This window comes from Mytilus galloprovincialis, chromosome 13 (assembly GCF_965363235.1).
Source record: "Mytilus galloprovincialis chromosome 13, xbMytGall1.hap1.1, whole genome shotgun sequence".
NCBI classification, from domain to species: Eukaryota; Metazoa; Mollusca; class Bivalvia; order Mytilida; family Mytilidae; genus Mytilus; species Mytilus galloprovincialis.
Window position 1 is genome coordinate 47,698,452 of NC_134850.1, and position 72,089 is coordinate 47,770,540.

Here is a 72,089-nt window from a genome sequence, read left to right on the forward strand (position 1 = left end):
TATCAAAACATTTCGAAATTATCCACTTGCATTTTCAGTCGGAAATCCGGTTGAAATAGAACAAAAGAATCGAAGCTCTTTGTTAGAGAAGGCGATAAATGTGTACTGTATTGTTTACTATAGTGACAAAATTTTTAAAAATTAATAGAAACAAACAAAATTACAATTTTCTTCTCAATTACGAGACGTTTTATTTTAAAATTACCATTTGCACAAGTTTTCAATTTATCTAGTACATGGTTAAGCAAAACAATTAGATTTCAAGTCGACGACATGGGTATCTTTCAAGTTGGATGAAGAAAATGCATAACCTCCGATTTTTTTGAAAAAATTACTACGGACGGAAAACATACAAATCTATTAGTTCAAAACTTTTCGTGTCTGCCCTTCCATTATGTGCCTCAAGAAAAAATTCCCAAAAATGGGTAACAATTGTATCGAAAAGAGAAAATCGAGTGCACCTTTTTATGCTAGGGCGTGTTTGAGTTGAATATTTTGTCTTGATATCGTACAAAGTAAGATTATTTCATACATCGTCTCGCTTCAGATTCTATTATTTTTATATATCAAAGCTACAGACTTACTTTATAACACAAAAAAAATAACAGTACTAAAAGATGAACTATATATGGGTCAAGTGAAATACCTATGACGGCGTGCACAAAGTTGACGGCAACTGTAAAATGCACTTTTTAAATAGACAATAATAGTGCATTGACTTGACATGTCAACGATATAAGGATGAGGCTTAGAAACGGGGAAATGCGAGGCTGTGCCGAGCTATTTCCCCGTTTCGGGCCGAATCCTTATATCGTTGATATGTCAAGTCAATGCACTATTATTGTCTTTATACTGCAATCTAAAAAAAAAAAACATTTTCAATTGTTGTTTAATGCGTTAAGATTATTTATTTGATTTAAATATTGCGGAAATACCCTTTAAAAAGGCCTCACATCATGCTCTCGGAGAAATATACAACACAATGAAATTTACATTTACTTGTTGAAACCAACACTCGATGGTGAACGAAATCGTTTGAATATGGACTTAAATATCAACCATAAGCATAAAACATAATGATTTATAGGTTGCAAACAAAAAATATTAACAAATTAAATATGTTTTTCCAATAATTGCAACAGAAACAATGTTGAGTCGTTCCACGCATCGTTGTATGCATTTGAAACAAGAACAGGTTGAAGAGGTCGTATGAATAATTCAATATTATTTCGGCAATTTCTATTTAAATATTCATGAGGAAAAGTGATATCGGGTCAGTGACTGTATATGACATAGAAATATACAGTCAACGCATTTTGACTGCTCAAATAGAACAAGTGCAGTATAAGTAGTTTTTTAAGAAGAATTGTTTTATGATAAAATGATGAATGCATGCCATTAGAATCCACATTACTAGTAATATTAAAATTTAATATATAAAGCATGAAACGGACATAAAGAAAACGACAAAAATACGGTGTAACTTGTAACATTAAATTAGATTAAATAGAGTTTTTGACCTAAAATTTAGACAAATTCAACATTTTTTCCCTCATTTTCGTAGAATAGAATTGTTCAGATTTGGACTCGGACATCATATGAAATTTACCGCAAAAAAATAAAAAAGAACCATGATAGATAAGTTTGGAATGATTTTCGTTATGTGTAAGAAGTAGTAATTTGGAAAGACTAATAATCAAAATGGAAGAATCGGTAAGAAAAAAATGTAATTGCAATCTTTTTATTTTCAAAATCACTTGGCATTCCAAATGTGCATAACCAGAGGATTGATATAACTGCAACATATGAATGATACGATAGTCCAGACTGAACACTTGATTTTTTTAAATGTCCAGCTATTATGTTACAATCTAAAGAAATGTCGTTTTAACGCTATTTTCTGAAAAAGGTCCACGACATAGTCGTTTATTATTTCCATTACACTGCTCTTAGCATATATTTATTTATATTTTCAGAATGTGCATTTGCTGCACTTTTTTGTTAAAAAAAAGAAATATGTTGAACGTGAATGTTTAAAGTTATGTGATAAACTAAGGCCGTGTTCACATTGACCTAAACTCGGTGTTGTGTAAGTGTAACTCACACGTAAACTAAACAAAATTACGTTCCTTAATAGTTATCCCATAAGGACGCGGTGTGTCAGTGTAAGATCATCCCGATGGCCGGAGGCCAGAGGGTGATCTTACACTGACACACCAAGTCCGAATGGGATAACTATTTTACATCCCAGCTGTTTTAGATTAGACGAAAAACCATTTACAATTCATAAAATCTAGTTTATATATTACAAATGATGTATACCCTTTATGACCCCCTAACACGATGAGTAAATATCAAACAATGTCAACTCGCCCCACTGGCCAATCAGCCCACACTATATCGCCACTTTATGAAAAAATCGCCACACTCTTGAAACCGACTCGCCCAATTTTAAAAAAGTGTAAAATTAAATTGAACAATCAGTCTGACAACTCATTTATTTAACGAAAAGGGTTTAAACCCCACTGAGTAAAGGTCTGCCAACTAGTCCCAGTTATAAAAATATCTTGCTTCCTTTAAGTATGTTAAATTTCTGATAGTTCGTATCCAGTCGTCCTGGTGAAGTGGTATGTGTCGTGGCTTTATATGCTAAAGGTCTTGAGTTCGAATCCCAGCATATACACTGGATTTTTTTCTACGTGAATTTTCATAGATAGTCTTCTCCGTATAATTAGGTCTTTCCACTTTTCTGTGGAAAGACCTATTGTTTTTCTTCTGATTATTTTTTTTTCTTCCGCCAAATTTTGTTCTTGCGATAAACATTTGTTTCTCAGTATGTCGCTTAGATATTTGGTATATGATATCGAACAGTTTATGCGCTTTTGAAATTTACCCTGCGTAACCGAATACTTTTCTTTATAGGAGTTATCTCCCCAAACACTGTTTTCCTTGTGTCCACAACCCCTTCGCAACTGTAAAAGATTACGACAAATTTATTTTACAAAATTGCTCTTTATATTCTTCTCATGATTTGTCCTATTTTGACCGAAGCGATATGAACGCTCCATATGAGAGTTATTTCCCCTTATGCATTTGATATAAGTGATATGCATTTTTATCTTGTAAACCATAAGTGATAGAGACCTAGGATCTTTTGATTTGAGGTCCTTGGTCCAAAAAAATGAAAATAAGGTCAAGGTTAAAAGGTCAAGGTCATATTCTAATTTTTGAATTTGGCTTATTTTCACTCATTTTCAGAAATCCTATAAGATATCGACAAAATATTTTCACAAAATTGTTAGTTACGACATGTCGTAACACATAAATCTTAGTCGAAAGGGTACGTAGACATTTGGCGAGAGTTTTTCCCCTTTTTATATCTAATATCATACGTATGGCAATATAACTCATTAACAATATAAAGTAGAGGACTAGAGTCTTTTTATTTGAGGTCCTTGGTTTATGACCTTGAAATTGAGCTCAAGGTCATATGCTTATTTAACGCTCTAGATTTTGACCTTTGCTTTTACCTCATATGTACACATGATAAAGCCATGGGACTTTTTGCATTAGGTTGTAAACAATGTGACCTTTATAAAAACAACCGGAAGTGTCATTTTGTCAATCGAAAGTAGCTATTTTTTGTACTAAATCAATGTAAAAGTATATAGAACCATATATTTTTGGAATCAGTGTCAAGTAAACTATCAAACAATACCGGAAATAAACTTTTTAAACCGGAAGTAAAAGATTATCTCCCTTTTTTTATAGATTTTTCTATATAGAAACCATATATTTTTGGAATCAGCGTAGAATAAACTGTCATTTGATGCTGAAACTGACATTTAAAATCAAATTTTAATATTTTCATTTTTAAATAGATTCTTACTGGTGGAAAGACCTTCAATTGTTCTCTGAACAATTGGTTTTTAATTAATTATAAGTTTTATACTGGATTTGACATTCCCGCAAAAATGTTACAGAACAAAGGAAAGCATGCATAACAAAGAAACTTAAACTGGGGTGATCTGGTAGGGGTGATCCGGCTCAGATCACCCCTGTTAGAACAAAGGAGCTGGGATGTAACATTGATCAAACTCAATGTTTACATGTAGTGTAAATCATGTTTTGTCTACATGCAGTCGATAGGCCTTGTGTAGATTAAGTGTACACAGAACTAGGCATTTAAAACATTAGTTTCACCGTGCACATTTAAGGAAGAAACGACTTTTTAATAAAATTGATATTTATAGCAATTATTTATAAAGTTCTTTACAGAAATATTTGTCTCAACTTGATATATTTATTTGTTTTGTTTAGAAATAAAACTTAACGTAGCTTTATTAAGCCCTTAATATCAAGACTCAAAGCAGCATCATTGCCGAACACATAATTCATTTGAAAATAAAAGTCTTTCCGAATCGACTTGACTTACACAGAAACATTTGCCACTGGTCTTTACTCAAACAACGATTCACTCATAAATGCATTACTTAAAGAGCGTGAGGTAAATGTATTTTTTTGTCTAGTATCTCGGATCCGTGAAATTACACTTAAAAAGTAAAAAAAAAAAAACATTACCCCCTCCCTTTGCCAAATACTTCTTGGAGAAGAAATACCATTTGAACAAACAGAAAAGATAGAAATATAGTGATCCCTAATATATCAATCCTTCTTCTTCGTCTGTAAGCACGCTGTTGCAGCCTACGTTTTCTAATGCTTAATCCAGACATCTTTAGTATCTTTAAACTACTGCAAATAATCAAAATGGCTTTCATAAAGAAGCAACCACTTAACTTAAAAAAGGGGGGGGGGGGTATTTTGTTTATTTTTTTTCTGAGTCAGAATTTGGCCGCGCAAACGTTTTATTCCGTTTTTTTTTTCGATGCTGGTAATCAATTTTTTTTCTTCACCATTTGACACTATAATGTATGGGGAAACTCTTGATTCAGAATATTTTTTATCATCTGTAGAACCAGAATTGTTTTCTTTGTCCAATTGGGGTTCGGAATATTTCAATCCCCCATATTTAGAGTCAAATGGTCGTTCCCTTACTGCTAGAAAAGTTGTCCGAAAACGTTTTATTCGATCCTTTTTACGCGGCCGACACTCGGCTAACCGAGAGATTGGTCGGTTAATCTATATTGAGTATGCGGCTATATCGGCGGTTGGTCTGTTAATCGGGTTGGCTAAAGTCTGTTAATCAGGTGTTATCGAGAAAATCATTGAAAGTTCAGCATTTTTCATTGTATAACTTTCTAAATATATTTTCATCATAAAAAGTATTCATGTCTAACAAAACAATTTCATGTACTGAATGTAGAGGTGTAATTATTATTTTTCTAGCTTCGATGTACGATCTATAAAATGAAAAGGCGGGTTACTCATCAATTAATTTATACACATTTTACACACATAAAATGTACACAAAATGACACATTGGTTAAATTTACTTGCATTCAATATTTTGAACATCGAAAAAAGAAAGGCATTATGTTTGTTAACCATATTGATATCATTGTGTGAAAAATCTACACGAAAATCTGTATTTTGGTGACATAAATCAATCTTTATTTAAAACCTGGTCTGTTAATGGGTCGGATGTATAAAACCCAGTCTGTTAATTGGTCTGTTAAGAGTTATGAATGGCAATAAAAGTATAATTATATTTGGGATGACAAAATATGAAAAATAAAGAAAGAATAATGAGTAAGATAAATAAAATGTAAAAAAAAATGACATAACTATTTAAAGAATACAGAAATAAACAATATCCCCTATCCGGACCCTCATGGTATACACGAGAATCTGGATGGAAACGCAAAACATAGAATAATATATAAGAACAGTGGAGAGTGATACATTGCTAAAAACGAGAGAAAATAATATTCGTTTAAGAATACACACATGAAACACCGATGGCTGTTAAAACAGTAACGGATTGCGATGTACTTATATTGGTGACAAATTCTAGAAGTTTACATGCGGACAACTATGGTGGCAGGTTAATGCCATTTTGCGTTTTAGCGCCTTAGCGTTTTCGCCTTACATATTCTATATGGCGAAAACGCGAAATTGCGAAGTCGAAAACGCGAAAACACGAAACCGATTTCTCGTTTTGGACTTCGCGATTTCGCGATTTAACGTTTTCGCCCTGTAGAATATGAAAAGCGAAATCGCGAAAACGCAAAGTCACCATAGACAACTGTAGTTCTCCTCTGCACTTATGTAGAAAGGAACTAAACGGAATAAAATGAATTGAAACTTAAAGTAACCAAATGTAGCTGCATTCGCTCCTTTCCTTTAACTTCTTTAGATTGATTTGTAAACAACATATGATTAAGTAATAGAAGAATAGAACCAATTGGATGATGCTGACGAATTAGGGTTTAACGTCCAGTGACAAATATCATGTTCATATGTGAACGAGAACACGTATATATGTACCCTGTGTTGTATTAGAAAGACACTTTCAGTCAAAATTGAGAACGTGCTACTTCGAACAGACACAAAAATTAAGGCTGATTGAAAACGTCAATAAAAGATTCCTGCATATTCCAGAGGCCAATCCATATCATGCTATATTGAAGTGACACACCCTTCAATAAAATGCAAAGAAAGTCAAAATAAAAATGCTCTTTCTATGATACTGTGGTACCGTATTGTCATTTTGGTTTACTCAGGAACATCTCATTCTTAAAATTTTCAAGGGGAAAATATAAAGGGAGCAAAATTATTGTCGTGGCTAAAAAATAACTCTTAACTGACACAATTTCAATTGTCCAACCCATTAACAGACTTTATTCCCATAATTTTCACTAAAACGTGGTATTATTCACGTTATTTTACAATTTTGAAATATTCACTAATGTCAATTTATTTCTTAAAACAACGGTACTATTTTTTGTCCTTTAAATGACATCTAAATTTGTTTGTTTCGCCTTTTATTAAAAAAATTGCTATGCGTATAAGCATAAATACTACATAATTTCGCGACGCCTTTTAGTTTTACTGAAAACTGCGCAAACTAAGAAATGTTTTACAAGTGCAAAATGTTCTATGATAGATATCATTTTGTCAGACACTTTTCTTTTTTTTATTTGGTTCTTATAACATGCCAAAAATCTGTATATTTCATAGAATTTAACATTAAATTAAGCGTTTTACTCTTAACAGACGTATAACCAACCCGATTAACAGACCAATCGCCCATATAGCCGCATACTCAATACAGATTAACCGACCAATCTCTCGGTTAGCCGAGTGTCGGCCGTGTTTTAATGAACATTTAAATGACATAGAGTTTACAAATGTGAACAAATCTTATGTACAGGTAATTAAACAAGGTGTACAGATGTGAACAAATTTAATGTGAAACCAATGTCCAGTTCATTAAACTAATTGTAAACAAGTTTACTGTACATGGAATTTGGTGTGAACACGGCCCAAGTGTCCAGTGTCTTTGTTACGCTTACGTTTTCTGAGGGGAAATGCCGTCGTCGTAAATGGTTTTTGTAATTTGAAGACGTCACGTTTGTGGACTCAGCTTTGTGCACGCCGTCCTATCTAATGAGTCACAAAAACAGAGAAGGTGTGTTCGAATAGCTATTTTCTTACTGAAAGTACTTGACGACAGTCTTTCAAGTTGGATGATGAAAATGCATATCTTTGAAAAAAATTTTTTTTTGTGTGTGAAAACTAGGGTTTATAGTCTTTATACACTAAAACAATCTAGTCTGCCCTTCCACGAAATTTTTAATTAGAATTTTTTTTAAATGTTTATGAATTTTCGAAAATTCCACCTGACAATCGATCAGACAATAGTTTTAAGTTGAATCAATGCAGACAAGATCATTAACTGATGCTCATTAGCTAGTTGATACATTTGTCTTTAAAAATCATCTGACATATAAGGATCGTAATGGTGCAATGTGGATAAATTTATCGGTTTCCATGAGCAAAATTGGTAGCGCGTCATCCCTACAATGGCTTCCATTTCTACGATTGTGAATAGGAACTGGCGTAATGGGGAGATAATTCTTACGAGGTAGAATCCTGACTGTTTTTTTTTCAGCAAACACAATTAAAATCCCACGAGCCTCGTCGGAGGAGTCGCTGAATGGATAGTCGAGCTAGGTTTCTGTGTCATTGACGTTTACCCCACATTTTCTTTTAACATAATTTGTTTTTGTTTTTTTTTAAAATGCCAATATAAAAAAAAGAAAATGTTGAATGATAGCCAATGAGACAACTCTTCACCAAGAAGTGGAAGAGACCAAATGACACAGAAATGACCAGCAATATGTCACCATACGGCCTAAAACAATGAATGAGCAAGCCAACACCACATAGTAAGCTATAAAATTTAAGATCTCTACAGAGCTCATACTTGCTATGTTAATTTGTACCAATATTTATTACATGATGAAAAAGTTTACTGATGCTGAGTTCACACGTAATTCGAATTCGATTCGCATTAACTAATTCGCATTAGTTTAGTTCGCATTCGAAACGTTTATTAAACGTCTTAACGTCGAATTGGAATGCGCTTTACTGTCCTAACGACGTTAACTTTTAATTCGGATTAACAAAAACGTATTTCTGATGCGAATTAGTTAATTCTAATTAGCCAATTCGAATCAATTCGAATTAAAAAAGAAGAGTGTGTGAACACGATTAGCGAATTCGATTCGCATTCGATTCGAATTCAATTCGAATTAAAGGTACGTGTGAACGAGGCATGACAATACGACGTAACTAAAAATGAAATGGACCTAACATTATAAAGCGGGTCTCTTTTTATATTGATCTCATGATCTGTTATGAAACGATGGTCTTAAGAAAAGTCACACAGACAATTGTGTCCATTCGTTGATAATGTAATACCTCTTCTGATTGGCTGAAAGTGTTTTGTCTAATTAGCTCTTTGACATAATTTTAACATGTGACTGTGACGTTATCAACGCTTTTTCATGATATTACTATAAAAATTTAAGGATTGACTATTATATTATTTCTGTCTATTAGAAATAACCTACAACAATGTGGTTCACACTGCTACATAACCCACTACGTTATCATTTGTCTGTGGGTTATTCAGTGTGACCAAATTTTCATGTTATTTATCCATATAGATATTTTTTTTATTATATAGACATTCTTTACGTCTGTTGAATGATATTCAGAGCACACAGCACATTTCAAACATAAATCAGAGACATAACTTTTCTAAAAAAAACTATACAGAAATATAAAAAATAAATCAAGAAAAATCTAGCTATGGTAAAAGTAGTTACATTTTTGGGCTGTATTTCTAGCGTTTTATTATTCAGGTCAATTTGGATTAAAAATAAAACATTTTTTTTCACGACTTATAAATGTAGTTTACGATAATTATATGAATTGATATTATACATGTATCACCATATACATTGTACAATACGGTTGTTTATTCAATAACTCCGTATGTTCAATGGAATGAAAATATTAATCACCACATGTTGTGAATATATATGTATGTGTCTCGAAAAACATCTTTCCGTTAATATATTAGGTGAAATTCTAATGCACTTAAATTCAATGTTAAGTCGTTACATCGGTATTAAAACTAAAACGTTATTTCAGCATTTTTAAAATAGAACAAACTCGCGAAATCGCGGTCATTTAAATCTTGGTTGAAAATATGTAAACTGTTGTAAGGTGAATTTTCCAAAGTCCGTTATTTTTTCTGTTAAAAACTATGATTTTTGCGTTTCTGTATACTATGCTCATACGTATACATTATAATTAAAGCGTATTTGCTATTAACTATCAATTCCAAGTTTCTTCTCCACGGCGATCACTGCGAGTCCCTCTATATATTACAGGAGTATAATCATGGTATAAATGCAGAATAATGCAAAAACAATTGTCCTATCCCCAAGTAATTATGAAAATAAGTTTAAAAGTTTACAACCGGAAGTCCTGTCTATGACTTAAACAATATCAGATGACGGAAACAATATCCGGACGCCTTTTTTTTTCTCGTTTTTCTCACAAATAACCCAAACTGCATATTCATAAGAACGGATGGCAAATGCGACTATCCATGGTACCTATAGGAAACAGAGGCATGATGATTAATTTATTGCGGAAGAAAGAGAGGCAAAATGAAGTCTTCTCGTTTAATGTGTAGACTAGAGTTATCAATTATAAAATAACTGTTAACAAAATTATGAATTTTTGACATACTAAGGCTTTTCGACCTCTGGAATAGATTACCTTATCTTTATTTGGCAAAACTTTTAGGAATGTTTGGTCCTTAATGCTCTTCAACTTCGAACTTTATTTGGCCTTTTAACATTTTTTGATTCGCGCGTGTCACTGATGAGTCTTTTGTAGACGAAACGAGCGTCTGGCGTAAATATTAATAGTATAGAAGTGGGAGTTTTTGTAAGAGTTTAGCTATTTATATAAATTTCAAAACATGACCAGAAAACTTGCGGACCTAGCCACCATATTTTAAAGTAAACTCATTCTGAGTCAGACATGGTAGGTAATTACTTTCGAAATCATGAAAATACATGTATCATAAAAACATTTTATTAGGCTAATGATATGGTATCACACAACACAATTATAGTTCAAATAAAGAAACAATTACAAGAATTATCAGGGTATAAATTCTAAAAATGTAATTGCATACAATTAACCCTAAACTAGTAAAAGATATATATATATTAAAAGGTATATACAATTCTTATATTTATGGTATGGCAGGACGGGTTAATATTTTCACTTCAATCTATCGAAATCGTTGATCGACGCTTCAACTCGAAAATAGATACATTTCATATATAAAAGAACTGAGTGTTTACCGTGTGAAAACCAATATTTATAAAGTGAAAATTGCAGGTATGTAACAGGTAAAATGCAAGTGAGTAGATTTTAACTGATTTTTAAATCCTAAAACGTTTAACAGAACCTTGGTAAACTATTTCGAAACAGCGAAGAAGAATAAATCTTTGCAACAAATTAAACTCTTTCTCAATAATTAATCATTTTTATTAAAATAAAAATTTCCAAATTACTTTCGAAATCATGAAAAAACCTGTATCACAAAAACATTTTATTAGGCTAATGATATGGTATCACACAACACAATTATAGTTCAAATAAAGAAACAATTACAAGAATTATCAAGGTATAAATTCTAAAAATGTAATTGCATACAATTAATACCGCAGTCCCACTAGGCCACGATCGCACTACGATCTGTGAAAAAAATGCAAACTTTGATGATCGTAGTACGATCATGTAGATCGCAGTAAGGTCGTATCACGGTCGTGGCGAGGTCTTCAAGACCGTGATGAGCGTGGCAAACTTTGAACATGTTCAAAACCCATCGTGGTGCGGTCGTGGCGAAATCAGGTCGTAGTAGAAGCGTATTGAGACCGCGCTAAGGTCGTAGTAAGATCGCAACGGTCGCTGTACCATCGTAGCGAGAGCGTGATGCTATTCGGATAGACTGTACTACGATCATACAGCGACGTTATTACGACCTCACTACGACCATCACGTTCTCATCGCGACCCAACTACGCTTCCACTACGACTATACCACGTTTACACCCCGTTGTTCAAGACCATAGTACGATTCTAGCACGCCCTTGCCGTCCTCGTCACGCTCTACTTACGACCTGACTACGTTCATATCACGACTGTCATTTTCACATGAAATCTATAATACTAAATTTACGAGGTCCAATTTGTCAGCCGTCATCACATAAAAACGACGAATCAAAGAATTCAACTTTATGTACAACTAATATAGTACAAAGGTGTAGATTAAAAATTACACCACTCCAGGCCCTTTTGTTTTCCACGTAATTAATATTGCCGATAATTAGGAAGTTCTTGGTCGAGTCCGATACCGATATCAATAGTATAATCACCTGTTACCTATTACCTTATTTGTACGTTCCGCATCTGACAGGCGCACCACCAAACGGTGTATTCAGGATTAATATGCTATATAAACGGGTCATAATCACAGGGTTGACACTACTAAATTGTCAAATTGCTACCTATTGTAGTATTTTAATCAGTAAGACTTTCTAAGATAACAATACGAATACTAAAAATCTGGACTAAAAATAAGTTTCAATTTGTTATCGGGCATGACGTAAAACAGCGAATCAAAGAATTCAACTTTATTTATAACTAATATAGGGCAATGCTGTCGATTAAACCATACTCCATTCCAGGACCTTTTGTTTTCCAAATAATTAATATTACCAATAATTGATAAGTTCCAGTTCGACGGGTTTAAACAGAAAGATTTGAAAGCAGAGAAAATTGTGTATCTTATAATCGGCATGACTTTATCAGATGACAGTACTAATACTAAGATAAGGCTTGCGCATATAGTTATATAGTTTAATTCAGTCACGGACCCGCGATATCACGGGTGTGTTCTAGTATATTATATATCTCCAGGTTTTGTTTGTCTGTATGTAGTTCTTGTCCATTTTCTTTTACGGCTCAACCATGCTTCTCGTTTATATAAATTAGACTGTTGGTTTTTCCGTTTGAATGGTTTTACACTAGTAATGTTTGGGGGCCGTTATAGCTTGCTGTTCGGTGTGAGCCAAAACTCCGTGTTGAGGGCCGTACCTTGGTCTATAATGGTTTACTTTTATAAATTGTTACTTGGATGGAGAATAGTCTCATTGGCACTCATACCACATATTCCTATATCTATTGACACATCTGTGTCATCTCTGCTATCGTTCACTAAAATATCGTAATTTGAGCTTTATTGACCAGCAAAAGGTTGTAATTTAGGTTGTATTGGTCGGTCCGAAATCGCTGCTTGATCAGGATTCGTTTCTATCAGAGCTCCCTCTGCCTCTACATCAACCCCTACCACCACGACCACGTGTTCTAGAAGATTTTGGTGGCATTACTGTATTGGTTCCGAGAAATCTATATATTATTCAGAAATAGAAGGAATGGAATTGTATTGATATGGAATACGATGTTGACGTTATTACTGATAACGTAGTAAGATCGCGGTATGAACGTGCATGTATTATAATCGCAGTAAAAGCGTGGTAAGATCGTGTTGCAATCGGATTATGGTATGGTCGTTGTGAGAACGTGATGAGCGTAGAAAGATCTTGATAAGCGCAGTGAGGTCACAGAATAAGCGCGGTGACAACTAGGTTGGTCCCCTCCGTAAAATATCCAGTATGCCTTCGGAATTTACAAATATTAACTGTCAAGAATTTCAATAACGCCGGGAAACAGACTAGGTGACAACGTGGTATAATCGTAGCGGGATCGTTGTCTAGTGGGACTGGGACTTAACCCGCGAAACCGAAGGTCCGCAGCCAAAAAAAAAAAAAGAGAAGTGTCAAATGATAGTATTGAGAAGGTACACTAAATAAATGGTTTATATAAACAGAGTCAGCTAACAAACAAGCCTCCCTAGTGTCCATAAAGGATATAATTAGAGATCTGCTGAAGTCAACCCTCTGGAAAACCAACAGAGAAATCTGCCACAAAACTCTCCCCCTGCTATTAAAAGAGGTCAGAGTTTAAAAAAGCCTTTCTCGTAAAAGTTGCCTCTCGACCTAGATCTAATGAACACGATTTAAATAACTCGAGGGGGATGGATTAGTCAACCAAAACTGTGAAGTAACGCATAGCGTTTATAATTAAAAAAAAACTGTTATAGGTAACATAAATGATAATTAAAAACTGTTATAGGAACAGTTAAAAAAATAATTTCTAAACTTAAAACGGTTACAAGATAACTAAAATAATCACTATAATTAAAAGTACACATACACCTTGCTCAGGTCTCTAACTTTTTGTTCTGTTTCTGTTTAACCAATGTAACTGCTCCCCGGAAATAGACCCTGACAGCACATGAACTTCCTCTAGCTGTTTTATGCACTCTCCGAGATGATATTTTCTTAACGGATCTCTCTTATTCTCAAGAACTTCACATTGAACTCCCCCCTCGAGCTCAATATCAAAAGACTCAGTAGGACTAACGACATCAAGACGCAATTCTTCACCAAAATCTTCTTGTTCTTCTGGTGTAGATAATGAATATAACCATGAGATCGCTGTCTCGTCCATACTTGCTGAAATGATAACTGAACAACAGAATTTAGCATATTTACCTGACGATATCGGGATATCGGTATTAAGTCGTAATAAATCTTGCAACAAATTAATTTCTTTCTCAGTAATTAATAATTTTTATTAAAATAAAAATTTCAAGTTTCGTTTCTGCGTGTCTGGTAATTCGAGACTTTTGGTTAGAATGATAACCAATTACGGAGTAATCTGCCAATAATTGTTCCTTTCTAGTTCATTTCTATCAAATTATATCATGCAATACCAGAACAGGAAAAGGTACGGAAGCGTATTAGCGCCACACATTTTTTTTTTCTTCCTATGTTTGCGTTATAACGCAAACCTTTGCGTTATAACGCAAACATTTGTTTTATCTTATTTCTTATTTAAGATTCAAAGGAAACAGTAGTTATTAATGGAGGAGGCTGTATATAATAAAATTTATCACCTTTGTAGTAATTGCAAAGTAAACTGCTTGAATAATTAGATCATATCAATGACTAATAATGAGCAGAATAATATAAGAAGATGTGGTATGAGTGCCAATAAGAAAACTCTTCATCTAAGTCACTATTCGTAAAAGTAAACCATCATAGGCCGAATTACGGTCTTCAACACGGAGCATTGGCTCACACTAAACAACAAACTATAAAGGTCCCCAAAAACGATATCCAAGTTACTACTAGTATATATATTACAAAGAAAATTGAGTAAATTGAGGTTATACCTAAGAAAAAAAATCAACCCTGCTAATATAGCTATAACCGAATAAATATACTTCCAAAGTAAGCTCTCGTCTGAGAACTGTGTAAAGTAGGTTACATTCAAACAAGCTACCCTTTGGCAATAAATGTATAGAATGAAGATGTTTTATTAATAAAATTATGTTCTCTCTATTCAAATTGCTACCCAAGCATCTTAAAAATACTTAATTATATTGAAATGAAAATTCAATGACTTTCTATCAAAGAATCGTGATCATATTCTGAGAAAAAAATGTTTCCTTATTAATAATTCATTTTAAAGCAGAAAGATCATTTTGTCTACTAGTATTTGACTTGGAGGTTTCACAATTGTATGACATTATTTTTGATCTTTCAATTTTAATATGACTATATACTAAACTATATCTATTTTCTTGTTAAATTATATACTTTTCTGATGCACTAATCAGTCTTAATTTATGTATAATTGCACTTCAATTATTCCATTATTCCTATGCATATTTATTATAATGATTTGGCCTTGTATGTATGTTTCTTTTTTTTATCTACTAGTAAATCACATCCGAAATGAATGACAGACGGACATATATACAAAACTTAATGAATAATTGAAATAAAGTATTTGCGTTATAACGCAAACATAGGAAGAAAAATAAAAAAATATAAATGTGTGGCGCTAATACGCTTCCGTAAAAAGGAAATTTTAAGGCATGTTTTATTTGTGCCAATTATACATTTTGAAATTACATTTAAATTCATATAAAGTTGCGTGGGTTTTTATTGTCCTGTTTTCTCCACTGTCTGTGCACTTAAGTTAAATGTTTTCCCATGTTTTAGTATGGCTTCATAAGTTTCATTCCTTAATTCCTTAATATCAGAATTACAAAGACTTTTTTAAAGTTTATTTATCGAACAATGTTTTTAGATCTTATTTGGTGAATTCAACAAAGTGAAACTTTGATTAGGTCATATCCTTTTTATGTAAATGTTTTCTTTCGTGTACATGTAAAAACGATATCGAAAAGTATATATTGACAGTTATATCCTTTTTTTCGGAGATTTCAAAGACATGTATTAACATTGATGTTGTGCATGTAAATCGCACTTAAAATGAAATTTGCATTATGGACCGTACACTTTTTTTTTCAATAAGATTAGTCAGCTCTTTTATGACAAAACTTGTAACACGAAAGGAAAAGAAAATATATGGCAAACTATATCTGCAGCACTGGAATCTATAGAAAACATAGATAAGTTCATCGCCTCCTTATATATGTTTTGGTTCTGTATGCAAATTAATACACGATCACACGTTATACATTTAATATTTACGTAAAAAAGTATTGCTTTTATTTTTACAGTACTGTTTATAATATACAGCTGCTGGTTGAATTTTAGTCCCTGTGTCTATCATCAGCTCAGTAGTACATGTAAGTACTTCTGCACTCTACAGATTTATAACAAACCGTTCTTAATTTGTCTAATTGTAAATTAATAAATTAATTAGATATTAAGCAATTCAATTTTCTAGGTCAAAGATGACTTTAGATTGATTTGGCAATACTTTGTTTTAAGGTTTTTTTTGGTCAGATACTGTAGCTCTTCTTCAGCATTAATTTTATATTTATCTTATCTAGCGACAAGTAAACAAAGTAATCAGTACACTATGTATAAGGCTTGTCATATTTTAACAATAATGTTTTTTTGCAATATCAAATTTACCTGAAAATACCGAATCATTGCTAAAAATAAGAGACGAAATATATCAAATGAATGTTCAAAGTCATAAGTCGATAACAAACTTACAACACCATATGTCAAAACACGAAACACGATCAAAATACAAACTACAGTTTTGGCAAAACAAAATAGAGATAACTTACGACTGAGTAACACAAACAACACTAATGACCTTGGGGGTAATCTTAGGTACTTCCATATGGTAAGCAGATCCTGTTACTAACTGGCTTCTGTCGTGTGGATAATGTAAATACAAACCCGATGATAAGTATATCTCGGTAGGTCGAATTCTAGGCGGAAAGAAGAGGGCGTTGTGGTTTCGACAATTGTGAACATATCTGTCGTAATATGTAGAACAGATATTCCACAACGCGGTCAAGCCATTTCATGATGGCGTCTGTCCCATTTTTGGAGGAATAGGGATGGTTTAAACTTCACATTTGTAACTCTTCGTTTAAATAGCTTCTATCTACCAGGGAAATTATAACAGGAAATGAAGCTCTGTAGCATTGTATTTAATGACCATATATACTCAGTTAAAATGAGCTTGACGTATCCGTACTCCTTGTAGTATTTTAATATTCCCCCGTGTAACATCTTTCATTTTTCATGGACTTGAATAAGCATTAAATATCTATTTGCTCAAATTGAACATATGCAATTATATGCGCTTCGTCGCCGAAAGTCACCTAGCTACCTCCTACTGAAAACAATAAAACGAAGAAAAATGATTGTTTGGGTACTGAGTAGCGTAGTGACCACCTCAAACTTTTTATCAAAATGAAAATATGTCCATTGTATCTAAGGCTTTCAAACTAAAATATAAAGTCCATATCAGAAAAAAAGACACTGCATGGCACTGCACAAACAACACATTAAATAAAATACGTTCAATACAGTTTCACTATATGAAATGAAAGAATTCAGAAACATTTGTGTAAAAGACTATTTACGTTTAACCTTAAACGTGCGTGTGATTAGTCACCACCCAATCTTTGATAACATTAAACCGGTGCACACTCAGTCCACACACCGCCCATACATCGATGTTATTGCCAAATACATATTAGTATTATTTACATATAAACAAAAACCAATATATTTTGTTTTATTATTATTATTATTCATAATACATGTATAGAAGGTCGAGTATTTTTTTTTTTTTTTTTTTGATACGGCAGACCTTACTTTCATAATAATCATTCTATCTACATGTTTTATACACAGTAAATTTGAGGGTTTAGAAGAAAACTCCGTTTGAAAAAAAATAAAAATGACTATTTATCAAATCATTAACTCTAATTTTGTGATAAACTAGTTTCTGCTTGCAGAGACAGACACATTTAAATCAGTTCATGTTTTCCCAGAACGTATTACTTATTACCGTATCACCATGGTGATACGGCCTGATTAGTCAGAGGCTAAACGTCAGGTTCGGGTAAATCTGTTAACGGTATTTCTGTTATTTCATTGGTTATAAATACTATCTAATGGCTGCTTCGTGGCTGTTTCCGGAATGATTATGGGGGAAATGAAGGTCATTTTAACGTCTGATTGGCTATTAATGAGTGGCATGCATTATATGTTCAACGCGTCCGTAAGTGGGGTCGGATTGAAATCATGATACTAGGTTATAGGTACATATTATGATAAAGTGTTCATTTGCTATAGTGATTAGTTATGATGATAACTCACCACAAACTCTCAATTTGGTACAGATTATATAATCATGTGACAATGTGATGATTTAATCTTGAAATTATGTTGCTATTTTGGTAAGAAACTGTACATTTATGTATTATTGCTATTCTCTAAAAATAGAACAGTAATGTGTATAATTTACACTTTAAACTGCGTATTAAAACGGTTAAATGATTGAGATACTTTTGTGTTAGATTTCTTCGTATAAAGCTTAGATTTTAAATAGTTAATACACAAAACGTATGCTCTATGTATAAAAATAATAACCATTTATTTTTCACTGCTTGGACATATTGATTAGAAAATATTAAAATCACGGAATTTACCGAAGATGTAATTTCGTTTCCAGCACTTTCATCGCTTCATTGATTTCTGGTGTAAATAAACAAACCCGACGATACTGATTAGAAGAATACAAAAATTACAAGGTGAGCAATATGGTTTCTTATGTGCAAAGAAGCATACACCAAGCATCACGGTATTGTTATTGGCAAGGGTTTCAGTGCACTATAGGATACTATAGTGTCAGCTGTTGCAAATTATATAATTCAGCTTTTTACAATGCACAGCTCTATATTTGACAATGACCCCCAAGGCAATCATTTTATACGATCCTTCGAACCCAAAAAACTTGCAACACAGTGAACTCCCAAAAAGATGTTTGCATGTGGGGTAGACAGTTTGATGATCTTTGATGTACTCGTACATGATGATTTATTCTTTGGAGTTGTCAGGGGGCTGATTTAGAAGGGGGCCAGGGGGCTTGCCATCCTTTTCTGGGAAATTTTGTGGGCCTGCACTTATGAAAATTTCTGGATCCGCCACTGGTTGTTGGACCATAATAGTCCCAGTATGGACACAGTGGTGATCAGCAGTCATTATAAAAAAGAAGATGTGGTATGATTGCCAATGAGACAACTGTCTACAAGAGACCAAAATGACACAGACATTAACAACTATAGGTCACCGTACAGCCTTCAACAATGATCAAAGCCTATACAACACAGACAGCTATAAAAGGCCCTGATATGACATGTATAACAATTCAAACCAGAAAACCAAGGCCTTATTTATATACAAAAATGAAGGAAAAACAAATATGTAACACATAAACAAACGACAACCACTGAATTACAGGCTCCTGACTTGGGACAGAAACATACATAAATAATGTGGCGGGGTAAAACATGTTAACGGGATTCCGATCCTCCCCCTAACCTTGGACAGTGGTACATGTATAACAGTACAACATAAGAACAAACTATAAAAATCAGTCAAAAAAGGCTTAACTCATCAGATTGCCCATTGATATATCAAAAGCACTGAAAACTTCATTTGATATGTCTGATTTCAATTTATTCACATCATCAGGTCTTACACTTAGTATATTTTTTCGTGATGAACATTACTATTTGGTTGATTATGTAGGAAATCACTGAAGCATGACTGGAGAAGTCGCCCCCTCCCCTAGCCCCCCTTATTGTCCCAGCTGACCTGAGAATCTGTCCCATTTTAACCATTAACGTCATACAACAATTACTTTTCCATTGTGGCATCATATATTTTGTATTAATTAAAACATCAAAATTTTACATGGAATATATGTGATGTACATGCATGTACAGTTTGTAATGGCAGACATATACATATTGTAGCAATACGGTGTATCCAAAGCAAAATAATTAATAATAAATCAACTCAATGGATAGAAGCATACTGGTAAGTCAATTTTTTTTTTCACACAGCATCTGCATAGAGTGATGAGATATAAATCAGGAGATCAATCACTGGTTTTAGAAGTCAAGAATTATAGGAAAGCACAGTGTACATGGTGTATAAGCAAACATTTCAGGAGGCAAAGAGTCTATTATAGGCTGACTGCAATAGTCTGTATATTATCTGAAAAAGCTTAGTTCTTGTCAACTTTCTTATTATTTCAAACATTTAAATAGATGTCTTCCAAATTTGGTGTATTTCTATTAGCTTTTTTTAAAGTCATTTTCATTTATTTTTCAACCCGGCCCAGAAATATGTTTAATATAGCTGATTTAGAGAAAGGCGACCTGGGTCACCTCTAACAAAGGCTATATTTATTGTCACTGCAAACATTTTACCTGTTCAACACCAAATGCTGTCAAGTTTGGGCCCCTGGCCATGGCTCTTTTTTTTCATAATTCATCTTACATGTACATCTCCTTTGAATTGTTTGCTTATTTGTTCTATGGTCTATCTATGCATATCTATCTATATACCACATTTTCATGGTCCCACAAAAATGTTTAAAATGTATACATTTGACTTTTTTCTAGCTTCTCTCATGTGATAGCCATACCTTTTTGGTCACTATTTATGTGTTGCGTTTAAATATGAATTGTAACACTTTACAGTGACTGAACAGGTAAAACAAATACTTCTCAAGAAACAGAAAAAAGAAGACTACTTGGAACAGCACCAGACTACATGTATGTACATGTATGAATAAAAACTCAGATCGGAATAGCATGGAGGATATGATATGTCCTTGTGAATAAGCAAGGAAAGCTTTTAATAATAGTGCCTATTTTTTAATTTACTAGATTTTTCATTCATTATCTGTGCAAATTTCAACATAATTTGTCATAAATCCTTATCTAACTTTACTCAAACTTTCAGTGGTGGATCCAGAAATTTTCATAAGCTGGAGCCCACTGACTGCCTAAGAAGGGGCCAACTCCAGTCATGCTTCAGTGATTCCCTATAAAAACAACAAAATTTTTCCTAAAAAAGGGGTGGCCCAGGCCCCCCGAAAAACCCTCTAACTCCACCTCTGACTTTAATTTAATATGACAAGTGTTTCATTCACCAAAATACTGGTGTGTTTCTGTGATAAATATCATGCACAATTTTATAAATGAGAGGGGAAAGAAGATCCACATGTGGTGTACCTGCACATGACAATTGCAAACTGCCCCATTTTTCTTATCACAACCAATCAACTGATCATGCTGATACTGACATTACCAGAGAGTACACATCAAATGAAAAATCACAAATAACTGATACATATTATCAAATATTACAAAATTAAATATGTTTTAAATTTATTACAAAAAAATGTGTTCTCAATCTTGTAGATAGATATTACTGGATCTCATATACATGTAAGTACCAAAGACAACTGTCTATCCAAGTCACAATTTATAAAAGTAAACTATTAAAGGTTGTAGTTTGGTCTTCAACGCAAAGCTTGGTTCACACCAAACAGCAATTTTATATAGTCCATATCAATCATGACAATGACGTTTGGGGTTAAACATGTTTTCGTAGGTAAATAATATTGCCATGGAACTTTTTTCATGAGAGTGTTATAGTCTATAGAGTATTACTTCCTGTTTGGTGGAATAGTGAAATAGAAGTCAATACGTTCTTGCTCAATCCTATGTCGCTTTGAAGGTGTCATGATTGTAATCCTCAGCTTAAGCAATGTGTTACTGTAATTTGAATTTCAAAATGACTGAGCGACGTTTTTCGAAGCACTGGTCAACTCCACCATAGCGAATCACATGACTTTGACAATCAGTAAATTCCAGCAAAAAATATCTCTATAAGTAAAGAATTGTCGGATAAAAATTAAATAATAGAGTACACAGGAAATGGCAAAGTTCACATAGTCGTGTATGATTAATCATTTAAAAAAAAAAAAAAACGAGCAAAAGGGGGGGGGGGAAGGGGCGTACACACTTTACGCCCCCTCTGGATCCGCCACTGCCTTCTGTTGTTGTCCATTTTGTCAAGTAGTAATCCTCAAAAGTATGTGTAGGTTATAATCTATTTTTATCAAGTTGATTATAGACACAGAATACATTTTATTATAATATCATTCCCCATTTCCATTCTCAATTTTACTAAGTCTCCTTCCATTATAACACGGGTCCACCAATAATACAACAAAAATGACAAATTAGTAGAAAAAAGCGCTATGTTTTCATATTGCTTGAAGTGCAATATTCCAATAAAAATAAACTACTCACAAACCACTGATCTCAATATAATCAGCTAAAATACGGCAAGCTTTTTAGAAAAGCTATTACTTGTACTGATTATCATCCCCAATAACGAACATTGATCACCTGACATTGATCACCTGTCATAACAATCGGCAATCTTCGTGTGAGTCCGCTACTCTCATAAGGTAAATGTACAGAATCGGCCAAGTTGATCCGAATGCTGTCATAAAATACAAACGACATCAATTATCGTTCATACTGACATTTTATACAAGTCATAAATAAATTTATTTTTTTACACGAAACTTATCTATGACAGTTGTTATCCATTCGTTCGATGTGTTTCAGTTTTTCATTTTGTCATGTAATAAATTAGTGATTTACTGTTTTTGATTTTACTATCGGAGTTCAGTATTTTTTGTTATTTTACTTTTTCTTCTATAAACTACCTTGTCATCGTTTGAATATTTTAGAGAAAAATGATTCTTTTATTGAAGAGTCTTTTTTTATCTAATATTATTACTTTTTTCTAGAACGTTATAAATCATCTGTTCACCGTCTGCGCGAAAAACGTGACAATCATTGAAGGTTCAATAGGGAAGGAATACAATTACCCCCCCCCCCCCCAAACCCCCTTGGTATATTTTTAACTGCACATTTAAATTCTTACCGTAAAATTCAAATAAAGTTGTATAGTAGACAAGCATCTGTAATTCTCTATTAATTTAATTTGTGTTTAATACATTCAAATTTGCTGAATGATATTTCAAATACGAAAAGTAAATGCTGTAATAAATATTATTATTAAAAGCGGAACATTAAGTTATATATAACTTATATTATAAAGCATGGGGAACGTTTAAACATACAGTGTCAAAAACTTTTTATGTAAATTTAATGTTACATTTATATAACTATACAGTTAGTAAAGCATGAATGATTGCGGTTAATTAGTGCTGCAGGTATAAAAAGGAATCATACATGTAATTATTATATATTTTGTTTCCTCAGGCTGTGTTGCATGTCTATATCACAACTACAAGGAAAACGTTAGGTAAGACTTTTTTCCGTTATACAATATTGTTTCAGTATTTTTGAATTATTGCAATACATTTGACTATAATTTGTAATTATGTTTTTCCCCTTCTTAATTCAATATAAAAAATTACAACAAAATTATAATCATCAAATCTCGTCGTACTAGCTTTATTATAGCTTTCTATCGCTTATACTTATCCGATCGACAACCGGCTTTCATTGAAAATTGCTTGTCTTATATGACTGATGTGTAATATTTTTTCGTGGGGTTGCTGTAATTGACGTTTACCCCATAACGGAGTCTTTATTTTTCTTTATATCATTTTTGTTTGTTTTCAATCCTTTCGAAAACATAACTAACTCGTTTCTTCTTCATAAATGTGTTTATATGTTGTAGAAAATGATGTTCTTAATCAAACAAAAAGGTGGCACCACGAAAGAGAGACTGGGTGCCAGTATTAAGAGACGTGGTGCAATACAGATACTACTAGGTCTTGGCTGTTTGATTGCAGGTTTTGTTTCAATTGAAATAGACAGAAAGCAGTTCGACAAGCCAGTTAGAGAAAGCGTTGAAGAAGGCAGTAAGTTATAAACTAGTATACATTTTTCTAAGGGGCCAGCTGAAGCGGGATGTTCTTACTGTATTGAGACCCATTGTTGGCATTCGGCTGTTATCTGCTCTTTGGTCGGTCTGTTGTCTCTTTGACACATTCCCCATATTCATTCCTAATTTAACTTTTTTTTTCTTTCTGATCACAAAATATCTAGGATCACTATATGAAATATACATACCAATGATACCAATGATATTCAAATGCATTGCAATTAGTTTTCAATTATTTGCTTTTTCCAACATTTTCTGAATTCTGTTTTTCAAAGACGTGAAAATAATGTGTTTAAACATACATTTTTTCACAATGGGTAGGCGTAAAACATGTATCTTTGGCCGGTATGGTTGAGTAAAGCTCATTCTGGAGTCTATTATATATAATCCCAGCGAGGGAAGAACACAGGGTTTGCGAAAGCAAATTTACAGATCTAACATTGTTGGGTTGATGTTTAGACGAGTTATATAATTATATATATTTATAGATGAAATGAATTTCACTTTCAATTTCATTTTCATTTTCGCTACACGTGTTTATATGTTGTAGAAAATGATGTTCTTAATCAAACGAAAAGGTGACACTACAAAAGAGAGACTGGGTGCCAGCATTAAGAGACGTGGTGCAATACAGTATTTTATGAAATAATACAAATATATTTGTCTGATTTTAGGTGTGACAAATGGCACCTCCTTTGACATAAAATATGTTGTTCTTGGACTAGATGCCGGTACCGTAGTTTCTGCTATTTGGGTAAGTCACATGTCAATAGTTTACATATTTATTGTTAGCAACAACAGCATTAGACATGATATTGGGATAAGTGATTAGTAATTATTTAAAAGTAGAAATACAAGAATCCATGATTTAATTCATTGATGATGCTGTATGTCTTTGTTTTAATGTTTGACTATGAACTGGTGTAATTATTGTTTTTTTTTAATTGAATGTGGCAATGATGATAAGTATTTCAAAAAGTAGTGACAGAAATGTATCCTTGGCTCAAGTGAGTTGTGGTGCCAAATGACGCATTTGGTTTGGGCAAACCAACATCTTGACTAAGATGACATTGAGTTTTTTTTTCTTTTGTAACATTTATAATTGAAAGGAATGCATAACGTGACGGTACCCAAATTGCACCTATTTTGACAGTTTTTTCAACTACGTTTTTTTATGATTAAGACAAAAGTTTCAATTTTGTGTTTATTTTGTAGCCGTATCCTTCTTTACTATATAGGTACACCAATTTGATTTTTTAATTTATATGGAATCATAGAAAAATTGGTCTGAACTAACCTCCAAACCATCAATAATTCTGTAATGAGGAGTACCCAAATTGCATCCATGCTTAAATTCTCATCGTCAAAAGTCGAATAACAGAGCTTTTGTTTATTTTTTTCAAATATTTTGAACAATTGGATATTTGTCCATGCTTACTCTTCTTTTTTTAAGAAATGAATACTTGAAACATATTGTATTTTCTCATTTTAAAAAGATGACGTTTTGATGACGTCGAATGGCGACGTTTCAGTACATTTTGCTTTTTCAGTAAACACTTCATCTGTTGATAAATACTGTGAACGTTTTGTGCATATCTAAATAGTTTTACCTATGTTGAAAGATGTGCTTAGTATCAAATCATAAAAATACAAATTGTTAAGTCTCTAGGAAATCTTGTAAGATTTTCGCTGCTAGTTTTGCTAAATAGGTGCAATTTGGGTACTCGGTGCAATTTGGGTACCGTTACGTTACCAAGATTGTTGGTGATATTTTTAATTAAATATTTGAAGTTGCCATGGCTTCTTAGTAAACAGTCCATTGACAGAAGGTAGAGGATATGAGTCTATTATCACTTCTCTATAAGTTTCCGAAAACAATATCTAAGATTAATGCAACTTTACCAAATCTTCTTTATTACATTTCAGGTTTTGGTCACAGGAGCAGTGCCAGCGTATATGGCAAGGCATACTGATTACAATGTGATTAAAACGGTAAGTTATAATTCGTCTTTCACACTAAGTCTTTCAAATCTTAACACTGAACATTCTTAACATCAATACGTTCATTATGTATTATTGTCGTCCTTGCATTTCAGACAAGTAAAGTTCGTTTAAATCCTCTTTGGACTAAAATGTGTTTCAAATTATGTATTTGCTACAAATAAAGTATATCGCCGATCTTTGCACTGTTTGAATGCGATAATGACATACTATATAACAACAAGTGCAACTATCTGAAAAGGTAAGGAGGTAATTGGATCTGGAATACCAATACTGTAATCTTAGTCCCTATCTTCCGTATCAAATATCTATACCGTTTGGGACGTACCCAATTCTCTGTTCTATTCTACAAATAAAGCAAAACCCACAACATTAGATTACCAATCATACATAATATTTATTAAGCAATCATTTCAAGATGACGTAAAAATCGAAAGAAACAGACTACTAATAAAATCGTACCTTCAAGTAAAGCAGTATCTTCTTACTTGAAGTTCAAAGTATTAGTTGATATATTTGTTATCAAACCAAAATAAACACCATAATATAATAATTGATTTTATATTTTTTCTTTTAGAAAGTGGCTTTCATGGTATTCAGCATTATGGCTGCAACATTGTGTGTACCTATCATGACCGGAGCTGCGATTGCTACATACGTGCTCGTAAGTTATATTAAGTTCAATCATTTCGTCCTGCCTTTTTAATGTAATTTCATAGTACAGTTCTATCAAAATAATGAGTATTATTTTACCTTTATCATGTTAAATTGAAGCATTATCTTGTGTTAGAAAAATGACCTTTTATAACTCATTAATGTATGAATGTTTGTACATATACAATATAAGGTCAATGTAAGAAAAAAACCAACTTTTTTGTATGAGGCTAAGAAACTGGGGAAGGTAGAACCTCGCCCTCCCCAGTTTTGGGCCGAATACAAAAAAGTTGATATTTTTCTGACATTAACCTAATATTATTTTATACTGCAACTTCAATAAATAAATTCATAGCTATTCAGATTGTAAAACAAATTTCAAACTTATTTTCATCCCTTAATGAACCCCTGACTGTGGAAAAGGTGTTCCAAGGTGAAATTGACATTGCACAAAATTTAGCTGTGTTACTATATTTAGGAAATAAACACAACTAGTTGTAGTCTAAATTTATTTAAGTGTTAAAGTCACATGGTATTAACAGTTGCTTTAAGTGTGATGTCTCTTCTCGAACTTATAGTTATGAGTTTTTGTATGAAATTACACAGGATAAATCTATTAAATGATAAGTATCAACCTAAATAAAGCAGAAATGAAGCTTATCTTATACCAGAAAAACGATCGTTTTAAAACTCATTAATAATATTTTTTTCAGCGTAAAAGTCACATGGGATTAACAGTTGCTTTAGGTGTGATGTCCCTTCTAGAATTCATTGTTGCCATTCAATCATCGGTCTTCTGCTGCACGTCACCATGGGCTGCTTGCAAAATGGCAGTATGTATATTTATTGATAAAACTTAAAGTTATTAAACACCATTAGTTTCAAAGAAGATGGCATAATACAAACTATTTTTTCTACCCTTAAAATTCGGAAATAGAAAATACATATATGTAATAGCAACCGTCAAATGTTTGCAAAATATTTTTCTGACGGATATAAGCATATGTTCTTTAAATGTATCTTACATATTAATAGTAGAAATTTATACTACGTGCATTCCATGCATAATTGTCAATCAATTATTCATCATAGATTTCAGGATTGAAATTTTTTGTTTATGTCAAACGCGTTTTCCGTCTACAAAAGACTCATCATTGACGCTGGAATAAAACAAAGTTAAAAAACAAGTGAAAAGTTGAAGAGCACTGAGACCAAGAATTCTTAAAAGTTTAGTCAAACACAGCTAAAGTAATCTATTCCTGAGGTAGAATAGCCTTAGTATTTCATAAATTCAAACTACTATAAAACTTCTTCAATGTAAGAGCTTATCATTACTATTCAGATATAAGTCGATGAATTTTCTAAACAAATGTTTAAATGGTAATGTGGTTAGAATATATTTTTTTAAGGAAAACGTTGATTCATATTTATTTAGCAGGACGTGTCTGTTATATGGTCATTTTAATTATAAAAAATACAATCGGTGTCGATCCCGGCATCACATTATAGCATCTAGTATATACAATCTAAATGTATGTAAAAGAGGGACGAAAGATACCAGAGGGACAGTCAAACTCATAAATCGAAAATAAACTGACAGCGCCATGGCTAAAAATGAAAAAGACAAACGTACAAACAAAAGTCATTGCTAACAATCAACATCCAAGACCAAGCGACGTTATGCTTTTAAACGAAACGATTATCATGGCAGACATTTTTGGACATATGATTGTATGATATTTAACAAAGTTCTATTGACTTGTTTTTCGTATGACACTTTTTGCACATATGATTTACAAGACACAAACTTTATAGTTTTGTTTCTGTCGTACAAATAATGCGGTGTTCTTTATATTCAGAAAAAAGATAGAGAACAGAAAGAAATAGAAAATGGCAACTATGAAAAACAGATGTCAAAAGAAGAACTTCCAGAATACACCCCTTAGATACCTCAATTTAACACAGGACTACATGCAGATTGCCAAAAAAAAATCCAAACAATTTTGTTTAAGCTTTAAAAAGTTTATTCCTACCTTCATGAAAAAGTGTATGCTTGTAATACATATTCATTATATACATTTTATATGATATAATATGATTGTCATGATACAATGATACTGTTAATTGTGAAACATGACGATTTGGTGACACATAACTTCATTGCAAACAGAATATACTTTGCTGTTCCAATAGTCAGTGGCAAAATATTTAAACGTTTGATGAAAAAAAAATAGCTGATGTTTTATTCTAAACATATTATAGAAAACGTTGATTATATGTATTCAGTATGCGACTAAAACATTAAATTCAAATTCCACAGAACAAACATGCATGTTCATGTTTGTCATATTTGTTTTTCGTTAACTGTTTTGTTACAAATAAATCCGTTATGTTTCCGTTTGAAATTATTAAAATTGTGCAAGTCGGTGGCTTTTATAGCCGACAATACAGTAATGGATATTCTCTTTTTGAAGTTATTACGGTTGATTTTAATCGCTAGCTTCCAGAATTTGGTAGATAGTTGTCTCATTGGCAAGCATAACACATCTCCATATTATCATGTATCATCAATAGTGTACAATGTATATTGAAATTGGGTATACATTCATTAAGATCTTTCCCATTTCCATCATACAACGGGTGCCCGTGAAGGATGCAAGTGTTCTGCACCTCAATGAACAAGCATAGTATAGCCAAGATATAATGTTGATTATGGTTCAAATATATTAGGTGTCAAGTCAACATTGTTGAAAAGAAGAAAAGTCCTCAGGGTATTATGTTTTATAATAATTTCAACCAAATTGTTCTGATAATATGAGTAGACTTTACAAACAAACCATTCGTTACGTATTTTGATGATTAAAAGTCAGTAATCAAATTTGCACCAGATTGTAAAAAAAGGATGAACAAATTGAATATACATTAAATGTAAACAAAACGTCAAAACATTCATGGTATATTGTATCTTGTAGTTTTCAATATCTTTCAATGTAATTAACATGAAATATACAAATTTTCAAAAATCATAAAAGAGGGACAAAAGATACCAAAGGGACAGTCAAACTCATAAATCGAAAATAAAATGACAACGCCATGGCTAAAAATGAAAAAGACAAACAGACAAACAATAGTAAACATGACACAACATAGAAAACTAAAGAACAAACAACACGAACCCCACCAAAAGCTAGGGGTGATCTCAGATGCTCCGGAAGGGTAAGCAGATCCTGCTCTACATGTGGCACCCGTCGTATTGCTTCTGTGATAACAAATCCGGTAAATAGTCTAATTCGGTAGGTCACATTCATGAAAGGGAAGGGGATTGTAGTTACGATGCAAGGAACATATCCGTAATCATTTGTGAAACGGTTATTCCATAACGGTCAACCAACTCATGATGGCGTCCGTAAAATTTACGAAGGGATGATTTCAACTTCACCATTTGGAACTCTTGGTTTAATAGCTTCCTTGTGAGCAGCAACCCTCATTCAAGAAAATTATGATAGGAAATGCAATCACGGGAATATCGTATTAATTGGGAGATATATACCCCGTATGCAGGTGCTGCTGGAATGTTGCTACTTAGAAATTTTCAAATATACATTTTTTAGCTCCAGGCAAATTCAATACGGGGAAGTCTATGAGAGCAGTCAAAATCGAACGCTATAAAATCAACGGAGCAAGCAAACAAGAATGTGTCCATAGTACACGGATGCCCCACTCGCACTATAATTTTCCATGTTCAGTGGACCGTGAAATTGGGGTCAGAACTTTAAAATTAAAATTCGAAAGATCATATCATAGGGAACATGTGTGCTAAGTTTCAAGTTGATGTGACTTCACCTTCATCAAAAACCACCTTGACCAAAAACCTTTTAACCTGAACGGACGCACGGACGAACGGACGGACGGACGAACGACGCTCGGACGCACGGACGCACGAATGGAGGCACAGACTAGAAAACATAATGCCCCTCTACTATCGTAGGTGGGGAATAAAAACAAGTATCATATTCTAGACTTGGTATAGGCATTTTCAGAAGTAAATGATTAGATAAATTTGATTTCATTGCTAGCTTAATCCCCTACTTGTACAGTTCCGTGATATTAACACGAGCACCCAAACAGACATAGTAAGCCTATGTCAATAATTTGGACTAAACAACCAAAAATTTGTAAACACACATGACTGACATACAATACAAATAATGAAACAATGCAAACACAACCATTTAATGCAATATACCTTTAACATTTCATTATAGTAATTATGTTGGTGTAACGAATCTAAAAATAACATTAATAATGGAAATAGGGTATGTGTCAAAGAAACAACAACCCGACCAAAGAGCAGAAGAACCTGAGGAACACCAATGGTTCTACTATACCCAGCAATGAAATCTGACACCCGTAGTCGGACCTCAGATGTCCCCTTAACAAAATGTGAAAATGGACGTCACATAAAACTCCAAATCATACGAATGAACTAAAATTAAAAAAACATGCAAGACTTACACAGAAGAAAGGCTCCAGACTTTGGAGAAGCGGACATATGAGATGGGGTTTAATATGTTTTATGAGATCTCAACCCTCCGCTGTACCTCAATCATATGCAGAACAAAACTTAAATCTCATTAAAAAAATAATCTGAGCCCGATTTCAGAATAGTGTTAAAATTACACTTAGCAAAACGACAATATTACATAGATATCGTCGATGCAACTGCTGAGCGTTTCACCAGCCCAGTAGTCAGTACTTCGGTGTTGACATGAATATCAATTATTATGGTCATTTTTATAAAATTCCTATAACAAAACATTGAATTTTTCGAAAAACTAAGGATTTTCTTATCCCAGGAATAGTTACCTTAGCCGTATTTTCTGGAATTTTGGGTCCTCGATACTCTTCAACTTTGTACTTTTTTTGCCTTATAACTATTTTGATCTGATGAGTTTTATGTAGACGTAACGCGCGTCTGGCGTATTAAATTATAATCCTGGAACCTCTGATAACCATTAGCAAGGTATAACTAGCAGTTGCTGATATGATGCTCCAGTCACCAATTAAATTGGTTCAAATTTGTTGACAACATCCTATGACAATCAAACACAATCTCTCCCGTTTAATACCATACGACCATAAATATATGTCAGGTACTTAACCCGTATCATGCCTATAACTGGTTATAGAACAAATGTATTTATTTCCGATGAAAATACCCTATGAGTGAATAAATATTAATACCAACATATGCCATATTTAATGATCTAACAACAGTATTGTGACTTAATCCCTTCCAAGTAAGTCTATTATAAGGTTTGGTTAGCTTTTAAGGTAAAACTAAACATGTTTTTGCTTTGTTTGTATAGAATATTATCTTAAAAGATAGGATGTGAAAAAACGAACGTATATTATGTTTTTAAGTTGATTTATATTTACGAATACTGTTCTTGATGATAACATTTAGCAACTATTTTGACTAGTTTGCGATATCGAAAATAACTAGTGTAATATTTTTTTCAGTAACACAGAGATGCCTTTCGTTAAAATTAAAAAACGCTGTTATTTAAGTTGAAATATTCTAAATCGTTTTTCTCGTCATCCACTTTAACGGTTGTATGGTGTTAGAGGCTGTTGACTTCAAATGGAAACTCCGTACTTTTTAAAGATGCATGAACGATTAATGAACGATTAATGATCAATTTCGATTTGACAAATAAAGATTTCAAGTTGAATATTTGATTAAGATGTTACTTTGTGAATATATCGGGTACCAATCAAAAGAACGGGGCTTAACATCTTCCATTTCATTCATGTGTATGAGAGTTTGTCAATCACATATTTCCTGAATCCTGGGAAATAAAACAGTAAGATTATTTTAATATTAGCAGGTCTTCTAACAATTTGAATTATGGTAAATATTTAGACAAATCACTTCAAATTGGTTATCAATACATTCTTCTCATGTTTATATTACACGTATATGAAACAACAATGTAGCTTTCTAGAATGGCTTTTTGTTTGTACAAATACTTGCGTTTTGGACAATCACATGGACAAACACATTGTACTGCTTATTTGACAATTTCACGATTTTGAACTACTCTTATGGTAAATTAATCAGTTCACTTTCTGGTTTAAATGCAAATCAAACACACTATGCAAATAGTTCGGTGAAAATACGGTCCCGCTTTTATGCTCCGTAGCAAACTACTATTTCCCGTCTGCTCGCATAAACACTTCTTCGTGAATTACCTCCATCATGTAAGTATGTAACCGGGAACTCTGGACTACCGACGGTAACCCTGACACACATACATTTACTCTCGACATTTTTTTCTAAGATATAAATATACTGGATTTAGTTGGGTAATTGAAGTCTTTTTTTTAATGTGTTTAAATTATGTTAATGAGAATCACATAAAACATAAAACCATACAACATTTTGCTTCCCGTTAGGTAATGTTTATTTTATAATTTATAATGGATTCATTAGTTATGTAAAGAGTTCAAACTACAAAAAACACATTCTCCGTGTTGAAGGCTGTTCTTTGAAATATTATGCTTTACTTTAAATTTACAAATTGGGACTTGGATAGAGAGTTGTCTCATTGGCACTCATAATAAATCTTCTCATATCTATGCTATAATTATAGATTATCGGTGATCATCTCAACGATATTGATTTTCTCGCTTGAGCCGGGTACGGCGAAAGAGAGAAAGGCAATCGAGTTGAGATGAACAATGATAATCTTTTTATCGCTATTTTACATATGACGACGTTGTCAATTTCATGTCAATTTCATGTCAATTTCGTTAGCAACGCCACGTGCATGCTTAGTTTCTAGCGATGATTTTCCATCTCAAGCGAGTAGCATGATATGAAAATTATCACAAAAAGAGATCAAAGGAAAAATGCACAAAATAGCGATAAAATAATATATAGTTTGATTAGAAGACATTTAAATGTTTTAAACACAATTTGTTGTTCTCACTTACAGACCAAAAATTTAAAGGGAATTAGCTGTTAAATGTTAATCCAACGATTAAAAATCTCCAATTTGATATTACTAACATAAATCAGAACTTCACAAGTTACGTAAAATAACATACATAATATCGAAAATTGTTACCAAATTAGACTATTAAATAACATTAGCAACACGACGGATGCCACATGTGGATCAGGATCTGCTTACACGTCCGGAGCACATGAGATTTACCCGAATTTTTTATGGGTTCTTGTTGTTTAGTCTTTAGTTTTCTATGCTGTGTGTTTTTCTAGCCATGGCGTTGTCCGTTTATTTTCGATCTGTGAGTTTGAATGTTCCTCTGGTATCTTTTGACCCTTTTCTTTTTAACTAAGTGTCATCTTTGCGTTTGTTTTTCAAGCTGCGCCCTACGCGTGAAAATCGTCGATGGAGATGTTTACCCGTTATGATTATGAATATTAAAAGATTATTGAGCATAAAATATACAAAAAGACAGAAAGGCATGTGTACATGTAACGATTTGATCAGTTCGTTTTGATCTCATTTCGTATCAAACACACACAAACAGTATGTCAACCATTTTTCATAACATTTATTACACAGATTTTTATGCGGGTTGAATAAGTGAACGAAACCGTTTTCTCTGCTGCTGTCTGTCTTAGTATCAGAGTGGAATCTTACGGTCAATATTGGTTGTATACATTGTTTGGTAACGGGTAAAAATGCTTTATGTATCCGGTATATTCTCTGATTGTTACAGTTAAAATGGTAGGGGTAATTTCCTCTGTATTCAAGCTGATTGTTTTGATTAACAATGTCCTCCAATACAATAAGAGAGCACATAGTTAGGTATTATTGTTTATTTAGTCGATTAACTATTGTTGTATAATATAGTATAATGGACGTGACATTACTATGTAGACAGTACGGTAGTTAGATATACCACGTAGTCCGGTTCCCGGAATGATCCATTGTTAACTACCTAACTCAGGATAAGATCTCGGATAGTTACCAGGTAACGAGAGTTGGCGTATTGGCGGGATTGAGAACGCAAGTACTACGACAGAAACCAGAGCGTATCATAGTATATTTGGTGAGTTAGTACAATAAGGAATATTGCATTCTATGATTGATAGTAGTATTATATAAGAATACTCGGAAATCACATCACTATTGACGCTAATAACCACAAACTAGACTGTTTTTGACAAAAAAGGACATTTCAAACATATTTGATTATCAAAATCTCCTGTTTATTTAGATAACGAGTTTCTCTAAATGTCTGCAAATGTAAGGAAATACAGATTCGGTCAAAGCATTATTGTTTTAAATTTGCATTCGCTAGGGTATACAAAAGGCTTGGTGTTGTAATACAAGCGTTTATGGAACGCCAGAGTTGCCTTATGATAACAATAACCATATCATTAAGGGTAGAGATGTATTAGGAAGCAAATGTTCTATACTATAACGACATTTGACTATAATACTCTGTCAATATGCTATATCACCAAGATAAATTTATATACTATAAAGACACTTGACTATAATACTCTGTCAATATGTTATATCACCAAGATATATGTATATACTATAACGACGTTTGACTATAATACTCTGTCAATATGTCTTTATAGACATTTTGTTTTATTTCATTCACGTTAAATGTCATGCATACTCTGGCTTATGTAACATATTAAATTTTGTTATGCAACGATGTGCACATAAAATAGTATATTGAATTTCTTGATTTTATGTTCGTTTTTATAACAAAAACATTAAAGTTATTTTTTTTTAAATAGATTCTTTCGTAAGACGTTTTAAGGGGCAAATGAAAGTAATCAGATGAAATAAGTGGAGATATCAATCGTCGATAAAGGTAAAACAAAATGTGAAATGGTTATAGAAGAGCAAAACCAAACCAAATACAGGAGAATGAAACCATTTATATAGGCATGTATGTAGCAAGACAAAACAGATAAAAGTTTAAAAAAGGAAGAGAGACTTTAAAGCATTCAGCAAATAATTATGTTTTCAGATTTTTGCAAGCCGTGACTTCTAGACTACTATAAGAATTCAACTGACTATTTTCAGCTTCTAATGGATTTTATATGAATAAAACAGGATTTTTCTCAAAATCGTAAAAATAAAATCGCAATATTAAATGGACGCAATAATTTCTGAATTCACAGTAAACATTGTTTACCATAGAAATGAACATCCTGTATAAGTGTACTAAAGTCGATATTTAAAAAAAAAGTTATTACCAAGTAACTTTTCGAGCGATTTTTATAAAAAATACTCACAATAAGATGTAGGAATATCTTGCGTTTTATTGTTTATATAGTCATAATTTCGTGAAAGGAGTAGGGGCAATAAGGCCCTTATTTGGCCCAAAAATTACTGCAAATTTAAAAGTTATCATACATACTTTTAAATTACTGAAAAGTATCTCAGGTAGAAGGCAATCGGAAAAAAACAAAATAATTTTGGACATTGAACAAGTTACCACGGCAACAAATCATGCCTTAATTTGCATATTTTGTAAAATTTTGTGATTTTCCATGTTTTTCATCAAATTTTCAAGTATATTTTCGATTGCAAAAGTATGTGCGCACCGAGGAAACAATTTTATATTTGGTGAGATTTTGTCAATAGTAATAATAAAGCTTCAGTTAAATTATTTTGTTGTTTCTTGGCTGCGCACGATGTTTCCGCAACAGAAATAAAGATAGAAAACTGCATAAATTCTGAATTTTCATCGTTTTTGTGAAAACAGTACATATTATGACGTAATTGTGACGTCATCACATAAGAATCTTAATTTTTGTCATTTATATTTCTTGACCCTATGCATTTGCAAAGATTATGTGCCAATTTGAAAAAGTTATCAAACATTTTATTTTCTTGGGCCAAAACCAGGCCTTAATGCCCCTACTCCTTTGTTTTCATTACCTGAAGGGTTAAACACTAATACAAATTTTTACGATTTTAATTTGGTTATAACAGATTTTCAAGAAATGATTTTCTTGGTGTTCACCTCATCAGAACATTAGTATTAATAGTTTTAATAGTTTTAGTTGAAATAATAGGAATGTATCGTTAGTGGATGTTTTTGAAAAAAAAATGGTCTTAAACGTGTATTGAGAATGTAATAAAGATATAGGGGACATTACGATGTGGATATTAAGCAAACAAGGAAGTCTATAAAAAAGTCAGCTGGAAAAATACAGCAAAATCATAATGTTTTTTCTTGCTTATGATTTTAAACAATTACAAATTAATATTCCATGAATCAGATTCTATTAAACTATATGATAAACAGAATTATTCATGGCAAAGTCTGTACCGCATGCTGTATCACCACGAGAAACCAATATCAGTCCCGAGGGCCGAAGGATGCTTTTAAAAAAATGATCTTAAACGTGTATTGAGAGCATGCGATACGTATTTTGCCATGTATTATTCTATATGTAATGCATTATGTCAATTATGGTATTTAAACTAACAACACATATATAAAAATACAGAGCTGTGGAATGATTGTCAATGAGACAATTGGTTATGAGTTCAAATGAAGTTGATGTAAGCAATTATAGGTAAATAAACTCATCATAGATACCAGGACTAAATTTAGTATATACGCCAGACACACGTTTCGTCTATGAAAGACTCATCAGTGACGCTCAAATCCAAAAAAGTTAAAAAGGCGAAATAAAGTACGAAGTTGAAGAGCATTGAGAACCAAAATTCCTAAAAGTTGTGCCAAATACGTCTAAGGTAATCTATGTCTGAGGTAGAAAAGCCTTAGTATTTCAAAAAATTCAAAAATTTGTAAACATTAAATTTATAAATATAACCATATCAATGACAATTCATGTCAACACAAAAACATATGGCCTTCAATAGCGAGAGTTATCCCATGATGTAAAATATGCTATAACAAACCTCGATACGAAAAATGTGACTGTTTACTTACATGTATATATGAACTATGCGTTGAGCCTTTTTACATGATTTACATAGTTCTGTCAGCATCACAGCATTATTAAAGCATGCTTTTTGGCATTTAACGGGATATAATAAACAATAAAAATGATTAATTTCTGGTTCCTTAAAAAGAGGTAACTGCAATATTAATTTAGCGACACACACAAGGATTTTCAAACTTCAAAATAACTTTACACTGTCAATTTCATTATTTCAGAAAATCACGACATTGTGTAATACCTAATTACACACTACTAGTTCTTCATTTTAATACCACAATTATGATGGATTACATTTATTTTACTTAACGACACATTTTATTAATAAAGATCATGTTTGAAATCTGTTTATACCAAATACTAACTTCAGCAACAACAATTATGTTCTACCTTGTTTAGCTGAATATTAGTTACACTTGTTTTAATCACAAACGTACTTGATTTGATTTTTCCTTAATATAAAGATACAAAAACAGATAAATTCATTTTAACATAAATCTACTTAAATAATTTTTTATGTAGGTAAATTTGTCATTTATTTATATATTTATAAAATATCAAACAAACTTTTTAGATAAAGACAGATAGAAACTATGTATTGCACAAAAGGAGATTGTACGTACTGCAAGTGTTCGAAACTACAAGTTTAAAAAAAATCCAGGCATAGAACGCTTTAGGATTGTTTAGCACAATAGTTGTGAATGCTCTTCAACTTCGTATACGTATTTGATTTGGCTTTCCTTCTATTGATACGCGGGCTTTTGATGTCTTGTGTAACAATTTATAGTTAAAAATCTCTCGGTGCCATTTCTAGATATCAACTGCCCAGTTGACAGCTCTTTGGGGTTTGTTGAATACTTTTTTTTGGGACATTTTGACTCAGTGGGTATCTGTTTTTGTATATAATGTGTGTATAACAGAATTCGTTTACTCTGTCCATGTTACTGGTCTCTTTATTTTTGTTGTTCAGGCATCGACTATAGGTTGCATTTCTGTAAATATTGACAATGCAATTTCCAATAGAAACTCCTTTTACGGCTAAAACTGTACTACTTTTACTATGAAGTTTTGAAAAAAATCTTATCCTAGAATTGAAAGTTCATATGCACTACAATGTTTTTCAATGGGCAAAATATAGGGCTGTGCGGCATATTTTCAACGTTTGTATGCCCTGAACTGTTCAGAGTTTAAACTAACACTAATTTTCTTAACTACCCATACTTCGAATGAAGGGTTACCACATATATCAATGTAAACAATATGCACATGTATATTTACTGTTTACATTCACAAGTTATGTCTCTATGATATAGAACACGGAATGCATAACTGGGAACCGGTATGTAAACACAAATAATTTTCTATGAATATTCAAGATCTCCCCCAAAGAGGCGTGGTTTGTCAAACAGCTGTATTTACAAAGTGCAACCTTAAATTGAATTTGTTACCTTGATTTTGCTCTTTTAATCGATTATTGAGATTTAAACATCGGTAAACTACTATTGTCTTTTTAGGCTCATTGGCACTACTCATTGGTAAGTGTTCAAAATATTTTGGTGTGGATCTACATGTACATAAGTAAATCTGGAGCAAACCCTTGACCATTTGCTACAGTCGTTTTATTATTCCCGAGGACAGGTGTGATCTAGACTAGATTGCAGTTTCAGGTTTTTTTTTTAAGACGACAGAAGTTCTGTGGTAAAATCTGATTTTGACAGTTCATCGTATTTAGTACTTTTCTAACTTGACTTTTGGATTATATGAACGATAATTATTTTTCCCTACCTCAGCATTCAACAAATATCGTTCTTAATGCAAACACATTATTATCTTCGTCTGCTCTTTCATACATTTCTTTAAATTCAATTAAGTTTTCCATATTTTACATTTGTCGACATGTATATACACAAAAAAGGTACTATACAAGTAAAAAAGGACACTGTATTCTGAAGACGAAGAATTGTTTAAGCAAAGAAATAAACAGGGTATATTGTATTTAGTTGTTTCTCCTCCGTCCTTCGAAGTCCATTCGATGCCCGCAGATGCATTTTGTTATGTAATTTACCCTGTTCGCCTTTGTTTATGGATAATATTAAAATGGGATGCTACGTATACAACTTAAAAACTTCTATAGCATATTTTATCGTTCTATTATCCAAGTAGTTGCGAGTTAAGTAATCTATTATAACGGCATACACAGTTTTGAATAAAATTGAGAATGAAAATGGGGAATGTGTCAAAGGGTCTTTTGTGGATAGTTGTCTCATTGGCAATCATACCCCATCTTCTTTTTTATAACATATTAACCCGATCAAAGACCAGAAAACAGCAGAAGTTCACCAAGTCAACCGCAGTAGCGGAAATGTCTAAATATTTAAAGTTTGCATTTTAGGCAGTAATAAACAAAGTCCTAGTACAATGTTTGCTTTTTATCTTAACTTGACTTGCTAATTAGACCTACTGGAACAGCGATATAAAGCTTATTGTATAAAATTTTGACCAGTCAAGTGTCTGCTGTCTAGTGTACTCGCATTGACCGCACCGCATCCATCTAGATATGTTCATCAAAGTTGTTGTTGTTGTAATAAACTAAAATTTTATGGATTTTTAGAGGAATCGCCTTTGGAATTTTATTAATAACCAATACATAGTCCTTTCCTTTGTTGATTGATTTTTTGTGTCGATCCAAATCAGAATTGCATATCAATAATACGACCAAACAGATTTCCTCAGATGTCGTCTAACATGTTTAACTGGAATCATGAATAATGTGTGCGACTCTATGGTGTTCGGATACTAATTTCGAGTAAACTGACCATTACCATGAGACACATATTACTAGTCTTTTCGCAGAAATCACTTGCCACGTAAACATTTAAACAGAGGCATAACGACATGAACCAAGAATTATGTATTATCTTGAAATAACACGTTTCATATAAACATGCAAACATTCATTCATTCAATCATTCGTTTGCTCATTGGTTCGTAGGTTGGTTCGTCCATTTGTTTATTCGTTCATGAATTTTAAACATATCGTTATACATTTGCGAGTTGGCATCCGTTTGAATCTTGTTCACAGAGAACCCTTTCTGTTACCATGTCGATGACCAATTAACCAATATGTGTTCATCATTCCTTTACCCTGTAAACAAGAAACAGTTGCATAGATATAGGAAGATGTGGTATGAGTGCCAATGAGACAACTCGCCATCCAGTTATCATATTATTAGCATTATTATTTGGTACGCCAGACTTTTGATTTGAATTGTTAACACAAGACTCAAGTCCTGTCATGTCATGTTTTTATTTTGTTATATTTAAAATTGCCATAAAAGCGGGAGGCTTGGCATGCCACAAAACCAGGTTCAACCCACCATTTATTTCTTGAAATGTCCTGTACCAAGTCAGGGAAATGGTCATTGTTATATCATAGTTCGTTTCTGTGTGTGTTACATTTTAATGTTGTGTTTCTGTGTCGTAGATCTTCTCTTATATTTGATGTGTTTCCCTCAGTTTTAGTTTGTAACCCGGATTTGTTTTTTTTCTCAATCGATTTATGAGTTTCGAACAGCGGTATACTACTGTTGCCTTAATACATCAGTTGCGCTCGATAAAGATAGTTTGTAGGTCAAATCATTAACCTGGTCTCACGTTGACTGTTGTTTTTGTGTTTGTTTCTTAGTCTTTTTGTCGATTTTAGCCATGGTGTGTATGTTTATTTAGTATAAGGCATTTTATTTTTTTTCTTCTCTCTTTGAACAGTCATTGTCTTTTCTTCCATTTAGACATATGAGAGTGAATATGTATCAGTTTTGTCATCATTATGCAGAATATTGGAGGTTGTTTGTGAACTTATAAGTAGTACATATCATCCTAATAACATTTTGCAGAAGTGCTGCATGTTTCTTTCCAAATTCCGTGAACCTATGTTTTAGTTCATGGAAGTCAGTTTTATTGATCGAAAACATCGTGTCTGTAATAACAAAAAAATGCTTGCTTTATTCAATATGATAAAATCCGCATTTGTTACCAATCCTCCTTTCAGCACGTTTTTAATTAACGCATTTAAAGAATCTTAACTACAACATAAAATAAAAGTGAAAGGTTGCATTTACTTTAATTCCTTTGATTAAAATTACCTTTATTGTCATTTCACCTCGTTCACGTATTAAAAGTTGTGGAAACTTTTCTAATGCTGTCTTTGTACTTGTTGACATCTGAATCATACATGCTAGGGAAAAAAAAGAATCATACAAAAAATAAAGTGTTATATACATTATAACTAGGCTCGATTAAACAATAAACTTATTCGATTGTTGTTTTTCTATCAGTTTTAGAATAACGGACATCAGATTGGTCATCCATTAAATTCTTACCGGATGAATCTAGAAAGCTCCTCGGAGAAGAATAGGACATTCTCTGTATACATATACATGATATAGTCTTTTATTGAAATCATTTCAATAAGTTGGTTTGGACTTCCTTAGATAATCGTTTCGTCTGCTTATATTTTGTATATGAATTTAAAAGATAAATTACAAACTCTATGTAGTTTATTAATGAAGACTTGAGGGATGTAAAAAGAAATTTAACTTAGTTGTCTTGTCTTAACAATCTATAATGAAAGATTTTATCGGTAGTATTTATTTTTTCATACCAAAAAATCTTATATCTGCTGTTTTTGAAATATTTTTTTAAAACCAGAGAATTTGCCACTGCTGGTGGACGTTTCGTCCCCGAGGGTATCACCAGCCCAGTAGTCAACACTTCGGTGTTGACATGAATATCAATAATGTGGTCATTTTTTTATCAACTTCCTGTTAAAAAAGTTTAAATGTTTCGAAAAACTACGGATTTTCTTATTCCAGGCATAGATTTCCTTAGCCGTATTTGGCACAACTTTTTGGAATTTTGGATCCTCAATGCTCTCCAACTTTGTTATTCTTTGGCTTTATAAATATTTTGATATGAGCGTCACTGATGAGTCTTATGTAGACGAAACGCGCGTCTGGCGTACTAAATTATAATCCTGGTACCTTTGATAACTATTTACACCACTGGGTCGATGCCACTGCTGGTGGACGTTTCGTCCCCGAGGGTATCACCAGCCCAGTAGTCAACACTTCGGTGTTGACATGAATATCAATAATGTGGTCATTTTTTTATCAACTTCCTGTTAAAAAAGTTTAAATGTTTCGAAAAACTACGGATTTTCTTATTCCAGGCATAGATTTCCTTAGCCGTATTTGGCACAACTTTTTGGAATTTTGGATCCTCAATGCTCTCCAACTTTGTTATTCTTTGGCTTTATAAATATTTTGATATGAGCGTCACTGATGAGTCTTATGTAGACGAAACGCGCGTCTGGCGTACTAAATTATAATCCTGGTACCTTTGATAACTATTTACACCACTGGGTCGATGCCACTGCTGGTGGACGTTTCGTCCCCGAGGGTATCACCAGCCCAGTAGTCAACACTTCGGTGTTGACATGAATATCAATAATGTGGTCATTTTTTTATCAACTTCCTGTTAAAAAAGTTTAAATGTTTCGAAAAATTACGGATTTTCTTATTCCAGGCATAGATTTCCTTAGCCGTATTTGGCACAACTTTTTGGAATTTTGGATCCTCAATGCTCTCCAACTTTGTTATTCTTTGGCTTTATAAATATTTTGATATAAGCGTCACTGATGAGTCTTATGTAGACGAAACGCGCGTCTGGCGTACTAAATTATAATCCTGGTACCTTTGATTAAATTGATTAATTGATTGGTGTTTTTCACTACTTTCGGCACTATTGTGCTCAGTCACGGCGGGCTTTATTGTGAAGAAGGCCTGGAGTATCCAGAAATAACCACCGACCTTGGGTAGCGAAACGGCAATCTCTATCAATTTTGATAGGAGTCTGAGCATTTTGAAGCCAGTAACTTTTCTTTCATTTATTAATACCAAATGTGTTGTGAAATGAATAATAAATTCAGCGCATACCAAGTTTGTGTTCGTATCTAAAAAAAATCATTGACATGTCACCGGAACTGTTTAAAGCAGAAAATGATATATGCGTTAAACCTCAGTTCGTCAATTAGTTTATATTTATTTGCTGACCTAACTCTTCATGCTTTTAGCTGTTTATAACAATTTACCCAACATTAGTACCCTTCAATGACATTCTTCTAGAATTTAAAACAACAACTTTTTCTTATAGGTCAAAGAAATAATAAATGGGAAGAAAAACACAACATAAATCTATAAAAAGATCAGATTTGATTTCATATATTCATCAAAGAGGGGTAATTCCGATTATCGTTAAAAATATATGATAGTATAAATAAAGGTCAATATATAGCACACTTTGACCTATTTGTTATTGACTGAGAGTGTGTCTTTAATACATAAAGGTTTATGACACAATAAATATTTGGAGTAAAAATCGCAAAATTCTATTTGAATTTCAATGACGGAGAAAAATATCCAATCGCAGAGTTTTTTTATTCGAATCTAACTATCACTAAAATACGCCGAAATTAAAAGTGCTATTAGTGAGGATATCTTTTGTACTACTTTGTTTACATTTTTTGTAACTTATTTGAATCGGAATGAAAGACGGTATCAAATCATTGTAATTAAAAAATGATAAACATGAATACATGAAATGCCTATCAAGATGTTAGTTTTATTGGCTTCCAATCAATCTATTTCACCTACATATAACTCAACCGAGTCATTTTTTATATGATATTTCGGGTTTCCTGATTTCAAATTCAACTGAACTTTTCAATTTTAACACCTAATTCATATACACAATCTGTGTGCATAATGTTAACGTTTAATTATTATGAAAATATTACAGAAAATCTACGATGAAAGTACAAAGCACGAACGATATAAAAGTGTACTATTCAAGACGATAGTCGAAACTTAAAAGAGTCGAACACGCCATATGTTTAATGTTCTTCGCGTAAAAATCTGTAGTCATTAGCTTCTGTGTAAAGCAAAATAACAAAAAATACCGAACTCCAAATGACGCAATATGTCGGTGTTTATCTTTGCGACTTAATTCCTTGCGTATGATTAAATATCAAAGATTGCAAAGTACGATTAATCAACTGGTTCCAATTGTCTACAACTGCTTTATCGATATTTATATATATATATAGCTGTAGTATACCTTTGTGTAAGGAATCGACGTCTGATATTAGGTTTAAAGTTAAAAAGGCTATTTGTTCTATCTAAAATGTAAGTTAATTAACTTGTGTCGATTTCTTTTCTTATCTTTGACTTTCCTTAAATGCACTATGAATATATGTAAGTTATTTATGAAAAACAATATAGAAAAAAAATCCTGAATAGATTTTGATTTAAACAAATTATAATGTCTCTTTATCACTTTGATTTTGCTCGAGATCCTTACAAATTGAAGTATGTACAAAGTATCGGCATAAGTCTTTCAGAACTCCAGGTAATGATAATCTTCTATATTCGTACTTATAAACGTAAAACAGTAGATACAACAAAACTGCGTTTCTACCTTTTTTTCCCCATCTTAGTTCTGTTGATGGGTACGTTTTAGAACAGAGAAGAATGATGACAATGGGTCATTCTGACTCTTTTGTCGAAAAAAAAACCCTGTCGAAGCAAAGGTAAAAAAAACCCACCCCGAATTGAACAAACGATAAAACAAGAGTACATGCATATAAAACCCAACATTTTGGATGTATAAAACTATTAGATGGACATAAATCGGCTAACATATTTATTTTATAATTCCATATTTGCAACATAATCTCAACACTTAGTTTACAGTATGTAAAACTCACGTTTACTTGTTGATTCCATTCTTGATGCCACATTTACAGTATCACCAAACAAACAATACCGTGGCATTTTACTTCCTACAACTCCAGCAACAACAGAACCTATAACATAAGTATACGAAAACTCATCAGTGATACCTGGATTGGCATTTGGTACTCCAGATGCGTATATATTATATTATATGGTACATTTAAAAAAAATCGTCAATATTTTTGTAAGTATGACTTGTAAGGAAAATACAGCTTTATCATCATTTAAATTTTGGTATCCTGCATAGTGCAACGAAGGTTATCCTACTTACATATGAACATTAAGGTCTGTGGGTTTTCTTGGAAATTGTACTGAAAGCTCTAAAATGAACCCAAGCTGCATATTCCAACTCCAAGAATATCAAATTTCGTATCAAAATAGATATCTTTTTAGTTACCTAAATCTTACAATTTGCAACTATTAACATAGAAAATACAAGGTAGATTTATATTAATAGGCTTTAAATCAGAGACTGCATATGCCCACTACATAACGGTCAATTACATAACTATTGATCTAATTTTGTTATGTAGTGAGCATTTTTGTTATGTAATTGACCATATCGACATGAAGGTAGCAAAAAATCAACAATCAAAGTCGAACGTTAAACACTGTAATAACCGTAGTTAAAGTATGTAGAAAAAAGTACATGTACTTTATAATATGTATTGAATAGGATATCAGTTATTGGTACTAAAACATTGAGGTATCATCATAATGCCGTCGTTGTATAGTTGAGGTAACCGTAATTCTGTAATTTCTGTACAATATATTGCGAGGATACTGTTATATCATGTGGGGTGTTGGTATTTTATTGTGATGGGAAGAACAGATTTTAACATTGTTTCTTAAGACTTCATATTGTAGATTTTGTTCAGGTAAATTATAACGAGTTCATTAGCATATTTCAAATTGAATTGATCAACATTTTGTTTTTCCAATTTCTATCTATGATATGAACGGATTTTGTAAAAGATCCATTGAATGAAGTACAATGGTACCGTACATGTCAAAGAAAACATCGATCAACGGTATTAACATCAGACATATGTATCTGTATGCAAATCTAAATCTGACACTTCCCTTACATTAAATTCTTTATACGATATAAATCTTTATCACGTAAAAAACAATCGCGAATAAAATCTAGATGTTTATTTTTTTGTTTAGTGTCAAATGAAAAATCGCACTTAAACACATTACAGTACACTGAATATATATATATATATATATATAGTTCTGCAACGTTTGTCAACCAGAACAATTAACGGAAAATATTGTCCTTCCATGTGAAACAGTATATGATGGATATATTAAAATATTTTTACTATCATGATTTTCACACATGTTTATCTAAAAACACCAACAACAATATTCAATACTAAAAAAAATCATCTTTTTGTTATTTTTAATATTTTTGATTTTCTACATTTGAAAATGCCTGTACCAAGTCAGGAATATGAAAGTTGTTGTCTATTCGTTTGATGTGTTTTGTCATTTGATTTTGCCATGTGATTAGGGATTTTCATAATGAATTTCCCTCGGAGTACAGTATTTTTGTGATTTTACTTTTTGACCAGTGTAGTTGTTGTTGTTAATTGTCCCATAATGTAAGGGCCTTTCCATTAATGCAATGAAAATACTATTAATAATTGGTGAAATCATACAATTATTTGTAATAAAGATCGTAGACAATTTTCTTGCTAATACAAAAGAATTTCTGCTGTAACGCTACAGATAATTGTCATATGGAATTTATTGACGATAGAAAAGTTAACAACCATCATTTACTTAATGTTTAATGCCCTGCAGTGAATTTCGAATACGTAAATATACATTATATCCGTTTTCCGTTGTAACTACTCTAATATCACCTAACCGTTTTGATTTCTTTCGCGAGTTTCATATTTTTATCATTAACAACGCTTATCTGCTGCATGTGGTTGTCTTGTTTTTAATTAAATTGCTTCCTGGATATTATGTAAACTGATAAGGTTACTCTGTGCACAGCACTCTTCAATTAATATAACGATTCAACTCAATTTTCTGCAAATGAGGCAAACTGAACTCGTCTGTTTATACAGACAAATGTGTCGTTTCTAACAATGATAATAATTTTGTTCTACATACTTGCAATTAATCCAAGAACATGGTAGGTTTAACTTACACGAGATATTGACCATTTACTTTCAATTTATATCAGATTTGTCAAAATAGTCATTCTCATAATGTTGAAAACAATGGACTCTAATGCTTTCAAACCCATACGTTTTTTTTTCGTTGAAAAAAACTCCTTGATTTTACTGTTGTTAATATATGCATGACAAATTTCTAAATCCTGTTTAGAAAGTAGTCGATACGGGCCTTATCTATCGTATCGATATTAAATTGTGTCTCCTCTGTTGTTTCGTTTTCTTAAATTATGTCAATTACAATTTTATGATATCTCATGCAGTCTATTTATCAGACTAAATTATACGAATACTAAAACATAACTACAGAGTATAGACATGATCTATCAATAAAGAACAAAAGAAGTCGTGAGCGTCCATAAAAAACTTCAATCTTTCAATACAAAGTCATTTCTAGTTCTTTACTTTCCGTGAGAATGACCTTGTATGTCAGTTTTAATCTTAGAGATGTTATTTCTACTGTAAGACTTATAATCAAAGATTCAAATTAATACCAATCAATTAGTTAAGATTGTCTAAAACTGTTTAAAACTTTCTTTGGTTTTCTATGTTGTGTCATGTGTACTATTGTTTGTCTGTTTGATTTGTTAATTTTTTAGCCATGGCGTTGTCAGTTTATTTTCGAGTTATGAGTTTGACTGTCCATCTGGTATCTTTCGTACCTCTTTTAAAACAGTACCAAACCAACAATATGACAGTTGTTTTCCATCCGTTGAATTTGGTTGAGCATTTGGTTTTGCCATTTTCGAATTTCCTTTTGAATTTCCCTTGGTTTTTTGTTGTTGTTATATTACTTTTTATCTGTTGATTTCATTTTTTTTCGTCTTCTGATCAATAGAAAAACAATATAAAGTTAAAAAGATTACAAAGGTGTATAGTCTACTGAAACGGTCAATGAATCGACTCATGTGTTTCCTTACTTTGAAATATTTTTGGTCTACTATGCATATATGTAAAGATCGAAGTATCTATAGCAAAATATTCCTCAGTGATTTACTGTTTGAGGTCTTTCAAAATGCAATTGACATGTTTTGAAAACTTCAAACAGCACAAGATATATTTTCATCCATTTGTTGTTTGATTTGTTTTTTTTTTGCTAATTGTTCCTTATTTATGAGACCTTTCAGTAATTTTGTGGAATAAAGCTGAATGTGATTACATATTTATGGAATTATATAATTATTTGTAAAGAAAATCTTCGACTTAAACTTGTGTTCTAATTCGACTTATTTCCTCAAAATCAAAATGATATGTAGTGTTGCATGCTGAAATCTGATTTAGCCGAACGATATCCGCCATAGACACATTTCGAATAAATAATAAAAGGAAATAAAATGTCCGCGTTTTACTAACATAAGTCATGATGTAACTTTTGTTAAATAAGCCATGCTTTTTTTTTTTGTTAGAACCTAAAAGGAAAGACAGTAAAATGATAATTCCAAATGAAAGTCAACAGATGTTTTTAAAAATGACCCTGGTGTGAAATGAATTAAGAGGAAATTGATACAATTCTTTTTCAACCTTATCATAGCGGGTACCGTACCAATAAGATTTATCGTTAATTGCTCTGAATATGAAATCATAAAATAATACTGAATGAACAATAAAAGTAGTCAGACAAACAAACTGTGAACGTAAATCGAATATAACCTTTACAAATATATATATACACCTAAACAAAAGTTAAGCAAAACCTAAATGTTTTTACTTCTATTTTTTTGTTTTTTTGTTTTAAAATTAAATTTGATACTGCTTTGTTTCCATATTTTTCGTTAATCTTTTGTAAATCGACAAGGAAGAATTCATGTATACATTTTATTTCTATGTACCTTAAAAACAGGTATTTTAAGGCTACATACAAGGTTTTTCCTTGCAAATTCATGCAAAAAACTGTAAACTGCAGACTACATTGTGCCAATTTATGTGCCCGTAAACCATTCAAAAGACCATTGCTGTCTCGTAGACATCGTCAAGCTCGACATCATTGGTCACGTGGTCACAACAATTGGTCTATTGGACTTTGAGAAAGTGGCTTGAAGTCCATTGGACTGACGAGGGCAGATTTCTCCTACATCATATTAATGGGCGCATGCGCCCATAGCGTCCTCCAAATACAGCATACAGGGAACAGCACATCCTTGGAACTACAGCGTTTGATGGTGGGGGTATGGCAGTTTGGTGATATTTTTTATTCGACTGCAAAATGGACCTTTATGTTCTGGATTGGAATATGACGAGTCAAAACCATCGCGATAACATTCTCTGGGATATCGTTGTACCACATTTTGATAATCCCAATCTTGCAACTAGACCGATATTCATGGACGATAATGCTAGACTACACAGAGCACTCATTGTTTCAGAATATTTGCGTCAGGAGGTAATTAACACAATTCCTTGGTCTGTCTGTCACTGTATATGAATCCAATTGAGCATGTCTGGGATGAGATTGGTCGAACAGGATTCCAGTTTTGCAGAATTAACCTGAGTTACGAGCAGCCTTGATTGAAGAATGGCAAACAATTTCTGTGAGAACATTACGACACTTAGTTCAAAGCATGAGACGATGTGTGGATGAACTTTTCCGGAAGCGTGGATAATACACTCGCTTCTGACCTTAATTGTAATTTAATGTATTCACAAACAGTCACTCTCGAGTTTCGAAAAGAATTGTGTGTATAGTGCACAGCACATTTTTCAAAAACTCAGTATAAGTTGAAACTTTATCTTGTATTTTATTTTGCCATTTTACAACCATTTGCCCATAAAGAAATTGTCAAAAAATCAATCATGAAAACAGTCAAAACTTTCACTTTTCAATTAACATTCTATATGTTATCTTATAAAACACAAATTCAGTTCAATGTATAGATAGATATTTCGATTAGCAATGAATTCATTAAAAAACTATTCTGGAAAATTAGCAGGTGTTGCTTAACTTTTGGCGAGGTGTATATATATATATATATAAATAAAAACGTTGTATGATTGCGAATTGTAAAACGCTTTACAAGATACCAACTGAAACATTTATTAACAACTGTATGTCATCGAACGGCATTAGCAATGATCAAAGTCCATATCGCATATAGTCAGATATTAAAGGCCATAAAACGACAAATGTAAAACAATTCAAACAAAAAAAAAAAAAAAAAAATACGACCTAATTTATGTACAAATATATGAACGAAAAACAAATATGTAACATAGCAACAAAAGACAACCACATAAATGTTTATTGTTCATATACATTTGTATATTCATATAGTCATATATGAACAAAAGTGTGATCTTTGGTCGAATACGACCTGTCGAAATATTAATGCCAATCCATTAAACAAAACGATAAACATTTAAAATAAAAACCTAAATGAAATATGTGTCGATCCGCAATTTGCATTTATTATTAATATTCCTCGTTGTTTTTCAAGTTACAGCTTGACTATTTTTATAATGATAAGGTAATTATATGCTGCCCATTTTAGTTTCCATTACATAAATTAAATTAACGATTCAGAGCCATTTACTGACAATGAAAAAAATTATATGAGATAATATCTGAAAAAATTTGATTTTTGGCAATAAGAAAAAACAAAAAAATGTCTTTAGACCTGGTATTTTAATAGCACAAATCGAAGAACACACATCGAGGAGCTAGGAACTGCTGTCTGTAATTCAAACAATTGTTTAATGTGGAAACAATGGCAATTTTAAAAATGGTACAAAAAATTGAGTTCTTTCCTGTTACCAAAGTGAATCAATTTTAAAACGTTTCTAATGGGAATAAGGAATAAGTTTAAGACACTACTTGTGCTTTACTAGTATATCCTGCAATAGTTTATCAAATGCCAATTATCGATTTTAGCATTTGCAATGCGAAAGTTTTAGAAATATACTAAACTATAGTCAGATATGTCGGTAATCTTGAGTAACAGGACAACGGTAACAGGACAGAGTTAGTAACAGAAAGGATTTTTTCTGAAAAAAAAAATGCTTTATTTTATAGTTTAAGGAAAATACATAATTTCAGATTGGTCACAATTGGAAGATAACCACAAACAATGTCATTTATCCTTTGAAACTGTATTTGCAAGGGAAAAATCTGCCTAGGTAATGATAAATTCTAAAACAAAAATCCTTCCTGTTACTATCGACTTTACTAGAATTGCACAATGTTCTCTGCTGTTATCAAAAGCAAAAAAAACCAATTTGTTTCATTCAGTATACTGTATATTATTTTGAAAGTTATTTAATATGGTGATGATGACTTATATTAAATGAAATGGTTGGCACATAATAAATTAACTTTTTGATTCACCAGTGAAATTGTCTTGAACATCCTTCCTTTTACTGATTATGGTTATGCTGTTACTTTTTATCAGGTAACATGACAGAAGGTAACAGAAAGGAATTACGCAGTACTTTTTGTTTATGTACTCAAGTTGTGTAGAAGTTTACTTCCATCTACATATCAATTTGATAAGATACTATAAAAACACATTTTTTGTTATAGTGCTGACAATGAAATATTCTCAGAAGGCACACAAAAAGGCTGTAACAGGAGAGAACAATAAAATTATTTTCCTCTAAATTCTGATCTTTTAGGAGTTAAGATTTTTCAAACTGGCTGCTATTCACCTAAACATTGGAGTCATACATTCAGGAAATGATGCTCTTCACATTGATTTAAAAGAAATAAAGTTTTGGTCTTTCAAACGTTTCCACAGGTGGACAAACCCCAGCGGTAACAAGAAATAAATTACACCTGGGGACAACATTTAAAATACCCTAAAAAATGCAAAATTTTCTTATATGCTTTAGTTATAACACAATTGGACCAGTAATGGAGAAGTGTTTTATATAATGTATCAGATTTGTGAAAATCGAAAGGCTGTTTACTTAATTTAAATATTCTTTGAATGATTTAATTTTCAGAAAATAACAGGGGACAACATGATGTTTCTTTGTGGGGGGGGGGGAGAGGGGGGGGGGGGGTTGAACCTTTAAATTATATTTTTTTATTAGAAGCAATATTAAAAAGAATGTTTAATATGGTGCAGTTGATGCATGTTATACTCTAGTTGAAACTGAAACTTAAAATTTTCCAAAAAGATGCCTGAATAAAAAAATAAATTCTGGGGAAAGATGGGACATGGAAATTAGACTTTTTCAGAAATTGTTTCAAATACGTTTCTGAAATAGACCAATGCCATAGCATACTGTGGAACTAATTAAGGGACAGTAACGATGAAAAGTTGCTCACATTCACGCATAGAGAAATTAAAATTATGCCATAAATTTATTTTAACTTCTTGAACTTAATCAAAACAATTTATATGATAATATGGTTAAGCCATCACGATATTTTGACAGTTTTTATCATGTCTTATGACACTTTTATGAGAATTGCCAAATTGATAAGTATAATACATAGACTATTATGGTTAAGTTTATAGCGGTACATGAAATGTATTCAAGCCTAAACGTTTCAATGATAGAAAGACTTCGTAATTACCCCGTTGTATGCGAATGCACAGAATCATTCTAATCATGTTAAGAAAGTAGTCGGGACGGGCCTAATCTATCTTATCCATTATTTGATGATATGTCTATTGTCGGTTTTGTTTTCTCCTAAATTATTAAATTAACTCAAATACATTTTTTCAATATATCATAGCATATTTAGCCTGAGTAATATGAATACAAAAAAATACAACAAAAAAACTACAGAAAGATTTGAGACTGTAACATCAGGTAGGATACCGATCAAAAAGTAACATATCTTTCGTTTTTGTTCTCGATACGATGGCCGTATATATATTTTAGGGCATATTGTGAGGCATTAAAAGATATTATTGTGTATCTTTTATTTCGTTAGATTATGGATTCAATGACGTCGAATTATTCACTTGCAAACTAAACTCGAGGCTCTAAAGAGTATGTGTCACTTACTTTGGTATATGTGCATATTAAACAAAGCACACAGATGGATTCATGGCAAAATTGTGCTTTGGTGATGGTGATGTGTTTGTAGATCGTAGTTTACTGAACATTCTTGCTGTTACAATTATTTCTATATATAATGAACTTGGCCCAGTAGTTACAGTGGAAAATATTTTGAAAAAATTACAAAATTTATGAAAATTCTTAAAATTGACTTCAAAGAGCAATAACTTCTTAAAGGGGTCAATTGACCATTTTTATCATGTTAATCTGTCAGATTTGATCAAAATACTTTAGTTTCAGAGATATGAGGTAAAACAGCATTCTTCCTTATGCACTTTTTTTAGCCATGTCAGCCATCTTAGTTCGCGGGCGGGGTCATCGGACACATTTGTTAAACTAAATACTCTAATTATAATTGTGGAAAAGTTTGGTTACATTTGTTTTAGTAGTTTCCGAGGATAAGATTTCTTTAAAAGATAAAAAAAAAATACAGAAAAATGTTAAAAATTGACTATAAAGGACAATGATTCCTTAAGGGGCAACTGAACATTTTGGTCGTTTAACCTATTTGTAGATTTTACTTTGCTGAACATTATTGCAGTTTGCAGTTTATCTCTATCTATAATTATATTCAAGATAATAATAAAATAACGGCAAAATTTCCATCAAACTACCAATGCAGGGGCAGCAACCCAACAACGAGTTGTCCGATTCATCTGAAAATTCCAGGGCAGATAGATCTGTACATGATAAAAATTTGTGCTACGTCAGATGCTTTAGTTTCAGAGATTTAAGCTAAAATCGGACGCCAAGTGATGCGAAAAGCTCACTTAGCTCTTTGAGTCAGGTGAGCTAAAAATAATATTCGATGTTTCCCAAATTATTTTGATAGAGTTTAACTAATTTGATGCTAAAAGCGAATGATTATTTTACCACATTCTTTTCATTTATTATTTAAAAAAAAAAAAAAAAAAAAAAAAAAATGTAAAAACTTACATCACAAAAATACTAACTCCGTGGAAAATTTAAAACTGAAAGTCTCTAATCAAATGGCAAGATAAAAAGCTCAAGCACATCAATCGAATGGATAACAACTGTCATATTCCGGACTTGGTACAGAAATTTTCTTAAGTAAGAAAATAATGGATTAAACCTGGTTAAAAGCTATCTTAACCTCTCACTTGTATGATAGTTGCATCAAATTCTAATATATTGACAACGATGTGTGACCAAACAAGCAAATATCATAGGTCAAAATGTCGAAAATAGAGGTATCGGTACAGCAGTTAACATTTTGTAAAAATCAAAAAAACTGTGAAAAAGAAACCACAATGGCATATAGACCAATCATATTACAACAACAACAAAAAAAGACAATATTACACAAATATATCATAGTACGATAACAAATCGACGGGATGTATAAGGACAGAGCCATGACATATATGTATCAAAGAAACATAAAAAAGCATTTGATTATTTGAAATATCTACAATTTTTCACTTCTACGTACTATGAACATCAAAATTATTTCATTTCTCCATAAATACTGTTCTAGCACCTGTACGGGAAGTTTTATCTAGCTCTAATTGTATAGTTTTACTGTTGATATTTACCCCATATGTACCAAGTGTTATATTAGTTTTATTCATAGTACAGAACTTTCTTGTTATTCCTTATCGGAAGATTTTATACACACAGAAAATTATTTTTCATTTACCTGTGTATGATATATATGAAACAGGTTGATTTCCAAGTGATGATTTTCTAAAACTTGTTAAGTATTTCACAGTGGTATCTTACTTTAACTTTGTTTAAACCTGTTTATTTACTTTTGACCTGAATTATTCATCCCTAATACTTTTATTAACTTAAAAGTTTGTATTTGCATTCAGGTATCGCAGATCAAATTTGTTCGTTCATAGTGTGTTAATTTACGTTTTTTCGTTGAGTTAAGCCTTCCAATTGATATAATATCGTGTGTTTGTCTATGTTGTGATGTTATACTATTGTTACAGAAAAAGGGAGAAGGTTTGGTACTATCAAAACGTTTAATCCCGCTGCAAATGTTTGCACCTGTCCTACGTCAGGAATATCATGTACATTAGTTGTCATTTGTTTATGTAATTTATACTTCTTTTTCGTTTCTCGTTTCTATATAGATTAGGCCATTGGTTTTCCCGTTTGAATGGTTTTACACTTGTAATTTTGGGACCCTTTATAGCTTGTTGTTCGGTGTGAGCCAAGGCTCCGTGTTGAAGGCCGTACCTTGACCTTTATGGTTTACTTTTATAAATTGTTATTTGGATGGAGAGTTGTCTTATTAACACTAATCCCACATATTCATATATCTTTAAAGACAAATCACAGTTGGCAAACATGAAAGACAAGATTAGGAGAATTATCATAGATCAATAGCATATTCACGGAATGTACTAGTACCGAACCACGTCAAATAAATATCAATAAAAACAGACTTACTAGCAGTCAGACAACTGCGAGTACTCTCAGATCTGTTCCTAGTGTCTTTTTTTGTTGGGATGTACAAGTACCCGGCCACGTCCACTTGTATTTTTTTCCATCTGATGAGTTAAGCCTTTTTCAACTGATTTTTATAGTTCGTTCTTATGTTGTACTGTTATATCACTGTCCCAGGTTAGGGGAGAATTGGGATCCCGCTAACATGTTTAACCCCGCCACATTATTTAAGTATGTGCCTGTCCCAAGTCAGGAGCCTGTTATTCAGTGGTTGTCGTTTGTTTATGGGTTACATATTTGTTTATAAATACGGCGGTTAGTTTTCTCGTTTGAATTGTTTTACATTGTCATATCGGGGCCTTTTATAGCTGACTATGCGGTATGGGCTTTGTTGAAGGCCGTACGGTGACCTATAGTTGTTAATGTCTGTGTCGCTTTAGTCTCTTGTGGACAATTGTCTCATTGGCAATCATACCACATCTTCTTTTTTTTTTATATATAAACAATAAAAGTATTATGCAGAAAAAGTGTTCCATTTATATTACACTCTATTAATACAATAGTGTTTAATATCCTGTTTACCTATAAGAATCTTTTGGCTTTGGATTTTAGTTTTCTTTTAACAAATGTAATGGATACATACAAAACTTAATGCTAAAAACGTACCTGTATTAATGCCAATTCTAAGTTTCCAATGCTCCTCGGGTATGTGAGGTACTGTTGCTTTGTTAACAACTGTCATTATATCTAAAGACATCATTGCTATCTCTAACACATGGCGGTCTTTATTTCGAATCGGTAAACCTGACGCCACCATATAGGCATCACCTGTAACACATGTTAAATTAACGTTCTACTTGATTAAAACATTTTGCTTGACGGAATATTCACGCAAAGGTATTTGTTCGTGTGATGTGAAGACCTGAAATCGCTTTGTAAATTAGGAACCAGTAACGTATTCAATCATCGGCCCTCATATTATTCTCATCCTATTTTTGTATACGTGTGAGTGTTACTTTTTTTTTGTTTTCGACATACTTTGTTTTATTATTTTGTTGTTTTTTTTTTTTTATTGTGGGGAGTGGGTAGTGCTGGGAGTATGGTGGCAGGGGGTTTAGGGGTAGAGGTTCTTTACACTGCTCATTCAAAAAAACTAAAAAAAACGTATGTTGCATTTGTCATTTGAGGGTTCCATTGTTTCAGTGTTTCTGTGTTGATGCATAAATGTGTTTCTTTGTTCTGGTGTTCTCGTGCATAATTTTGCTTCATCTGTTTAATTTTTAAAAGTACGTGTAAAACAATTTTTCAGGACACTGACACAGGTTTGTTGAATAATTATAGGTAGTTAAGCTAATACTAAAGGTTTTTACAATCATTAACATTACCTTTTTGAAATCATTTAAACTTAAAAGGCAGAAAATGTATTGTACAAAAAGTATCAAATAAAGTTATGAAACGAAAAAGAAATGATGTGAATACTTAGTTCACACATTAGAATCATTGTCCGAAACCATACCAACACATTCAATAAACGGATAAATTATTTTCAGCAAATTGAGAAATAAAAAAAAAACAAATGCATAACAGTTGTTTCTATTCCAATATATATATACTAAAAAAGAAATAAAATAAATGCTCTAAAGCTCCGAAAATGTATAAAATACCGCAAAAATTCAGGAATGATTTTTCCGAATTTACGTCATGGCAAAACATGACGTCATACGAATGAGAACTTTTAAGGGAATGATTATTTCGTAACTTGTGTACGCTTCAAATTCGCAAAATTACTAAATAAAACGAAGTTTTGAAGGTAGGTGCTTTTTATTTTTATATTCTGTGGCACGTGTCGAATATTTATGAATTTTAGAAAGTCAGTATGGCGGCCAACTACTTAGTTACGACCTGTCAATTGTGCATTTGATAGTAATTATAGTAGCTTTTACACCAAAAAATGTTCATTAAAAATCGTGAATATTCGGTTTAAGAATTATAAGGATTAAACACATTTTTATAGAGTGTAAACCGGGTCTCTTACTCACAAACTTTACATAGAAGTGCTTAGGACTATTATTCAGTTTGTGAGTTTATCGCCCCGATTTACCCACCAATAACCTCTAGAAAAAATGTGTTTAATCCTATATAATATATTTTAGCATTAATTTTGTATGTGTGATAAGGCCCTTAATTGGTCCTTATTTGTAGCCAAAATTTCAAGGTTAATGTATTTTCAGTAGTAATTTTTTGGAGCCCATTATTGCTTGCTGTTTGGTGCGAAGACCGTACATTTTTGTAACATGACCTATAATGTTTAACCTTTATAAATTATGACTTGGATGGAGAGTTTTCTCCTTAGCACTCATATCTCATCTTTCTATATCTATTGACCGTATTTAGACAAATCATAGTTAAAACATGCCTAGTAGGGAAAATATCAATTAAATTCAAGAAAACAGGTAAAATTCAGGTATGGACTTGAAAAATAGAGTGCATGCGTCGACAAACCAATATTTTTACGTAATGTCTATAACACTTACCATAAAAATTTGGATGTTAAGTTTGTCGGAGCTTTCACTTTATGTTTTTTAGTCCTGAATGTGGTAGAACATAGAACGATTATGTCAAATCACAGGCACTTGTCTCGGGAGAAAAATGCCGATATACCTTGATATAACACACGGTACTTAACTCGCATTTTGGAAAAAAAGAAAAAAATGCAGCTGGTCGCGAAATTCCGTTGTATGCCGATTTCTCAGTTGTCAACCTCACTAAAACTTATGTCGTAAATTTAAATTGATTGTTCTACGCAATGGTGTATAACATGTCTACTTTTGTTGTCAGAATGATCTAAAGCAGGCATACCGAAGTATGTCAATTGTAATTATTTCGTCTACCGACCATGGATTGGAAACACAAAAGTCGCATATAATGATTAATTGTTTCATAAAAACTGTTAAATTTTTGTCTGAATAGAACTTATCATCCAGTAAGTAAAATTGTATAAGATACCGTGAAAAAATCTAACAAGTGTTATTTGTGGTATGTCTAATAAGTTACGAGTTTTCTTTTTAAGACACAATTTTCCCCATTACATCAATGTCATTCAGACGCTCTCTTGACATTATGTATGAAATAAAATAAGATCAGATAACTCCGAGAAACCTTTAGACTTTCCCATAAAATTAGACCAATCGGAAACTGAGATATATAAAGAGAGTTAGGAAGATACATTTTTCTGCGAGACATTTATTTCCAATTTTGTATCGGTAGACGAAATTATTCCGATTAACATACTTAGGTAGGATTGCTACGGCTGATTGCAACAACAAAAGTAGACGTGTTATACACCATTGTAAAGATAAATCAATTTAGATTTACGACATAACAAGTTTTAGTAGGTTTGACAGCCAAGAAATCGTTACGAAATGAAATTTCACCACTGGCTGACATTTTTATAAAATGTGAGTTAAGTACCTTGTGTTATATTAAGGCATATGGGGGGGGGGGGGGATCTGAGACAAGTGCCTTTTTGTCAAACCTATAATTTTGACCTATCATGGTTGTAAAAGATCCAGCTTTAAAAGAAAAGCTTGGAAAAAAAGTTATATATATATATATTTTATATAAGTTGACGTTCAACGTTCAAAATTCAAGTTTCCCAATGGAAGTAAAAACCTGTGACTTAAACAAGGGACCCTTTTCTATATTTGGATTCCAAATATCCTGACTCGTTTATCTTACCTATAGTTTCGACTTTATAAACATCAAACAATTCTAGACGATCATCTATCATAATATACAGTATATTTAACATGTGTATAACTTCCATTGGTGAACTCATGGAACAAATAGTCGTAAAACCAACGATATCGGAGAAATAAATCGTTACTGAATCATAATGTTCTGGATGAATCGACAGATTTTTCATCATTCGTTTAGCAATTTCAATTGGCAACATTTGATAAAGAAGTTGTTCCGAACGTTTCCGTTCGATTTCCAAGTCAGCAGTTTTGTGTTTGAGCGATGTTGCAAACGATTGAAGTTTCTTTGTGAGCCGGTACACAAGATAAATAATGAAAGGAGACATTATCATAACTCCAATGATTTCAATCACATTAAATATTAAACTCTTTTGAAGTGACGTTATATGGTCTGCCAATGAACTAATAATTTCCTGAAAAAAAAAATAACAGATTATAAATCTGATATTGGAACTGAATAGGTTCAAAGCATATTTGATACACCGATAGGACAATCAGAGTACATGTTAGGTGTCAATAATGTTTGTCCGTTATCATTGTTCTTGTAGAAGCACGCATGTAAATAAACTCATCATAGATACCAGGATTAAAATTTATGCATACGCCAGACGCGCGTTTCGTCTACAAAAGACTCATCAGTGACGCTCGAATCCAAAAAAGCCAAATAAAGTACGAAGTTGAAGAGCACTGAGATCCATTTGAGTGTTGCCAAATACAGCTAAGATAATCTATGCCTAGGTTTAAAAGCCTTAGTATTTCCAAAAATTCTAAATTTAACTAACTAACTCTTATCTTTTTAATTTTCAACAATCTAAATTTGTCTATTTTATATTGTTTTATCGATATATAGTTTTATTTTCAAATTATGAGTATGGACTCTTCTTTTAGTATAGTCCGCCCCGTTTTGAACCATATGAATCATTTGCACTTTTTTATTTTTGTCTAACAGATTTACATGTTCAATATTAATACAATGAATCCTATTTTGTACACTTAAAAAGGGAACACGTTTATTTTGTCTTTATTACAATTACGTAAAGGTATAAGTATGCAACGTTATACATGTGCATATGAATTATATCTAAAAAAAACATGAAATGGTAATCACTCAAGATAAGCTTCAGATTCCGGGTTCATCCGACCTATTTCTATGTTAATATTATTTTATATCGTGAACGTTGAAAGGCAAAAATTAGAAACCTAGGATTTTCCCCTCGGTTTTAGCTTGTCACTCGGTTTGTTTCCTGTCTATTGATATATGACTTTTGAACACCGGTATACTACTGTTGTCTTTATATACGAGGGTGAAATGATAAAAGCAATACTTAATTGAAAAGCCAAACCAATATAAGGTCAGTGCATATGAGAGAATTTGAACTTCGTGTTAAATTAGTTTCTTAACTTATCCGTGATTCCTTGCAAAAATGTATAAATTGTAACGGAAAAGTTATTTTAGTGGCGAAAATGTTCATATCTATGCATATACTATTCTACAGGCAAGCAGTAACTTAATCGATCCAGTTCTAAAACTCAAAACCATGCTAAATAAATGTATTGCCACTGATCGCTGTTCTGTAATTAACTACATCAGAACCGCTTGAAAACCTTCTTAAAAAGAAATATTGCCTATAAATTTATAAAACAATACAGGTTCCTTATGGCAATGTCAATGAACTGACCACTAGTATATATAATTAAATATGAAAACATGAAATTTTTAGCTATCGTACCTGTGCAAGTCCGTCCTGAATATCTTTTAATATATTTATATATTGTGTCATATTGTTAAACCACAATATACCAGCAGTTACAGATGCTAATGACGAACTGTTGGTGATTATTTTCTCACGCATTGTAACTAATTCAGTCAAAAGATGTGTATTGGTATATCTTTCGTCTATAATGGTTCTCACGAATTTAGAATACTGCATGCTCCTTTCCAAATATGTCGCTCCAAGTATTTTCCTTTCTGTATACCATAGTAATTCTTCGACCGAAAAACTTCCTGTTAAAAATATAAAGTGTACACAAAATAATTAATGTACAATTTAGTGTATAGAATATCCGTACTTTTCCACTTACCGCGATAGAACTTATTTGTGGTGATACGGCGTAAAGCATCAACTAATACAACTCAAAATTTTAAAAAAATATAATGATGAAATACATAGTAACAAATCCATTCTTCTAAACATTTTCGTCATAATATTAATAATTGCGTCGTAAACTGGAACATTTGGTTTGTTTTCTATAATAATCAATATAAATATAAGACTAAAACAGCTTTCTGAATTTTGTGCATACAACACATGCTGTACAGTACTACACCTAGGAGTATCTTAAGGTGGTACCTAACACTAGGGAGATAACTCTTTAAAGTCAGCTAATCGTTTTAATTACGTTGTGTTGTAAAGGGAATATTAAGATTCTCAATGATCAAAATCGGTGTTTGTCAAACTGCTATATAGCCAGTGTAATTTTTTTGACAAAACGGTTGGTTCAAAATTTTTGAAATTTTTATATTTTTGTTAAAGGGTCAACTTAAATGCATTGTCAAAATTGTATGAAAATTAAACAAGCTAAATTAATTTTAGTGAAAGTGTTGGGTACCACCTTAAATAAACAGAGCCGTTCTGGTCGGTCGCCATATATTCAAATGTGACTCCTTTTTGACATGGACACCGACAAACACACCTTCCTTGTTCCACATATAAAATGATTGACGGAAATCTTCATTGTCTATGATAGTTATTTGTTATAAGTCTTAATTTTCAATTCGAATTCAATTTCAAGGGAAAATTTTGATAATATACACTGTGCATCGATTTTAATTTCCAATCCACAGGTCATTAATTGTGTTGTTCCAAAACTGAAGGAATTTAAATGTTACATGTATATCCTTTACATAGAAACAATTGTACTCATAGGTAGGATGAATTCAAAAAGAATGAAATGCAAAATGGATGACTGCCATCAAATGTAGAAATAATTGTTATTGTCTCAAACTATTCAATAAGTATAAGAAGATGTGATACGCGTGTCAATTTACTAATAAGACATTAGTTTTATATTATTATTTCCTTTTCATGTGTCAATGTACATTTTGTGACACTTTGCAAATGATGTTTTAATTTAACATTTGTATTTAAAAAAATGTTACATTTTAATTGATTATAGAAAATAAGCTACAATGTAAAAAGAAGTGATGGCTGAAATTTTTTTACTCAAAACAATATAATTACTACCTGGTGCTTGGTTCTATTTATTTCCTTTTTTATTGTTTATAACATATAAGAAACGAACTTCACACTCTGGTATCTGGCTAGAGATAGGAAGCGAAGAAGATCCGGAAATATGCAGAAATCCTAATCAATACATATCAGAGTCATACGACGTCGTATAGTTCCACGAGCGGGGCTTTAATTACACTATCGGTGTTGAAAAGTTAGTGAAAATTGGAGATGAACATTTTAAGACTAATAGGCAACCGAGGAATCTTTGTCTGCTTGGAATGAAAATGGCATATATCATGTATATAGCCTACAATTTATACTTACTTTAGGATAATCTTGTATACTGGTTTATGCTTAACATATGTCAGTCAGAATAATACCGTGCTTAATTTTGACCTTTGTTCTAGATTGACTTTTAGAAATTGTAGCGTCGACCACTAACAATCACAGTGCATTAGTCGTTATTATCGTGCGGTAGATATTTGCACGTGACTCCTTTTTAATATTAAAATTGATACACAAAACTTCCTCATCCCGTAAATAGTGTAATGGACGGAAATCTTCATTGTTTATGATAGGCGAAAGGAACTCTATTCGTAACAAGTCTCAATTTGCATTTTATTTCAATAGAAAATCAAGATATATACACCATGCATTGATTTGAAGTTCCAATTTATAGGTCATAAATTCAACAACTGCAGGAACTGTAAAGTCTGTAATTGGAAAGATTCGTACAAATGGATATGATGAATGCAGAATTTTTTTTAGTTTAATGAGTTAATACATCAAATTTCTCCTTAATTTTCTAGTATACATTAAATGAAACCTTTTAAATGATTTTTTTAAATTTTGATTTTAAAAAAATTAATTTATTACAACAAATAAAATACAATGTATTTTAAAGTTAAACATAAACGATACATTTTGATTAATTACAGAAAATATACAATGTAAATAAGAGTTTGACATTTTGTATTGACACTTTTTTGCTTTTTGTGATCTTGTTCGTTCATTTATGTCGTTGTTGATTGCCGATTGTTAATCTTGATGAATAAATTCATCTGTCGTTTGGTTGTTGTCTCTGTGATGTTTGTGTCCTCAATATTATGTATATCTATTTCAAATTTAAAGAAAAAAGAATCACACAAAACAAAAACACAAGCAATTATTAAAACTTGAAAACAAATCAAATCAGAAAACTAAGTAATGACTGAGGGGCGAAGCAAAATGATCTCCAAGAAATTAGATAGACCAATTTTAATGTAACTGCATAAAAATATCATTGACTGACCATATCTTTTCACCCTTAAATTGATCTAAACGCAAATGAAAGCATGTAAAGCGTGCATAATTTCCTAATACAATAGATCATGTTTGAGGAAGCAGAGCCAGAAAACCTTCCAAGAGTAAGGTATGTGATATTGCTAATACATAATGCATATTGAATGTTATTGATCTACGATGTACCATAATGAAAACAAACTATAACCAGTTGTTACCGATGTTGTCGCCGAAATGGGTACTTCTAAGTCTTAATTTGCCCTAGATTTACGGAGAAGGGAGACAAACAGTAGACATACAACCCCTTGCAGTGAATGTGAAATGTGGTTCCTTTAAATTGAAACCATCTATGTGGTTTACTTTTTAAAGAGTTTTTGCTAAGTGGATTCTAAGATTGTTCTGTTTTGAATTCTTTTAACATAAGTCGTACACCCCTATAGTTTGTAAGAAGAAAATAGGTTATCTAGATTGGTTAGTTTTATCGCGTAAATTTCAAGTAAGATAAATAGCTTATTTCTCGGTTTTACTGTGTGTGTGATCCGTGTAAAAACCATGTTACGACTAAAGTTGATCGACAACAGATATCAGAGGGACAGTCAAACTTATAAATCGAAAATAAACTGACAAGTCATGGCTAAAAATGAAAAAGACAAACAGACACACAACAGTAAACATGACACAACATAGAAAACTAAAGAATAAGCAACACGGAACATATCCGATAACATTTGTGAAACAGTTATTCCATAACGGTCAACCAACTCGTGATGGCGTCCGTAAAATTAACGAAGGGATGATTTCAACTACACCATTTGGAATACTTGGTTTAATAGCTTCCTTGTGAGCAGCATCCCTCTATAAAAAAAATCATGATAGGAAATGCAAGCACGGGAATAATGTATAAATTGGGAGATATATACCCCGTATGCAGGTGCTGCTGGAATGTTGCTACTTAGAAATGGAAAGTTCACAATTGGAAAGTTCAAATCATCTCTTTTGTCGTAAAGTTTTGTTTTTCACCGACCCTCATTGTCAATTTCTAGATGTAAGTCAAGATATGAGGCCAACGTAACTGGATCTTTAGTACCCTTTATCTCCAGTTCGATGGGATAGATGCGTTCAACATAGTCACCAAATTTTGAATTATTTAGTGAAAGAACATCATCTATATAGCAAAAGTAGAGTTAAAGGATATCGTTAACTTCTTATCTTAGTTCCTAAGAAGTTTCTGTATAATGATAAAGAAACAAGTCGGCAAGAAGAAGGGCACAATTTGTTCCCATTGGAATACCGACAGTTTGTTGAAAAATACGTCCTCCGAACGTAACAAATATGTTGTCATCATATCTAGATAATGTCAGTTTCAGAGTATTTTTTTGTTGGAATCAGAGTAACTTTACAAAGTAGGATTTATCCCTCCCTAAGACAAGATACTTGTATCGACGTTGGTCATTCTTTTTTATGAAGCAAAGCAATACCAACTCTTTCAATTTGTCTTTTAGTTTGGAATGTGGAATACATGTGTGATGTGTAGAAAAATCAAATGTTTTAATACTATTACAAGATGAAAGAGAGTTAGATTGTATGTACTCTAAAAGATCTTTGGAATTTTGAAGTATCCACATCTGATTCACGCCACCTCTAGAATATGAAGTTTCACAATAACTTTGAAGTCCGTCTTTGATTGCTGATAAAATAGATGTTAATACTTTAGAAAGAGGTCTCGTGGAGCACTTGGAAGACCCAGCAATATACCGTTGTTTGTAAGGAAACTTATGTAGTTTAGGTATTCAATACAGGTATACAGTGATGGAGGATCCAGTTATCCATCTTTGGTTGAATTTCCAAAGGAACATTGAACATACCTATCATTATCCAGGATTTCTTCTTTGGTAAGTGTCGTGAGGGTATATGTTGAGTTTCCAAGTGAATTGTCAATACCTAATTCGTTTATCAAGCAGTTAAGGTAATGAGTTTTACACACAAAAATATTGTTTTGGGCTTTATCTGTAGGGACAAAAACATTTTTGTCATGGAGGTAGGATAAGTGTTTTGCAACATTTTGGTCTTTAAGGATTGACATAGCATGGGCATTGATAGACCCATTCAGTTCCCTAATTCTGTTTTGTATCAACGACCTCACTGCCTTAATCCGTTCTGAAACAGCTTCTACGTCTTCTTTCGTAAGCTTAGCCCTTTGTCTGGCATAATCCTCGACTGAATCCATCAAAATTTTAAAATTGTGATGTTCAATTCAATATATTTACGAACAATTTTAATCTAGTTGTAAGGTTTTATGTAACGCTGATGACTGACCTGTTCAGCAAGAAACCCTCTCATGTTCTCGTGAAAACATGATTGATGTGATGATTGTACGGCTTAACATTAACCTCCGGTAATTATAGTCTCTCAAATTTGTTTGTTTGCATTCTACGTTCGTTGCGGATGGAGCATATATTCTAACGGACTTTTAACTTGACAGCTTACACGATTCAAAGCTACATTTGTAATTGACTTTGAGTGTCAGTCTAGTTCAAAAAATGTATCTACATATGCATATCACATTTATCGTTATAAGAATGGTGGCTCAAATGTATTCTGAGAATCCTTCCAACAACCAATCTTGACATGGAAAACTAAAAAATAATGTTGTAAAACACATACAAAGCATTTCATATTTTATCAAAATTAGCTGATCAAACTTACAAAAAAACACTTTATCTTTTAAAGACTGGATGGTACAATCATTTTTTTTTTAAAGAAAAGCAGATATAATTACTTCATAAGAAGTTTAGGTACTATATCATGTTACTTACAATGAAAACTGAACAACTGAAAATTATAATTTCTCAGAAATGAAGAAAAAATTAATAAAAACATATAAATAGTCATGACTGGTACAAATCCTCAAAAGTCTTAAGGAATAAAACGTATTGACCACGTCCAACTCGATTCTACAATATTATATTTATTCTATTACTCGAGAAAAACAGATGCACAACAGACCACTTTGTTTAACACGACAACAGGACCGTCTTCTTTCTCTTTCTACCATCTATGTTTTTACTGATTTGATTCATTTTTTACCAATGTTCGAATAGCAAAAATTCTATCGATAAATTATACAACTATAGTGATTGTTTAATAGTTCCTACGTTTTCCTTTCAACTTTTTAAAAATGTATTCAGATTTTGTATAACCCTTAATAAACCTTATCCCCATGTTCCCGATGCTAGTACTGGGTAAACAATCATCTTTGCTACTTCTTCTCTTGATAAATAGCATATAAGATGCCAATTTCTAAATACATTTTAATTTTCTTTTTACTGAAAATATTCTCAACATTTCATATTTCAACAGAAAAATGTTAAAAAGATAAATCACATGCAAATATGAAAGTTTGTTGCAATACTCTACACATTAAACTAAAGAAGTCATTAGTATCGAAAATAGTTTGTAATTGTCAGTGAGAGCACTCTTCTCAATATTTACCAATTCATTGCGTTCATTTACAGATAACAGGTTCACCCGAGGTTTGCTCATTGTTAATGTGGTTCATCATTAAAAAAATAACATGATTGTTATAATGTGATGCAATTATTATGGGAAGATACATCTTAAGATATTAACATAACCAATAATTAGGATATTTTAGATTTAAACCTCCTAATCGTTCAATAGAAGTACACGTAACCTTCGTCTTTTCTGTCCTATTTAACATTTATAGAATTGATACACTGATTAACTGTACCAAAATAGATCCGTCTCGACACCAACTATCTAATAATTATTTTATGAGCAATATGCATGATTCTGCAGAATCTTTAATGAATGCTTAAAGAGTACATGTAGTCTTGTCATTCAATATATAATTCATTATTCCTTTTATGTGATGATAACGTAAATAAACACGAGACAAGGAATTGTTGTAAACCAAATATTAATGAGGCAAATTTCGGACTGTATAAACATGTACTTTGACACAATCGAGCGGGATTGTTAGGACTGGAAACTTGATCTAAAATTAATTATGGCGAGGAAGCTTTATTCTGACAAATTTGCAGTTTTGTGTGTGTTCTGTATACTTATTGGTTTTCTTGACATTTGTTTATTTCTTTTATGTCTTCCATTATCATTACAGCTAGTAATAAAAGTTTCGAATGTAATCGTATTATTTGACAATTATAAATGTCATTCACGGTAGTACATACATGTATTCTAGGTTGCCTCTACCCCGATAGTACATATATGTATTTTAGGTTTTTTAGTTGTTGTGGTTGATCAAATGAATATCAGATAGTTAGTGCCGAAACAGATCTCTCATTGCAATAGTCATGATAGTCACTAGGTGTTTTAATTCCGGAAAATGTAACAAAATTGTGTATTTAAAATACAGGAACGGCTAAAACGGAGGTTACGTGTAATTCTATTGATCAATTGTAAAATAATCACCTTAAGTGGCCGAATTCTATCTGTTATCGATCATGTTAACATATTATAAAAGTAAAACATCAAAAATATAGAACTCCGAGGAAAATTCTAAACAGTCACGGACATTTTATACATAAGAAAATGTATGTCTCAAGTTTAGAATATGACAGCTGTTATCCATTCGTTTGATGTAATTGAGCTTTTGATTTTGCCATTTGATTATGGACTTTCGACTTGGAATTTAACTCATAGTTCGATATTTTTGATATTTTACTTTTTTCGTAAGCAAAGGCAAAATCAAAAGATAAAGCGCATCACACTATCTGTCATATTCCTGACTTGGTACATGCATTTCCTTCTGTAAGAATGGTGAATTTAACTTTTAAAGCTAGCTAAACCTCTACCTTGTGCATGTATGATAATCGTATGAAATTCCATTATATTGACAACGATGTGTGAACAAATCAAACAGACATAATAGGTAAAAATGTCAAAAAAGGGAAACAGCAGTCAACTTTGTATTATAATCTTAATCAAGAATAAAACAATTAAATGTGACAATAAAGAAAAGCACAAAAAAATACACGTAGGCTAAGTAAATCAGCAGAAACGAAAGACACGAACACACAACATTACTACAGTACAACAACATAATGACGGGATGTACAAAGGACGAGACATGTCAAACATGAAAAATAGCTTAACAGTAAAAGTAATAATTTACAGAGACTATATAACAAAAATGTGGTATGATCGCCAATGAGACAACTGTCCACAAATACCAAAATGACACAGGCATTAACAAATATAGGTCACTGCACGGCCGTCAACAAGGAGCAAAGCTTATACTGCATAGTCAGCTATAGAAGGTCCCGATAAGGCAATGAAAAACAATTCAAACGAGAAAACTAACGGTCTTATTTATATAAAAAAAAAATGAACCAATAAAAGAAAAGATATCCCATCTTATCATTACAAGTTTTTTTATTGTCTTTTAAGTATATATCAAAAAACAATTGGCTAACCTCAGGTGAACTTGTACTCTCCTAAAATGCGACGAGTGCTCTAAACATAACGAGATATTTGTAATTTTGTTCATGTTCTATATATATATTATCAATTCTTTTTTTTATATATATAATTATATCATGTCCTGTATAATTCTTTCTTTCATTTCCTATGTAGTTATTCCATCCATTTCTTACATTATCATTCTAAATAAATGCAAAGGTTTCAGTGTTAAGATATGATTTGAAAATCATAATTCCCGATGGTACATTTTTTTTCTTTCCCGATTTGCCAATATCTAATTATACCAATTATCTATAAGTCAAGTAGACAAAAAAGTATAATTACTAGTTGTGAAGTCTGAACAGTTTCATGGTTTAAGTTTATATTTCATTTCTATATGCATTGTCTTAGGCATCTTTCATTTTATCAATGTGTAGTTCCATTGATAAATACAGTACTTTAACATTAATTAAACATATTTGTGAAACGGCAATTCAATGACATATTTTAAACGGACAACTAATTTAATACAAAACAACGAAATGCAACAACCAAATGTGTTTTAAAAATATTAATATTAATAAAAAGACGTGTGTGAATGAGACAAGAAAATTATGGGCAGGTTAAAATTTCTAGAGGTCCGATATTTCAATTCATACTCCTGATAGTAGCAAATTATAGTAACTGAAGTTCTCAGGACGGAATATTTAACGCTTTAAGATGATTCATACGGGAATTATTAGATCAAATGCACTTCAAAAATAAGACTTATCTTAAAAGGGGTTTGGTTGGAATACATGCAACATTTCTTAAATTCAGTTTATTTGTTTCACAAGCCTAGAACGATATGTTTATTGAGATACGCTTTTAATTATTATAAAGAATGGCGAGTAAATACCTTCTTAGAAGAACACTTATATTTTTAAAATGTGGAAATACTGAAAAAAAACACGGTAACAGGATGAAGTAGTATGGTTTCCTATACAAATCAAGTACAACCAATTATTTGCAAATAGTTCATTTTTTAAAAATCTGTATGAGTGAAGTTTTTATAAATTTAAAAACAGAAAATTAATGATGGGTTCACAAAGTCTGTAAACAACACCAGCGATTGTTTGAAATTGATAATTTTGTACCATTGATTTTATTTCACATACAATTTAACATCGTATGATTTATATAACTGACTGTAAAATATGTAATATATTTGAAACTTTAACATCCTTTTATATCATGAAAATAATGAAAGTGGAAATTTGAGATTATATTACTGTTATAACAATGGTAAAACACAGTGATCAACACAGTTAAGTTAAGGAACACCTCATCAGACCTTTTAGATGTAAAATGATACATTTTGAGAATGTTAGTGCCGTATTATGTTAAAAAAATATAGAATGTAACAATGCAGATCTTTTATAGGTAGACGAATCGCGCGTCTGGCGTACTAAAATATAATCCTGGTACCTTCGATAACTCTTCAACAACAACATTTTAAGGACAACTGCGGAACATTTGGGGAACTCTACCACATTACAGATTTAGCATGCGGTGGTTCGATTTTGCGTGCAATGTTTAAGGAATAGTATGAATTTTTATTGAGGCGAACGTCCAGCGACAAATTCGAACTCTAACTTGAGGGCATTATGTCTGGTTTTATTTTAATTTTTATTTTAAATCAATAAATCAATGAATCTTTCCATGCTTTTATTACAAAATAACGTATTTTGATGGTAATAAGGTTTCTTGATGAGTAGCCGTTTCTCGTATCACCCTGAATAGTCAAATTATGATTGGACAGAATAATGGTTGGATTATTTCATATAACTTCGTGGTTGGTTCAATATGGTAATGTTTCCTAGATTTCCAACAACGGTTAAAATATTGATTATATTGTTCATATAGGAATATTTGCACATGAAAACGATGCTTTGTTAGGATTTTGTTCATCTGGACCATTACCAAAATATTTATTATGGACATAAAATATAAATGTAACACAAGGGGGATATCTCAAGTTCTGATTTCCATAAATTTGATAGTTATTATCATTAACTACTTTTATATATTAGCTTCTAGTTTTTAGTAATATCATTTGAGATTTTGAGGATGTCTTCCTCCATTTAAAATTAGCGACAAGAGATTGTTATCTGTCTCATTTAATTTTCTTTCTGGTGATATGATTTATTAAATTATATATCGCCCTTTATTCATCATCAGCATCTAGATATTGCCAGTAATGTCGTTTGAGAGCTACATATTATACGATAAATAATGACATTTATTTCCACAATTGAGAACCATAATGAAGTAACATTTAAGCTTCACCTGAATATGGATCATATATATTCCA

At 32.1% G+C, this 72,089-nt stretch overlaps 2 protein-coding genes across 2 annotated transcripts; one reads left to right on the top strand and one right to left on the bottom strand.

Annotated features, from left to right (window-relative positions):
- The first annotated feature begins 23,286 nt into the window (after positions 1-23,286).
- LOC143055991 (uncharacterized) lies at positions 23,287-29,034 on the top strand. Its single transcript, XM_076229061.1, has 7 exons — positions 23,287-23,335; positions 23,717-23,900; positions 24,598-24,677; positions 25,850-25,915; positions 26,502-26,588; positions 27,292-27,411; positions 28,438-29,034. Exons 2-7 carry the CDS (start codon positions 23,720-23,722, stop codon positions 28,522-28,524), a joined length of 621 nt encoding a protein of 206 aa, XP_076085176.1. The 5' UTR covers positions 23,287-23,335; positions 23,717-23,719; the 3' UTR covers positions 28,525-29,034.
- An 11,598-nt stretch (positions 29,035-40,632) lies between these two features.
- Positions 40,633-60,127, bottom strand: LOC143056136 (guanylate cyclase 2G-like). The gene is made up of 5 exons (XM_076229221.1): positions 59,761-60,127; positions 56,689-56,850; positions 45,379-45,477; positions 41,699-41,790; positions 40,633-40,701 (listed from the first exon to the last, which is right to left on the bottom strand). The coding sequence occupies exons 1-5, from the start codon at positions 60,110-60,112 to the stop codon at positions 40,633-40,635; spliced, it is 774 nt and encodes a 257-aa protein (XP_076085336.1). The 5' UTR covers positions 60,113-60,127.
- Between the last annotated feature and the right edge of the window lie 11,962 nt (positions 60,128-72,089).

What these genes read in the sequence shown, in the direction of transcription:
- LOC143055991 (XM_076229061.1), top strand. Translation starts at nt 23,720, where the DNA reads ATGATGTTCTTAATCAAACAAAAAGGTGGCACCACGAAAGAGAGACTG. An exon ending in ATTACAATGTGATTAAAACG is followed by an intron (nt 25,916 to 26,501) that starts GTAAGTTATAAT and finishes TTTTTCTTTTAG; the next exon opens with AAAGTGGCTTTCATGGTATT. An exon ending in CGATTGCTACATACGTGCTC is followed by an intron (nt 26,589 to 27,291) that starts GTAAGTTATATT and finishes TATTTTTTTCAG; the next exon opens with CGTAAAAGTCACATGGGATT.
- LOC143056136 (XM_076229221.1), bottom strand. Translation starts at nt 60,112, where the DNA reads ATGATAATGTCTCCTTTCATTATTTATCTTGTGTACCGGCTCACAAAG. An exon ending in TTATAAAGTCGAAACTATAG is followed by an intron (nt 56,851 to 59,760) that starts GTAAGATAAACG and finishes CATGTGTTACAG; the next exon opens with GTGATGCCTATATGGTGGCG. An exon ending in AATGGAATCAACAAGTAAAC is followed by an intron (nt 41,791 to 45,378) that starts GTGAGTTTTACA and finishes TTTTTTCCCTAG; the next exon opens with CATGTATGATTCAGATGTCA.